Genomic DNA, 71,132 nt, shown 5'->3' with positions numbered 1-71,132 from the left:
CCCTGGAGCCAAGAAAACTTCTCTATACAAAACACCATCTACTTGTCGAATACGTTTCCATTGGCGAACAAATTCCATTACTTCCCTAGACTCCCTTGCCCTTTCATAACGAGTAGGGGCCACTCCTCTTTGCCAATATTTCAGAAATGCAGCAATATGCACATCTGCCGCCTGTAGAACTTGCATATCTGCCTTTTCACGACAGGGCAGAGCTGCTATTTCTGAAGCTTGAGTACAGGTCGAAGCAGAGCTTAAACACTGAACTAAGGAAAGTTCATGAGGCAAAGTGATACCAGAAGCAATTTCCCTAACCCTTTTAGGAGCTAGATCCACAGGAAGACGGGAGAGTGCATCCGCATTGCGATTGGCTGTCCCAGGACGATATTTCAGCTCAAAATCAAACAACGCCAGCTGTGACGCCCACCGCTGCTCTACAGCAGCCAACTTGGCGGTCTGAAGGTAACTCAAGGGGTTGTTATCTGTGAACACCACGAACTTGACACCCAGCAGATATTCCCGAAACTTCTCGGAGATGGCCCACTTAAGGGCCAAAAGCTCCAGCTTCATGGAACTATAGTTTAACATATTTCTTTCTGCAGGGCACAAGCCCCGACTGGCATAAGCGATAGGCCTCCGCTGGCCCTCCTGTTCTTGAGACAATACAGCACCAAGACCAACCTGACTAGCATCTATCTCTAACACGAATGACTTTGTGAAATCAGCATAGCCTAAAACTGGGGCCTCTACCAGTGACTTCTTCAAAGCCACAAAGGCATTCTCCGCCGCCTCTGTCCATCGTCCTTCCAAAAGGGTGTCAGTGCCTGAACCCCGCTTCTTACCCTTACCTTGGAGCTCCCCCTACTAATCTGTGTAGAGGTGATGCTAATTGAGCAAAACCCTCTACGAACCTTCTGTAGTATGATGCAAAACCCAAAAAGGAACGCAACTCCAAAAGGTTACTGGGTCGCTTCCAGTCAACTACAGCGCTGATTTTCTCTGGGTCAGTGGACACTCCCTGGGAGGAAATTATGTGACCAAGATACTTAACCCTTTCTTGAAAAAATTTACATTTTTGGAACTTCAATTTCAGGTTATTTTGTTGAAGACGCCCCAAAACCATCTCCAACCGTTGAAGATGTTGTTCAAAGGAACCAGAAAAGATGACTATGTCATCCAAATATAACAAAAGGGACTGGAACCGTTGATCACCAAAAATCCTTTCCATAAGCCTTTGGAAAGTACTGGGTGCATTGCACAAACCAAAAGGCATTCTGTTGTATTCAAAGAGGCCAAAAGGAGTGCAGAAAGCAGTCTTCTCTTTGTCCCGTTCGATCACTGGGACTTGGTTGTACCCACTCGTCAAGTCAAGAGTAGAGAACCACTTAGCACCAGTCAGCGCATCAAGTGATTCCTCAATCCTTGGAAGTGGGTAAGCATCCTTCCGTGTTTTCGCATTGAGTTGGCGGTAATCCACGCACAGACGGATACTCCCATCCTTCTTTTGCACTATCACAATAGGTGATGAGTAAGGACTAGAACTAGGCCGAACTACACCCTGCTCAAGCAGCTCACTAATATGAGTTTTGACTTGCTCATACTGAGAGGGGGGCAACCGGCGATAACGCTGCCGAACAGGAACATTGTCTAGCACTGGGATCTCGTGTTGGACTAGGTGAGTACACCCCAAGTCACCCCCTTCTTTGCTAAAGACAGAACTAAACCGGGTCAGAAGGCATTTAACATGCTGAGACTGCGTAGTGGATAATGAAGGCCATGACGCCTCATTGAAATCCAAAGATAGCCCACTACCTGCCTCCATGACCTGATTACAGCTCACCATATCCTGGCTATTCACGCTCTCCCCCAACGCAGATTCCAAAGTTGACTGCAGATTGACCACATACAATTGGCCCAAAAAAGTTTTTGGCCTAAGCCATTGGTCCTTTTCTCCCAAGTTTACCACCGGAACATGAACTACGCCCTGCTCTACTGGTAATAAACACTTTGAGATGAGGATATTCGCAGGTAGTATACCATCCTCCCCCATTGGAGGCTCCAAGAATACAGAAGTAATAACACGTGCCATACCTTGACTGCGACTTATAGGAACCCATTGCAGGGAACCCGCTGGCACACGTATAGCCGATCCTGCCCTTACAACTGCCTTCCCCAAGAACCCAGACTCGGCAGTAAGAGCTAAACTTTGGCACTCCAACAGGGCCTGCTTCCACTCCTTCCCGGCTTGCTTAACTGCGGGGGAGGAAAATAAACGCTCTTCGTGTTGACAAAAAAGCTCTTGATAGCAACAATTCAAAACATTCATGCCCAAGAGACCTGGGACTACAAGCTTTTGTTGCCGTATAAGAGGATCTAGTGGATCTCTCATAATTAGTATCCCCATTTTAGGGAGGATCCTACCCAAAACCTCGACTTCCAGCTCCAAGTAGCCACAATAGGGAATGTCCAGCCCATTTGCAGCCTTCAACCGCAACCAGCTACAAGGTTTCAAACATTCCCTAATATGCAGTGGAAATGCAGACTCAAAGAAGCTCTCTGTGACCATTGACACCATAGACCCCGTGTCCAGTAAGCAGGGAGTTTTCACCCCCCCAAAACAAACTTCCACTATAGGGCACTGCCCAATAAGTTGGACCCAATCTTCCTCAAATACCCCTTTAGAGCCAGAAGAACCCCCCTCTGGTGTCAAGCTCCCAACACCAGAGGGTGCTAGTTTTCCGGCTGCTCGGGGGTTTCCCGTACAACCGTTCGACCTAGGCTTGCTGGTTGTTATAAAATAGTCGACGAAATTGACTACGCCACCCACAAATTCTAGGACGTGGGACCCTAACAATGATCTAATCTCTTTTTTGTTTTTCTTTGAATCACACAGGTGGTTCAAATAAATGAACTAGAAGCCAGAGTACAAAAAGGGTTGCTTTATTTTCCAGAATGAGCAAAATTTTATCTTCTCTTAAAGAGTAGAAGGACTTGGTAAAACCATCCATGACACCAAAGAAACCAATAAAAAAAATAAACTAATTACAACAATTAAACACCACTCTGAATGGATTTAAAGTAAACCAGATTAATTTCCAAAAGAAATAACACTCCAAACAAATCGAAATCTAACAACATTCAATAAGAGAAACCAATCATTAGACTGATATTCACATTAATTAAACAGAGAAATCATACTTTAACCCAAAAGAAAACATAAGAATGGCACTCAAAATAACACCCAAATCAACCTAGAATACTAAAATGGGAAATATACCACATGGGAGGAAGAAAAAAACAAACCCAAAAGTCAAACCCAATCAAAAAAATATAAAAAAAATAAAAATCAAACCCAATCAAACCATTATACGTAAAACACACAAATCAAACAAGGCCTCCCAATACAGCACTCTACCATTCAAATAAAACAGGCAGATCCTGCAAAATGAATGCCACAAATCAAAAAAAACAAAACAACCAAATCCCAAGTTTGGTGGGGAAAAAAACGATGGCCATTTGCCAAAGAAGGTTTTGATGTCCTGTAATTAAAACCATTTAAATTTTATTACACACCACATTCTACATTTGACAATCCAGAAAATACTCACGTTGCTAATGTATTAATGCTCCTTTAAAGGATACTTAAAGTGTATAAGTCTTTAAAAACTAGCTTAATCATTACTTACGTCCAGTGGTCGTAACAAAGCGCAAAATGACAAGTGCACTCTGCTCTCACCTCGATCATTAAAACCGGAACAATCCTACAACACATTTACTATGGTAAATGCGAATCTTACTACCAAGCATCTCCTTTACGATAAACATGATTAAAACAACAGGTTTACTCACTCCGAGTTTTCGGACACAATAGGTCAAGTCGTTCCTTCAACGCGCCAGCAGAGGAAGAAGCACAAACTCGCTCACCAAGCGTAGAACGAGAGCAAACGCTGTTTCCTTGACGCCCGCGAGACTTTATACGCCACCTACCCATTACGTCATCTACCTACCTAACCGCACAACATACTCATTCCGGTTACATTGTGAAAGTTCATTATTTTCCATAATGTGATAAAAATTAAACTTTCATATATTTTAGATTCATTGCACACCAACTGAAATATTTCAGGTCTTTTGTTATAATACTTATGATTTTGGCATACAGCTCATGAAAACCCAAAATTCCTTTCTCAAAAAATTAGCATATCATGAAAAGGTTCTCTAAACGAGCTATTAACCTAATCATCTGAATCAACTAATTAACTCTAAACACCTGCAAAAGATTCCTGAGGCTTTAAAAAACTCCCAGCCTGGTTCATTACTCAAAACCGCAATCATGGGTAAGACTGCCGACCTGACTGCTGTCCAGAAGGCCATCATTGACACCCTCAACGAGAGGGTAAGACACAGAAATAAATTTCTGAATGAATAGGCTGTTCCCAGAGTGCTGTATCAAGGCACCTCAGTGGGAAGTCTGTGGGAAGGAAAAAATGTGGCAAAAAACGCTGCACAACGAGAAGAGGTGACCGGACCCTGAGGAAGATTGTGGAGGAGGACCGATTCCAGACCTTGGGGGACCTGCAGACGCAGTGGACTGAGTCTGGAGTAGAAACATCCAGAGCCACCGTGCACAGGCGTGTGCAGGAAATGGGCTACAGAGAAGCAGCACTGGACTGTTGCTCAGTTGTCCAAAGTACTTTTTTTCAGATGAAAGCAAATTTTGCATGTCATTCGGAAATCAAGGTGCCAGAGTCTGGAGGAAGACTGGGGAGAAGGAAATGCCAAAATGCCTGAAGTCCATTGTCAAGTACCCACAGTCAGTGATGGTCTGGGGTGCCATGTCAGCTGCTGGTGTTGGTCCACTGTGTTTTATCAAGGGCAGGGTCAATGCAGCTAGCTATCAGGAGATTTTGGAGCACTTCATGCTTCCATCTGCTGAAAAGATGATGATTTTGTTTTTCAGCACAACCTGGCACCTGCTCACAGTGCCAAAACCACTGGTAAATGGTTTACGGACCATGGTATTACTGTGCTCAATTGGCCTGCCAACTCTCCTGACCTGAACCACATAGAGAATCTGTTTGATATTGTGAAGAGAAAGTTGAGAGACGCAAGACCCAACACTCTGGATGAGCTTAAAGCCACTATCAAAGTATCCTGGGCCTCCATAACACCTCAACAGTGCCACAGGCTGCACCGCATTGAAGCAGTCATTTCTGCAAAAGGATTCCCGAACAAGTATTGAGTGCATAACTGAACATAATTATTTGAAGGTTGACTTTTTGTATAAAAACACTTTTCTTTTATTCGTCGGATGAAATGTGCTAATTTTTTGAGATCAGAATTTTGGGTTTTCATGAGCTGTATGCCAAAATCATCAGAATTAAAACAATAAAAGACCTGAAATATTTCAGTTGGTGTGCAATGAATCTAAAATATATGAAAGTTTAATTTTTATCATTACATTATGGAAAATAATGAACTTTATCACAATATGCAAAATTTTTTGAGAAGGACCTGTATTTAAGAAAACAATGTAGAAGCCAATGTAATTCTAAATGTTATGTTAAATGTATTGGTTAAATACATCAACGTCTTTTTTTTCTACAAGCAAGTGGGAATAGTTTACTTTTGTTTTTTTTACAGCGTATTCATCATTAACTGATATGACAACCGTACATTACTTGCTGTAAGTTCATGGCAATTAGTTGCCAGGAATTTCCTGTAAAATTACAATACATTTTTAACAGTTTAGATAACTGAGTAAAGATCAAATATATCCAAGTGTTCAACTCAAATTGTGAAACGCGTGTATTATTCTATGCACACAGACTGAAGTAGTTTAAGTCTATGGTTCTTTTAATTGGTCTGTGCAGCTCCGCATGACGTCGTACACAATGCAGTTCCCAGCACGAGATACCGACCTCTGAATTTATAGGCTTCTAAAATGACTGCTTAACACCAACTGAACACTGGTGCAGAGATAAGTGCACTTTCTCATCCAATGTCAATGTCAAATTGACAGTGTTGGCCTATTAAATCTATGAAGGCAGGCATTACCTCATTACAGGGGTGTTAAGAGTACTCAAATTACACTTTAAAATACAGATACATAAAGTACAGAATTTTACCAAAAACATAGTATTTAAGTTATATATAAAACCTTAAATTGGACTTATTAAAAATGTATTACATGTCACTACAAAAGGAATAACTGAGTGCAGTGCATACGGCACATACATCTGTCACTCCTGATCAGTCGAAGAACCTCCATGAGAAGACAGAAAAATGCAAAGAGTTTGTAAAAGGTGTGACCGCTGCAGAGAGAAAAAGAGTAATTTATTTACCAGGAGTCCAAGACATTTACAATACTTTGTTTACATGTAAAAAGCCAGGGGTGCCTGGGTCTCAGAAAGCAGTTGTGAAAAAACACCAAATGATACCAAAAAAACTTTAAATATTTTTTTTTATTTGATGGGGAAACTAAGCAAACAGGAAAACAAATGAAAACAATATCAAGTAAGGGTTATGCAAAGTGCCCATTTCAATGACCACATCCCTGCCAATTTCCCTAATCACTTCCCTGAGCTTGTCTGCTTCCATGACCACTTCCCTTATTGCTTCCCTGACGTTGACCGCTTCCATGACCACTTCCATAACTACTTCCCTGATGTTGACTGCTTCCATGACCACTTCCCTGATCATGTCGATTTCCATAAGTTTCATAACTATTTCCACTTCTGTAGCTACTTCCCTGATCACTTCCATAACGTCTTCCACTTTCATCACTACTTCCCTGATATTGACCGCTTCCATGACCACTTGCATAACTACTTCCCTGATCACTTCCACTTCCATAACTACTTCCCTGAGCTTGACCACTTCCCTGATCACTTCCAGAACTATGTCTATAACCATTTCCAGAACTGCTCTCACTTCCATAACCACTTCCCGGATCGCTTCCACTTCCATAATTACTTCCCTGAGCTTGACCACTTCCCTGATCACTTCCAGAACTATGTCTATAACCACTTCCAGAACTGCTTCCCCTTCCATAACCACTTCCCTGCGCAAGACCACTTCCACTTCCATAATTACTTCCCTGAGCCTGACCCCTTCCATAACCACTTCCCCGAGCTCGACCCCTTCCACTTCCATAGTTACGTCCACTTCCAGAACCACTTCCCTGAGCCTGACCACCTCCACTTTCATAATTACTTCCACTTTCATAATCAGTTCCACTTCCAGAACCACCTCCCTGAGCCTGACCGCTTCCAGAACTAATTCCACTTCCAGAACCACTTCCCTGAGACTGACTGCTTCCAGAATCAGTTCCACTTCCAGAACTGGTCTCAGAACTACTTCCTTGAGCCTGACCACTTCCATAGTTACTTCCACTTTCATAATCCGTTCCACTTCCAGAATCAGTTTCAGAACTACTCCCCTGAGCCTGACCGCTTCCATAATTACTTCCACTTCCAGAACCACTTTCAGAGCTACCTCCTTGAACCTGACTGCTTCCATGTCCATTATTACTTCCACTTTCATAACCAGTTCCACTTCCAGAACCACTTGCCTGAGCCTGACCGCTTCCATAATTACTTCCACTTCCATAATTATTTCCACTTCCAGAACCACTTTCAGAACTACTTCCCTGAGCCTGACCACTAACACTTCCAGAACCAGTTCCCTGAGCCTGACTGCTTCCACTTCCATGACTACTTCCACTTCCATAACTAGTTCCAGAACTACTTCCACTTCCATAACCACTTCCACCTCTAGAACCACTTCCCTGAGCCTGACTGCTTCCACTTCCATGACTAATTCCACTTCCATAACCACTTTCAGAACTACTTCCTTGAACCTGATTGCTTCCATGTCCATTATTTCTTCCACTTTCATAACCAGTTCCACTTCCAGAACCACTTGCCTGAGCCTGACTGCTTCCGTAATTATTTCCACTCCCATAACTAGTTCTACCTCCAGAACCACTTCCCTGAGCCTGACTGCCTTCACTTCCATGACTACTTCGACTTCCATAACCACTTTCAGAACTACTTCCCTGAGCCTGACCACTAACACTTCCAGAACCACTTCCCTGAGCCTGACTGCTTCCACTTCCAGAACCACTTCCCTGAGCCTGACTGCTTTCACTTCCATGACTAGTTCCACTTCCAGAACCACTTGCCTGAGCCTGACTACCATAATTACTGCTCCCATAACTAGTTCCACCTCCAGAACCACTTCCCTGAACCTGACTACCTTCACTTCCATGACCAGAACCACTTCCCTGAGCCTGACTGCTTCCACTTCCAGAACCACTTCTCTGGGCCTGACTGCTTCCACTTCCATGACTAGTTCCACTTCCAGAACTACTTCCCTGAGCTTGACTGCTGCCACTTCCATAACTACTTCCACTTCCAGAACCACTTCCCTGAGCCTGACTGCTTCCACCTCCAGAACCACTTCCCTGAGCCTGACTGCTTCCACTTCCATGACTAGTTCCACTTCCAGAACCACTTCCCTGAGCCTGACTGCTGCCACTTCCATAGCTACTTCCACTTCCAGAACTACTTCCTTGAACCTGATTGCTTCCACTTCCTGAACCACTTCCAATTCCAGAACTACTTCCCTGAGCCTGGCCACTTCCATAACTAGTTCCACTTCCAGAACCAGTTCCAGAACTACTTGCATTTCCAGTTCCAGAACTACTTCCAGAACTACGTTCTTGAGCCTGACCACTTCCGGAACTAGTTCCACTTCCAGAACTACTCACACTTCCAGAACCATTTCCAGAACTACTCTCCTGAACCTGACCACTTCCAGAACTACTTCCAGTTCCATAACCACTTCCGGAACTACTTCCCTGAGCCTGACCACTTCCAGAACTACTTCCACTTCCAGAACCTGTTCCAGAACTACTTGCACTTCCAGTTCCATAACCACTTCCAGAACTACTCACACTTCCATAACTACTCCCACTTCCAGAACTACTTCCCTGAGCCTGACCACTTCCAGAACTACTTCCAGTTCCAGAACCACTTCCAGAACTACTTCCCTGAGCCTGACCAATTCCAGAACTACTTCCACTTCCAGAACCTGTTCCAGAACTACTTGCACTTCCAGTTCCATAACCACTTCCAGAACTACTCACACTTCCATAATTACTCCCACTTCCAGAAGTACTTCCCTGAGCCTGACCACTTCCAGAACTACTTCCACTTCCAGAACCACTTCCAGAACTACTTCCAGTTCCAGAACCACTTCCAGAACTACTTCCCTGAGCCTGACCAATTCCAGAACTACTTCCACTTCCAGAACCTGTTCCAGAACTACTTGCACTTCCAGTTCCATGACCACTTCCAGAACTACTCACACTTCCATAACTACTCACACTTCCAGAACTACTTCCCTGAGCCTGACCACTTGAAGAACTACTTCCACTTCCAGTTCCTGAACCACTTCCAGAACTACTTCCACTTCCAGTTCCTGAACCACTTCCAGGACTACTTCCCTGAGCCTGACCACTTCCTGAACTACTTCCACTTCCAAAACCAGTTCCAGAACTACTTCCACTTCCAGTTCCATAACCACTTCCAGAACTGCTCACACTTCCATAATTACTCCCACTTCCAGAACTACTTCCCTGACCCTGACCACTTCCAGAACTACTTCCACTTCCAGAACCACTTCCAGAACCAGTTCCAGAACTACTTCCCATTCCAGAACCAGTTCCAGAACTACTTGCACTTCCAGTTCCATAACCACTTCCAGAACTACTCACACTTCCATAACTACTCCCACTTCCAGAACTACTCCCCTGAGCCTGACCACTTCCAGAACTACTTCCACTTCCAGAACCACTTCCACTTCCAGAACCCGTTCCAGAACTACTTCCCATTCCAGAACCAGTTCCAGAACTACTTGCACTTCCAGTTCCATAACCACTTCCAGAACTACTCCCACTTCCAGAACTACTTCCCTGAGCCTGACCACTTCCAGAACTACTTCCACTTCCAGAACCTGTTCCAGAACTACTTGCACTTCCAGTTCCATAACCACTTCCAGAACTACTCACACTTCCATAACTACTCCCACTTCCAGAACTACTCCCCTGAGCCTGACCACTTCCAGAACTACTTCCACTTCCAGTTCCATAACCACTTCCGGAACTAGTTCCACTTCCAGAACCACTTCCAATACTACTTGCACTTCCACTTCCATAACCACTTCCAGAACTACTTGCACTTCCAGTTCCAGAACCACTTCCAGAACTACTTGCACTTCCAGTTCCAGAACCACTTCCAGAACTACTCACACTTCCATAACTACTCCCACTTCCAGAACTACTCCCCTGAGCCTGACCACTTCCAGAACTACTTCCACTTCCAGTTCCATAACCACTTCCGGAACTAGTTCCACTTCCAGAACCACTTCCAATACTACTTGCACTTCCACTTCCATAACCACTTCCAGAACTACTTGCACTTCCAGTTCCAGAACCACTTCCAGAACTACTTGCACTTCCAGTTCCAGAACCACTTCCAGAACTACTCACACTTCCATAACTACTCCCAGTTCCAGAACTACTTCCCTGAGCCTGACCACTTCCGGAACTACTTCCACTTCCAGAACCTGTTCCAGAACTACTTGCACTTCCAGTTCCATAACCACTTCCGGAACTAGTTCCACTTCCAGAACCACTTCCAGAACTACTTGCACTTCCAGTTCCATAACCACTTCCAGTTCCATAACCACTTCCAGAACTACTTCCAGTTCCTGTTCCATGACCACTTCCAGAACTACTTCCACTTCCAGAACCAGTTCCAGAACTACTTGCAATTCCAGTTACATAACCACTTCCAAAACTACTCCCACTTCCAGAACTACTTCCCTGAGCCTGACCACTTCCAGAACCAGTTCCAGAACTACTTGCACTTCCAGTTCCAGAACCACTTCCGGAACTAGTTCCACTTCCAGAACCACTTCCAGAACTACTTGCACTTCCAGCTCCATAACCACTTCCAGAACTACTCACACTTCCAAAACTACTCCCACTTCCAGAACTACTTCCCTGAGCCTGACCGCTTCCAGAACTACTTCCAGTTCCATAACCACTTCCAGAACTACTTCCCTGAGCCTGACCACTTCCAGAACTACTTCCACTTCCAGAACCACCTGCACTTCCAGTTCCATAACTGCTTCCAGAACTACTCCCTTGAATCTGACCACTTCCAGAACTACTTCCACTCCCAGAACCAGTTCCAGAACTACTTCCACTCCCAGAACCAGTTCCAGAACTACTCCCACTCCCAGAACCACTTACACTTCCAGAACCACTTCCCTGAGCCTGACCACTTCCAGAACCACTTACACTACCAGAACTACTTCCCTGAGCCTGACCACTTCCAGAACCAGTTCCAGAACTACTTCCAGAACCAAATCCAGAACTACTTCCAGAACTACTTCCACGATTACTTGTCTGAATACTTACATAACCCCTTCCATTTCCACCTGCCTTAACACTTACATGAACACTTCCCTGACCACTTTCTTGATCATTTGCTTCACTACATGCATAGCCACAGGTAGTTGGGCAACATTTCTGCGAGTCAGGACACTGGCCATCATGGAAACAGCTTTCAGCACATTCTGGAGTGTCCTTCGGTTTGGGACATTGACCTGGTTTCACTGCATGAACACAGATAGTCAGCTTTAGTCCATGCATATACACCAGGAGTAAACAACCCTGCAAAGTTCAGCTCCAATCCTAATCAAACACAACTGAAGCAATTAAATAAGGTCTCCTTGATCACTTAATTAAAAGGCAGGTGTGTTTGACTAGGGTTGGAGCTAATCTTTGCAGGACAGTCAATAACCAGGAGCAGGGTTGGTTACCCCTGATATACACTGTACACCACTTCAGTATACAGGTGCTGGTCATAATAATGTCATCAAAAAGTTGATTTCAACAATTCCATTAAAAAAGTGAAACTTGTACACAGTGATGTAGTCGAGTCACCAACTGTCGAGTCCGAGTCGAGTCTCGAGTCTCAGTGTTTGAGTCCAAGTCACCAAAGAAGAGTCGGAGTCAAGTCCAAGTCGAGTCACCATTACCAGATTAAAAAAAAAACGCCATGGATATCCTGAATGGCATTGGGAGGAGTAAATGATTTGGAAATTTTCATTTTTGTTTGAACTAATCCTTAACACTGCATTACAGAAATACACTCGAAGTAAAAAAGAAACATGCATTTTACAGGACACTGTATTTTAAAAGATACTTAACACATAAAAATCAATATGCCGAGAGAGAGAGAAAGAGGGAGAGAGAGTGAGTGAGTGAGTGTGTGAGAGCGTTTGTGTGTGAGTGAACGAGTGATTTAACGTGAGTGCGTTAGTATGTGTTCAAGTGAATGTGTCTGTGTGACGGCACGCGACTGGTCAGAAAGCAACGTGTAATGATAAGGGCCGTTCAAATATCACGTCTTTTGCGCACTCAAGTTCGTTATTTCAAATGTAGGCGCGCAATATGCGTGCTCATAATGTAAGCGTATGTGCGCTCATAATGAAAGCATACAGGTACGTTCGCACTGCATCGAGTTAAAAACCATCTCAACTTCTCAGAATGCAGCAAGCGCACCGCGGATCATGTGACAAGAACTAACCAATCAGCTTCATCCTTTCCCCCAAGTGCCCGAGCGCTTTGGAAAAAAAGTAAAGTGAAAGTAAAGTGAGTGACTTCAGCGAGTGTGTTGTCAGGCAAAGAAACAAGCGGTAGCAGTGTCTGTGAGAAAAAAAAAAAAACCAAAAAAACAAAAACAAAAGGAGAGTAGATCCCGGCCGGTCTTGGGCACGAGACACTTTTTTTTATTTTTAGGCCAAAAACAACGTGTTGAAGGCTCAAGTCCGATTTTATATATCCTCGACTCCGAGTCCAAGTACGAGTCATCAGTCTGCGAATCCAAGTAGAGTCACGAGTCCAGAGAATGGAGTCTCGAGTCAGACTCGAGTCCAAAGAATAGTGACTCGAGTCCGAGTCCAGGATTCGAGTACTCCATCTCTGCTTGTATGTTATCATCATTACACAGAGACTGATATATTTCAAATGTTTCTCTTTTAATTTTGATGATTATAACTGACAACTGAAGAAAATTCCAAATTCAGTATCTCTGAAAATAATATTGTGAAAAGGTTCAATATTGCTGAAACCTGGTGCCACTCTAATCAAATAACTCAAAACACCTGCAAAGGCTTTTAAATGGTCTCAGTCTAGTTCTGTAGGCTACAGAATCATGGGGAAGACTCCTGACTTGACAGTTGTCCAATAGACAACCATTGACACCTTGCACAAGGAGGGCAAGACAAAAGGTAATTGCAAAAGAGGCTGGCTGTTCACAGAGTTCTGTGTCCAAACATTAATAAAGGGGCGAAGGGAATGAAAAGATGTGGTAGAAAAAGTGTGCAAGCAATAGGGATGACCGCACCCTGGAGAGGATTGTGAAACAAAACCCATTCAAAAATGTGGGGAGATTCACAAAGAGTGGACTGCAGCTGGAGTCAGTGCTTCAAGAACCACTATGCACAGACGTATGCAAAACATTGGTTTTAGCTGTCGCATTCATTGTCAAGCCACTCTTGAAAAAAACAGACAGCATCAGAATCATCTCACATGGGCCACAGTTACAGCTAGTCCAAACTACAGCTAGTCCAAAATGCAGCAGCAAGAGTTCTTACTAGAACCACGAAGTATGACCATATTAACCCGGTCCGGTCAACACTGCACTGGCTCCCTATCAAACATTGTATAGACTTTAAAATATTGCTTATTACTTACAAAGCCCTGAATGGTTTAGCACCTCTGTATTTGAATTAGCTCCTTTTACATTATAATCCTCTACGTCCGCTATGCTCTCAAATCTCAGGCAATTTGATAATACCTAGAATATCAAAACCTACTGCGGGCGGCAGATCCTTTTCCTATTTGGCGCCAAAACTCTGCAATAACCTACCTAACATTGTTCAGGAGGCACACACACTCTTGCAGTTTAAATCTAGATTAAAGACCCATCTCTTTAACCTGGCTTACACATAACATACTAATATGCTTTTAATATCCAAATCCGTTAAAGGATTTTTAGTCTGCATTAATTAGGTAAACCGGAATGGCATATACGCTAATATTTGTCTGTTTCTCTTATTCCAAGGTCACCATAGCGACCAGATCCAGTCTGTATCCAGATCAGAGTGTCACTGCAGTCACCCTGATCCAGTACGTATCCAGACCAGATGGTGGATCAGCACCTAGAAAGGACTTCTACTGCCCTGAAAGACAGCGGAGACCAGGACAACTAGAGCCCCAGATACAGATCCCCTGTAAAGACCTTGTCTCAGAGGACCACCAGGACAAGACCACATGAAAGAGATGATTCTTCTGCACAATCTGACCTTGCTGCAGCCTGGAATTGAACTACTGGTTTCGTCTGGTCAGAGGAGAACTGGCCCCCTAACTGAGCCTGGTTTCTCACAAGGTTTTTTTCTCCATTCTGTCACCGATGGAGTTTTTGTTCCTTGCCTCTGTCGCCTCTGGCTTGCTTAGTTGGGGTCACTTCATCTACAGCGATATCGTTGACTTGATTGCAAATAAATGCACAGACACCATTTAACTGAACAGAGATGACCTCACTAAATTTAATGATGAACTGCCTTTAACTATCAATTTGCATTATTGACGCACAGTTTTCCTAATGAATGTTGTTCAGTTGCTTTGACGCAATGTATTTTGTTTAAAGCGCTATATAAATAATGGTGACTTAACTTGGAGAAAGAGAGGAGAGGCACACAATCCACGTTGCTTGAGGTCCAGTGTAAAGTTTCCACAGTCAGTGATGGTTTGGTGTGCCATGCAGGTCCAAGGTCCTGCACACAGTGCCAAAGCTACCAGTACCTGGTTTAAAGACCATGGTATCCCTGTTCTTATTCTTAATTGACCTACAAACTCGCCTGACCTTAACCCCACAGAAAATCTACGGAGTATTGTGAAGCTGAAGATGTGATATGCCAGACTCAATGCAGAAGAGCTGAAGGCCACTATCAGAGTAACCAGGCCTCTCATAACACCAGAGCAGTGCCACAGACTGGTCAACTCCATGCCACGCCGCATTGCTGCAGTAATTCAGGCAAAAGAAGCCCCAACCAAGTATTGAGTGCTGTACGTGCTCATGCTTTCATGTTCATACTTTTCAGTTGGCCAAGATTTCTAAAAATCCTTTCTTTGTATTATTATCAAGTAATATTCTATAATTAATATTTTCTGAGATACTGAATTTGGGATTTTCCTTAGTTGTCAGTTATCATCAAAATTAAAAGAAACAAACATTTGAAATATATCAGTCTGTGTGTAATGAATGAATACAATATTCAAAAAGTGGAACTTGTATGGAATTAGTAAAATTAAATCAACTTTTTGATGATATTCTAATTATATGACCAGCACTTGTAAGAAACACACAGCACAAATAGCAAGTTTTAACAACTGAGTGAATACTATTCTAACTAGGAGTCCTCTTTATGTTCTATAGCCATCCTGGTTAAAACGTCATGTGGGATGAATTCAAACGTACTTTTGATAATAACAAAAGGCTAAATGAATTTAACGTCATCATTACTATTAATGTTAACAAGTACCAAAACAATATAACACGCATACCTGCATATGGAGCCGTACAGTAACGACCACATCCATTGCTGCAGCACTTCTCATTGTTGGGACAGTCAGAGTCACCATTACAGAATGAGGTACACGATCTTCTTTCAAAGGTTGGGGGTGGACACAGTCCTGGCTTCATCAATGACTCCTGAATAATTCTATCCACTTAAATTTAAAAGAGTCTTGCATTACACTTCAGTCTCTGCTTAAAAGCGAACATTGAATTCAGTGTGTTACTTTTTTTTTAGCATCCATTAACTCACTGGAAACAGGTGGCACACATGCAGGCCCTGACTCAAATATACAGCATTTGTCTCCTCCAAAGCAGTCTCCATCAGAAAAACACCCTCGACGGGATGGCACAACAGTCAGCTTTGTCGGACAGAACCCGGCCACAATTTTTGGGAAGGTCACTTCAAAAATGTAAGAGGTTACAGATTACAAGTTACCCTATTTAAAGTGTAATTAGAGAAAGAACCACTCAATGTCGAACATTTCCAATCACCTAAATTTTTACTTTACACTTTGGTCTCGGGTTAAAAAGCTTATATTAAATTCAATGCATTACTTTTTTTTGGGGGGGGGGGGGGGGTGCATTATTAACTCACTGGAAACAGGTGGCACACACGCAGACCCCGACTCAAATATACAGCATTTTTCTCCTCCAGGGCAATCTCCATCAAAGAAACATCCTCGACGAGACGGCGCGACCGTCAGCTTCATCGGACAGAAACCGAACACCATTGTTGGGAAGCTGACTTTTGAAAACATAATAAAAGTTACAGTTTACAAGTTATCCCATTTAAAAATGTTATATCAGTAGTGCAACCACTTCAGTGGCTTTGTTAATTTAATGTAACTTATATGTGATTACTTTTCTAGACAAATATTTTCAACTTAAGTAGTTTTGAAACATTAAAAAATATATATATTTTAGAGTTACTTTCAAAGACTGAGAGACACTTATTTTTGCATTCCTTCAGGTTGTGTAATAAAGTTAACAGATTTTCTCACATGTGGCATCTGTTATGATCAAGTTTCCAGACAGACATGATAAAACAGCCATCAACGAGCAGTACACTCGCGCGGTCATCCTCCCGACCTGCGGTCTCGCAGTGATCTCTGCTGGGAAATGCGCTAAATTGGTGCGTCAGGAAAAGAGGACAGCGAGCAGAGAAAAAAATAAACCAATAAACGTGTCGCCGCAACAAAAAACTCTGTTTTAAAGATCCAAGGAGATCAAGTAAACTCCAAACCTGATCAAACGCACCTGCCTGTCGCTTTCTAGTTATCTGGAAGACCTTGATTAGCTTGTTCAGGTGTGTTTGATTGGGGTTGGATGAGACGAGACTTAGGTCTCTGTAGTGCAAAAGTGGGCGTGTTTATCACCTTCTAGGTGCTTTCAAACTGCTGGGTGTTTCTAAATCATGCAATCTAAATGATCCCCTCACCCCTAAACCTAACGTCACTATAACGTCAACCAATCAGGTTGCCTAAGAGAGGGTTGAATTGCTTTGTCTAAATTGACTTTCGGTCTTTGCACTTGACCACTTTAGCCTACTATAACCGATCAGGGGTGCGTTTCCCAAAACCATAGTTGCTAAGTTAGTTCTTTTATCAACAAGGTTCGTTCTTCGAAGCTCATCCCGGGGGGTATTCCAAAAAGCAGGTTATGTGACATACCTGGGTATGTATAAGGGTAAGTTCGTGGATAACCTCAACGTTCGGTTCCAAAAACAGAGGTCACTTTCTGGGTATGTATGTAACCATAGCAACTGACTCTCTGAAGATAACCTGCTCGAGAGCAGGTTATGTTTCAGTGTAACTTCGTTTCAGAAGGTTGGTGAGCATGGCGTGCCCTTTTGACGAGGATCCTGTGGACGTTGAAGCACAAATTATACGAGGTTTTTTTCATCGGGAGAGGGTTATAAGACCGCGTATTGATGTGTTTGCTTACCCTAATGAATATTTAAAAGAGCGTTATCGTTTTTCAAAAGATTCATTAGTTTATTTAACACGTCTTTTAAAACCGCATATCGCAAATGTGACAAACCGCGGCTCTGCGCTTAGCACAGAAAACATTCTGTGCATAGCACTTAGGTTTTTTGCGTCTGGCCATTTTTTGTACAGTGTGGGCGATTCAGAGCATGTGGGAAAGGCAACTGTGTGTAGAGCCGTTCGTACAGTGTGTCTGGCACTTAAACAGTTGTTACCCACGTTTGTACAGTTCCCTGGCCATAAACCTCTGCTTGTTATTAAAGACGAATTCCACAGAGTGGCAGGTTTGTCCTTTGTAGTAAAATATATGACGCATATTTAATATTTAGTCATATTATTAATATCTATACATGTATTCCTTATGCACACACTTCATACTTCCAAAACTTTCTGTTTCAGGGTTTCCAAATGTAATTGGGTGCATTGATGGCACTCACATTCCTATTAAAGCTCCATCAATAAATGAGGGAGACTATGTTAATAGGAAATCTATTCATAGTATCAATGTGCAGGTAACAACTTAATTTTTTCCCCTTCTTAAAATCATCAAAGTCATTACTTTTTCCACTAACTATAGGTAATATGTGAGGCAACCCAAATCATCACCAATGTCGAGGCAAAATGGCCAGGATCTGTGCATGATGCCAGAATTTTCCGCGAGTCATCATTATGCCAGACATTTCAGCAGGGTATGATTTGCTTTATACAATTTTTGTATTTTCGTTTTTACTATATTTGTGTTGTACACTTCAATCATTACAGGACAGTACAATGGTTACTTGCTGGGGGACAGAGGATACCCTTGTCTGCCCTATTTAATGACACCCTACCCTGAACCTGAGCCTGGACCACAGACACGGTTTAACCTGGCTCACAGCCGAACACAGGCCAAGGTGGAGATGACTATAGGGATCCTCAAATCTCGGTTTCAGTGTCTGCGTGGGCTCCGGGTTAGTCCAGAGAGGGCATGCGACATTATTGTGGCTTGTGTTGTGCTTCACAATATTGCCACTATAAGAGGAGAGAGCCACCCTCCTTGTATTGAGGAAGATGGCCCAGAGGAACACCGACAGATTTTAGAGGCCAACAGAGACGGAAGACTTTTGAGAGACAGGATTTGTCAAAATTACTTTTATTAGTTTTTTTTGCACTGGTCTGCCAGGCAGTTTATTTCTTCATTTCCTGAAAAACAATAAAAGTAAAATTCATTAAAATGTTTTTTTTTTTTTTATATTGCTTTACACATACATACATACATACATACATACAGATAGATAGATAGCTAGATAGATAGATAGATAGATAGATAGATAGATAGAGACAGACAGACCACTTTTAACATGCAACAGATTAATATTCAGACAAGTTCTCACCTTAAGGCGATTCTCAAGTAATTCTATTTCAAGTGCTGCTTTTTTAATGAGGAGCCTTTTCTCTTCCATTTGAAGCTGTATAAGGTCCATCTCCATGTCACTTTTTCTTATTTGTTTTTGAAGATGGACCTTATACAGCTCCTTTGCTGGCAACTAAGGTGGAAAAATGTAATAAATGAGATTGTTTGGTCAGACAATAAAATTAAAATATGGACACATGGACACAAATTCTTACCCTGCTTAGATTGTGTGCTGAGGCTGAAGGACCCTCATCTGTGGGCAAATCCCTAGGTATGTACTATGAAAGGACAATGACAGTTTGTTACTCTAATGCAAAAAGGGGCCATACATCATAATGGTATGCATCATACCTCAGTGGATCTACCAGCATTGTCCACTTCTGTCACAGCAGATGTGGTCTCTTCATCGTCATCATCATCTTCATCCTACAAGACAAATATTCAAGTATACATTATTTGGCAAAAAAAAAAAAAAAAAAACCCCTAAAAGTACCTGACAACAAATCACTTACAACTGTGACAGACTGTGTTCTTTCTGGAGAGTCCAATAATACAATCCGTCCATCAGTATCTATAAGAACACACAACCCGTTAAATTCTCAATATTATCAAAGAAAATAATACATCATATGCAGTTAAATAAAATAAGCCTACATAAATTAATCTTGTTCAAAAAGCCTTTAAGTGACAGAGATAGTAATTTATCAGGATAAAAAATGAAAACAAATCATAGAGGTAAACTTACATTTCACCCTTTTTTCACCATCACTTGTGGTGCATAGTATGTGTGATGAACTGTCCCCTGGAATGCCAGCAACCACTGGTCGCCCTTTATTAAGGGACAGAGCCAGCTCCTCAGATGGGGTGAGGGGAGGTGGTGGTGGCCCCCCGCCAGTTAGACGGGCTTCAGTCTTTTTTCTGTTAGCTGCATGACAGAATGAATATACTAAATCCTGTTATAATAATAGTTCAGTAATTGTGTAATCAAATATTACCTTTTTGCAGAATGTTTTTGTGTTTCATTTTGACTTGGCTTAAAGTTCTTGTGGCTCCAGAAGGATTACACCTTATTAAATAAGAAATATACATTATTATTTCAAGCTAAAGAAATAAAATGGCAGGAAAAGTAAATGCTTTCATAGTGATTTAACATATTCAAAAGTATGTATAAGTCATACTTCATTATTTTGCATTTCAATAAAACGGGAGCCAATACCAAATTTGTAATTTAATACACTCACGCATTTACTCTGTCCGTTATTTTTTGCCAAGCCAACTCTCTTGCTTTAGCCGATGCAGCTGTATTGCTTCTTTTTAATATTATTGGCTTAAACTCCTCATAAGCATGCATTAAAACTTCCAACTCCGCCTCTGTGAAATACGCGGCTCTCTTTTTTTCCGCTTTGAGTTTCCATGGTGACTCGTGAAATCGGCGATCCATTGAAAATGTCTTTATACATGCACCGTGCACGCGCATTAACTCTGGGTAACCAGTCAGAGGTTGATTAAGCTAACTCTTCTCAGGTGTTTTGGAACCGACATACTCATGGTATGCCTGTTTGGGGTAAATCAACCCAGAGGTTATAGTTTATCAAATGGTAAGTTAACCAAGCTTTCTGGAATACCCCCCCGGAGTTGCGGTCATAACAGGTCCCCGGTAATTAATGTAAACGGGATTAGATCGCATATTTTTAAGCAGAATTGATACTTAAAATCTGTCCCAGCCACCGTTACAAAAGTATCCTACTGATCCAGGAAAAATAATAATAATAATAAAAAAAAATTATCAGATCAAATTAAATTAATTGTTACATTGAAATAAAAATGTAAAGCCTGTACAAATTAGAAATCATGAATATAAATAATTAGGAATCATGAAAAAAAATTAACATTTAATTGATCTATCATTTATGTAGTTTTGTTCGCTTGGCTGTTTCCTTATAAAAGTTTTTTTTATTATTATTATTATTATTATTATTGTATTATGTCATTACGTTGCTGTCTTGCCGCCAGCCAATCGATGCACTGATGATCGTTGTTTCGAGCACCGATATAGTCCCTTTTAAATCAACTCATGAACCCGCAATTATCTCAGATAACTCAATTCAGCCATAACCTACTAATCATCAACAACAGATGTGTTCAGAGAACCGAATTAGCCATATCCTGATTATCGTGATGATATAATCTTGGAAGTTACATTTCATCCCAGATGTAATACAAAGAACAGGCCCCATATCAGTAACAAATTTCTAATTGACTGAGACTAATCATTCATTTTGCTCAAATCATCATTTTATTTGTGAACCTGAGCGTTGGGGGATGGTTAATGCTGTTAAATGGAGGGGAAAAAATTTAAAAATTAAGTGAAAGGTTAAAGGTTATTGGACCTCATTATTGAAGTACAATCCAAGCACCAGAAACGACCCACAATCTCTACGATTTCTGTAATGGAAATGGAGCTAAAACGTGAGGAACGGAAACAAGAATGCAGAAATAAGGATTGAGAAGCACCCACATGCTGCGTTCCATTCAAAAGAGTTCATCCCTATGCCTCAAAAGGTTTCCCCTCCGGAGTGAGAGGGTTATGGGGTGACGGAGACAAGAGTCCGCAAGACAAAAGGGTAATCCAAAACACAGACAAGAAACTGAACATAGGAAGACAGGCAAGGCATGACTATGAATAAACTAGGAAAACAGGAACTGGCTCTGTAGAGCAGCTATCATTGGGTGAGTGATAAATGCTGAACAAAACTCGGTAGTGAAAGAGGAAGTCCATGGCTTATGTAGGGTTGTGTCATCGGCAGCAGCTGTTTGTCTAATCAATGCAATGGATGCTGGGATATGTAGTCCGGGATGACATGCAATAGTTTGTGTAGTGTGAGATTCAATGTAATGAAAGGGTGACCTCTGGTGGCAATCAGACGGAAGTGCATGGATCGGATTCATGAATGAAGGCTTCGAAGAGATGAAGGGTGTAAGGGTAAAAAAAAAAAATAGTTTGAAAGCACTTCTGCATCACCTTAATTAGATGATCAAGGATTGTGCCTTCCAGTGGCAGCTCCTGCCAGTTCTCTCAGGGGGCGCACATGTTTGCTCGATTAATGAGGATAGTTCACCCATTCAATCGATAAATTAACAGCTAGTTAAAGATGTAAAGGGAACTGAACTACTATAGTATTAATTAAAAATAAACTGATTTAAACTGAAATCCAATGGCTTATTGCCTGCCTTAACTGATAGCAGGTACACAAACAGTGAAGACAGACACTATCAATGACTTAAATCAAATGACTTAAATACTGGTTCCTAAGGTTGGGAACCAATGAATGCAAGACATAAATCAAGTAATTGCAGCTACACAATATCCCAATACAACAGTGTCCATGAAGATTTATAAAAGCCAAAGTTGTTGTATGTGTCCACCACTAGATAGCGTCCCAACTCTATTAAATTAGATACACTGTCTGTTTCATCAATGAGTAACTCCTCTGCACGGCTCTAGTCTTTGTAGCACACTTGTTGTTCACCTACAGCCCAGCAGATGTTGATCTCAGTCAGAAGGAATTCATCAGATCAGGATAATAGAATGATTTCTGAAGGATCATGACACTGAAGACTGGAGTAATGATGCTGGAAATTCAGCTTTGCATTACATTTTAACATTTAAAATATTCAAATGGTAATCAGTCATTGTGAATTGCAATGATATTTCACAATATTTCAGATTGTACTGTATTTTTAATCTTAAAAATGCATGCTTGGTGAGAGACTTCTTTTAAAAACATTTTTTAAATATCTTTCCGACCCCAAACCTTTGAACTCTAATGTCTGTTTCTTTCCGCTTAAGGACAATTGTCGTCACAATTCGGTTTTCGGTGACAGAAAGTATACGAATGCGCTGTTGTATCACACTTCTCTATGAAGGCCTCAGAGATGAGTAATGCCAGTTTGTGTGTATGTCTTTGAGTACTGCTGAAGCAAACGGGTCACTTCCTGTGTGCTAAGTAAAGGGACAGATGGGTGACAATGACAAATCCCATTCTACGAATCCAAATTAACACATTCACACAAAGCTAAAGGTGTTCCAGTCTCTACTTTCAGTCTAACAGTGGTGTGCGGAGAGGGAGTGTAGTTTTCAGTCACACTGACTCTTCACACATTAGCAGAATGCCCCCGATGAACTGGAAAAACAGCGAGGGACGCTAACACGGAGTTTCTTCTGTTTTTCTAGAACATGAATGTGCTGACTTCTGTCTCGGTTCCTGACGTCAAAAGACACCTCCGTTCATGAGTGAGGCTGGTTTCTGTGATTAATGCACAGAAACATTGAAAAGACATTTCCTGTCCGTCGTATTTATCTGTCCATGTGATGAGCCCGAGTGCGTCTGTTGAACATGACGTGTCTTGTTCGTGAAAAATAACCCTTTCTGGGATCTGGTATCACTAAAGACGCCATCCGCTGAAGGACAAACAAGAATTTCCCAGATAAACAACATCAAAATGCAAACTCAAAAAGTTATTTGTGTTTGTTTAAAAAAAAAAATAATAATCCATTGTCACTGGATTCACATGAAAACTCTTAACTAAAAGTAAGAGGGGTGTTTAACATAAATCATGCACTTTTTTTGTGAAATAATTGTTTTTCTTCTTTTTCAGTCCCATTTCACTCAGGAAGTGCAGAGTGAGTCAGTGTGCATCTCCTCCGACAGTCGTATATTGCAACTCCAGATATTTGCACAAAGGATGATTTAAGAAACTGATGTAATTCAGCTTATGTGTCAAAATGGTGGAGTTTCCTAACATTTCATTCAGTTCTGGGAGGCAAAATAGCTTGATCTAATTCGAAACTGACAGATTTGCCCAATGTGTGTGCGACATTTTTAAATTTATTAGATTATCATGCTGTTAGCTTAGCAACATGCTAACGTCAGACTAAATCATTTGTGAATTGAGCCATTAAATATAGTAGATATGACTTGTTGGGAGTGCTATGAATATAAATGGACTAGCTAAAGTAACCTTGACAGCAAAGCAGCTCAGTGTGTGTGTGAGTGTGTGTGTGTGTGTTGTAATTTAAGGCCTCCGTAATTGCTGTCGTCAAATCAATTCTCTTGTTTTCCTCACACACTCTTCAATTTCCTCTTCCATTTCAGTGTAATCTTCTGGAAAGCGGGTTTTTGTGTGTATATGTGTGTGAGTCTTTATGATTCATTCTTCATGTTTGTTATGTATCCAAACAAAAAGCCTAACAGCAATCTGACTGGAAATGGATGTTTTTCTGCAGTTTTAACTCTCGTACGTCACCGTTTAGCACATTTACACCACTAGCCATCCCACATAGCAGCTCTCTCTCACTCTTTCTCAAACATAGACACACTTTATGAGATGACACAAAACTGTCATGGGGAGTGCGTCATCATTTTTACACGTAATTTTTTGGATTGGCAAGTGGGACGGTGAAAGAAAAGCACCTTTCATTGACGTTTAGCAATAGTGTGAGTAGTATGTGCATGTTTTGATTCTCCACTATTCACCACACATCCAGGTATTAATGCTTTTGAAGCACTTTACCTGCTGAATACAGGCACTGTGACTCACAAACACACTGGCTTTGTTCCAGAAGCTGCCTATGCAACATTTTAAGGCATCTTTGGTACTTTCAACAAATACTTTCAAAAACTAGGAAGTGCAATCATGCAAGACGAAGCATTTTGACCAGAATTCAAAAGCAGCATTTGCATTAACATGGATACAGCAATCCCAGAATGCATTGAAATATAGTTTATTTAATAAGTACTTGGGTAGTCGACAGATAACATCCATTATTCTCTGTGCACAAAATAAAGGAAAGTGTTTTAGTTAACTAAAACAAAACAAAAAATATTAACAATAATTTTGGTAAATTGAAATAAATTAATCGGCTTTTAGTTTGGCTGTTTTTTTAAATAGCAATGCAGTGTGACGACATAATTATAATAACATCTCAAATAAACTGGAAAAAAAAATGAATTAAACAATAATTATGCCAAAAATATAAAGTAAATATATAATGATTTAAATAAAAAAATTAATGTACTTGAATTGACTATAAAATTATTTAAATAAGATCTATTAATAAAAATACAACACCTAAAAAAAAAAAATATATATATATATATATATATATATATATATATATAAACAGAAGCAATAACTATATATAAAGGCCACTTAAAGAGCAATTATTTGCAGAAAAGTTGCAAAAAATACAGAAAAGTCCATATTTTGTGCATGTTTTTCCAGTGTTCACCCTTATTCATCATGTTATCAGATACGTCCTCACTGCAGACACCAGGGTTGCCAACTCTCACGCATCTGGCGTGACACTCACGCTTGGACTTCAGCGTGAGATTGATGCTGAAAGCGTGAGTGTCACACCAGATGTGTGAGAGTTGGCAACCCTGGCAGACACACCAGGGCCTTCTGTGACATCCCCACATGGAAAAAACCTATATAAACATATATGTTTCAATATAGGTTTTGATATAGGTTTTTAATATATGTGACATACATAAAATTTGCCGTTTTCCTATATTATATGTACATATATGTACATATATGCTCCCATATATATGTACAAACACTGTATATGAACATATATATGTACATATATGCACACATATATTTACACATATATGTACACATATATGTGTGCATACATATACCTATATAGGTAAATATGTGCACGTATATATGTACCTATATGTTCACTTATATTAGTAAAATTAAAATCCATAGCTGCTAGGCAACATAAATAAAAGTACAAAATGTAGAAATGTATATTATTTATTTACTCAAGATCAATCAAATAATACAAAACAAAAAATATAATACAAGAACAAAAATAAGATAAAAAACCTGCTTGGCCATTTAAATAAAAGTCCAAAATATAGAAATGTACATTATGTATTTACAAGAACAATCAAATAGTACAAGAACAAAAATAAGACAAAACACTGAACAGAAAAAAAAAATCTTTATTATTCTTTGAAGGTCTGTCATGACGCGCCTCCTCCTCCTCTTCCTTCCTGCACTATCCAATGACGTTTGATAAGGTGTCCGAGATTTTTATTTTTTAGGCCCACCAATTTTTTAGCGGATAGGCGTTTTCGTCCACACGGATCTGGCGTTTTGGAAGAGTGTAACTGATGTTTTGAAAACGGCGCCTTTGTGTTTCGTCTGGACGGCGAATCCGTACATTTTCTGAAAATAGGGCGTCATCAGCCTACGTCTCGCCCCTAGTCAAACACCACTACATCACGTAACAGCAACAAAAACATGATCAAACACTGAACGCTAACATTTAACACGGATTAATAAATGTATTGTTCCATGTTCGTTTGTGTACCATGCGCAGCAAATCCATGTCTTCTTCTCCGTTTTAAGTGTACCTCTGTGGCAGAATTACAGCGCCACATGCTGGTCTGGCATATATACTACATCGGCTTTGTGTGGACGCGGATATTTCTTGAGACGAGGGAAAAAAGATCGGGGGTCCGTCTCCGTGTGGACGGGGCCGAAGAAGTAACAGGTACTTACGGTTATGGATAGAAATGTAGCGGAGTAAAGAGTACAATATTTGCCTCGTAAATGTTGAGTAAAGTCATGAGTACTCCCCAAAAATGATACTCGAGTAAAGTACAGATACCTCAAAATTGTACTTAAGTACTGTACTCAAGTAAATGTACTCCGTTACTGTCCGGCTCTGTATATCATGTTAATATATTGCCATAGTTAAATTCCATAACGTGCCAGTCACATGTGATAAAAATTTCACATGTGCGAACATACATAAGTTCTTGCATAATTTTTTCGTTAATTCTTAGTTTTTGCCTTGATAATAGAAAATATGAGCTAGGCATCATGTATGACAGTCAAAAATGGGATATGAGCTACAAAATGACCAGATCCTGCCATTAGCTATATAAAGAACATATCTTGTATGTATAGGGCTTATATGTGGATATGAAGAAGCAATACAGACCTATATTTCCTGTATATGCACATATATGCACCTCAGTTTTGCCTATATGTGGCATATATACGCATATATGGAGTATATATACGCATATATGCAGGACGGGTCAGCCCTGATGTCAGCTGCCTAGGTAGGTAACAGACCACAAGGGCAGCTCACTGGCATTCAGAACACACTCAGAGTCACTCATACAGTACAACGTGTTCAGATACACAAATAGTGGATGGGAAGAGAAACTCGTCGTCACAGCGTGAACGGACCCACACACAGAGTCAGAGTCCTTTGTAGCTCAGTGTAACAACAATGAAAAGACGTCAAAATGAATCACCACAGCCTCTTTCCGACCATGTCAGTCTGCTGCGTGTCAGCCACAAAAATGCAGTTCCTAACATTTGGGAGAAGCATATTAACCTTAATAAAAGTGATAGCAAGCCTGACTTGAATTCCCAGTGTTGGCACAGCACAAGTGCTAACCGCTAAGCTAAACACTGGTCTTTGATTTGTTTTTCTTGCACTACACTGCGAGTTATTTTACTTTTCTCCTTGATTTGTCTACTTTTTCTCATATCCATCGTCATTTTGCTCTTCTTGTCTTTATCTGAGCAAATCTTAGTGCTTTGTGTAAGTCTGTGGAGAGCATATGCGTCAGTGTGTGCAGTGATTATTCAGTGTGTGTGGAGGTAGAGAGAGTGTTCTGTGCATGATTATCCGTGTGTGTGTGTGTACATGTTGTCGGTGGGTAGAGGGGCGATGGGCAGGATGCTGCTGCATAAACAGTGTGCTCCAGAGCCGAGCCGTCTCTCTTGTGTTTCCTTCCCGGGCTGGGGGGCGTTGACGGGGGATACAGGGTGTGAAACGGCCCCTGGCTGTTCGAGCCTCTGTGATCAGCCGCAGATTATGATCACATGTTCATTATTAGTGGTGACTGATTGGATAAGCATCACTATTACTATAGACATACGTCAGGTTAGACACCATATTGAATTTTGTGCAGATGAAAATGAGGCTGTGAGGGATAGATGTACAGTCTTGACAATGGCACGTGTTGTATCAAGGCCCTAGATCACGTCCTTTTGAAAGCTCAGACAAAGAGTCTGGAGTGATGTCCGGTTCATGAACGAATCGTTCTTTTGAACCGGTTCTTTTTAGTGAACTTATTGAACCAGTTCACCAAATTGGACTGAACTGTCTGAAACAGTTCATGGCTCAAGCAGCTCAGATCTACAAGGCACTCAATAAAAACAGTCACCCAGACTTGAAATGAGCCAAATACTTGCTTATATAATCCTGTGATAAACTCATTCAGCGCTTTAGTTCCTCCAATAGTCCAATGAACTGAGTAAACAGTTCAGCTCGGACCGAAGGCTGATGAGCCGGTGATATGTGGTTTATGGCCATGGTTTATGTAAAAGACTGGTTTATTTCCTTTATATGCTTTAGGCATGTAAAACATCCATGTTCCACATTGTACCATATGTTATGTCACTGTGTGATTACGTAAACTAACTAGGGAATTGAACCAGTGAAAGTGCCCCTATTATGGAAGACGCTATAATGGTGACGCAAAGTGATTGAAAACATCTGCATAGTTTTCAATTTGAAAGTACACCGTGTATAAAGTTTTTTTTCTCTCAAAACAAAGAGTCTTTGACACTAGGGGGCGCTTTTGGAGCGTAAAAATAGCTGTTTCCCTGGTAACATTGTAAACAAAGCAGCACTGCACTCACAAACACTGCTTTATCAGGCATCAGATGAAATGAAAATGAGACAAATCGGACCAATCACCGCAGATTAGCATTACGCAAAGAAGGGGTTTGGGAAAATGTATTGTTAAATGAATCATCTGTGAGGTAAAGAGTAAGGTAAAAAATAACTGCATATTATAAGACAATGAAAGTGTTTTTTGACCTTACATGCATGTCAATGTTGTTAGGGACTTCCAAACCAAAATATGAACCTTTCATTTCCCATAATTGGTGCACTTTAATCGAAACAAACTGTTTGAAAAAATAAATAAATAAATAAAACATTCTGCGGAAAATAATTACATTTCCCTGTCTGCCTGAGGCTATATGGATTACTAGGAGTACTGTTGCAAATAAATAAGTTTCTAGAATGTGTATATGTATATATATATATATATATATATATATATATATATATATATATAAGCATATTGAAGGTATGTCTATAATGCATGGTATTACATGTACAGTACATATTTTTAATGTATATACAAAAAAAAAAAAAAGAAATAACTGGTTATGTACAGAGTATGTGAATAATACCATAAATTGTGTAGATCTTTTCGACATGGGCTAGTAGGTTACCACCCAACACACCCTAAAACCTCTATGGCATGGGAACCACCCTAAAACCCCCTTTGAACGTCTGAGCAACATCCCATCTGAAATTGTGTTTCAAAGCCATTTGATTTCCAAAGATGTGCTTATTTTTAACATGAAATATGTGAATGCCGAATGCTTGCATGAAGTTTAAAGTCAATTAGCTTACAACTGCAGTATGAGGAACATGTGCTAGCACGTCACAGCTTCTCCACGGGAACAGACAGCTGAGTAAAAGCTTCCCACATCTCTCTCTCACACACACACACACACACACACACTCGAGCAGCAGATGAGAAGGTTTGTCTGTGGTTCATTAGTAATGATCCACTCACAGACACACCTCGGCCCCACCCTGCGCACCCGCTGGAGTGGAATGGGGTTTTTACGCAGCGCTAGTTTCATTCTCGCTCTTAATGGAAAGTGTGGGTGGATTCCCTGCTTGTAATCAGAAAAAAATGCTTTTTTTTTCGTATGATATCCACAGAGTGTGACATGACCAGTAGAATGGGGTGAGCGGTTGAAAAGCTCTTTTGTTTTTGTTGAGTCCTCGAGGTCTGGGACGGGCCTGCGGTGTTTACATGCCCCGAGGATGTGCATTGTTTCTGATGCCTGGTCGCACATGCAGCAGCTCTTCACTGCCAGTCTAGATCTGCAGAGCGCTGTTCCCATTTCCTGCTGAACAGGAAGAGCCAGTCCCCACTGGTCTTTGTCACTCAGAGAGACAGGAAGAGGAAACGGCCCACAGGAAACAGCGCCCCCACTTGCTCCGAATCATCCCACTGTACGCTACATGAACTTACGTGCACAAACTGTCCTCAGTTAGCTGCCTTACAGTAAAATACAGTGTGTTTGGAGCTACCTGAACTAAACAGTGGAAATACTTTCTCTGGTGTAACACAATGTGGTCAAATTAGTTTGACTTGAATAAAAGTCATTTAATCTATATAAACTACACTTACACTGCACGTCTTAACATCAAGGAAAGGAACTCAAACATTCACTCTCATTTGTGCATGAATGGTTCACACACACACACACACACACACACACACACATATATATATATACACATTGAAATATGCATGTTCTACTCTAATGATAAAGCAAATCTAAAATTATTCTAAATTGTCTTCACAAAATTAAATGGAAATATTTAATGCATTTAAAATTGAAATTCACTTATTTAATATAAGTTAAATAAATGAAAGCGTACATTAGTAATTCTTATCATCATAATATTAAACTTAAAAGATGTCAGTCTTTTTCGTGTTCACTGGAAGTCGTTGCTATATATACATACATATATGACTAATCGCATACAAAAAAATTGTTTATATAATATATGTGTGTGTACTATTATATGTATATGTATAAAAGAAACATGCATATTATATATTTATATATAATATGAATCAAACACACATATGTATATACATACATTTAAATATTTCTTAGAAATATTTCTTTATACTTCTAAATATTTGCATGAAATTATTTCAATATACATGTATATGTGTATATTACTACTATAACAATTTATATTGTAGCTTTCATCGCTTCTGTCCAAACCACACCATCTCGCCATGCTTTTGTTTCTTTTTTTGCAAACTTTAGAGTAGGTTCATAGTTACATCTCGATTTAAATGAAACCAAAGTTGTAGAATAACCCTTATGATGAATAATATTGTTCTGAAACATATACATATTACGCAATGAGATTTCAGGACTAGCATGCACACTGACTGCATGTTGTAATGTTTCTATAATTGCTTTTTTTTTGTCATACATTCTTTAAAGGGAAGTCAGACAGGTGCAGTGCCACCACAATCTAACCAGAAAGAAACCAGAAATTTACATGGGCACACATCTGTGTCTGACGCAGCCACCGCCGTGCATCTGTCCACACAGCTTTCACAGCCCTCAGCGGCCGCCAGCCGTTCCTGGACCGTGAAAAAGGGTGTTAGTGGTTAGATCCTGAAACTGATACTGACGGGAAACGCAGGTAGCTTCTGCATCATTGTGTGTGAGAACAGAGCGTCATCGAAACTCTTCAAACCAGCTGCTATGGATCACTGGCCGAAAAACTTTGACACTTAAAAAAAAGGAAGTGTTTTTAACATGACAGGAATCCACAGACTCTGCTTATGGAAGTACAGTAATAATGAATAAGTGAGATATCTCAGAGATTTACAATAAACAGTGCTATAGCAAAAGTTATTAAAGGTCATTATTTTTGCAACAAAAAAATAAATAAAATAATTATATATATATATATATATATATATATATATATATATATATATATATATATATATATATTATACTTTAAAATATATACTTGATCAATGCAGTCAACAATACACTTAAAATCTGATTTTTATTTTATTTATTAAAACTTGATAATCTGTTTTGAAATTGTGGGACACAGCTAAATATTTTTGGTGTTTAAAAATGGAATAATAATTAAAACGGTTTATTTGCTACAGTTAATTGGATATCAATTCATAAGACTTTAAATATGACTTTGAATATTGGATACACAATTTTAATAACAATACATATATTTGATGCATTATGAGTGAAAAATAAAATAATAACAAAACAAAAAAAACATATAAAAACATCATTAATCATTGAGCCATCTGAGATGTTCACTATGGTAAACTACAGTTAAAATATGGTTGTAAGTTATTGTAAAGATTGCATGCATTCAAATAGTTTGCTATTAATACAACTTGGTCTTGGTTCTCAGCATTCAGGATTGAAATACCTCAAACCTTATGGTCAGCACCATTTGTTTCAGAGAAATGAATCTTCAAATAGACTGTGGATGTGTTTTAAGTGTGTGTGTGTATGTGTGTGTGTGTGTGTGTGTGTGTCAGTCCCATGAGTCATCAGCATAGTACTTCCAGAAAAAATTATTTGAATGCTGAGAAACAGTGAAATACACCAATAAAATATGTAAAAATGTGTGTGTATTTATGTATACGACTATTAGATCTCAAACATCCGGCTTCATTGTTCCAGAGGTGCTGTTGCTCATATAGCTTGTGTGACTCAGGTTTGGTATTTACATTTACGTAGCTGACTCAGTCTAATCATTTAGCATGCTTTTAATAAAATGGTGGATTTTAGCACTTCACCAGCAGTCCTCCCACTCAGCTGTTCAGCCGGCGTTTTCAGACAGTCACACCTGCCACAGTGCTGGACTGCCATATTAATAAAGCAATGGAGTAATTAGCACCAAAACAATGATACACAGTTATATAATGATACACAAACTAAACTAATATGTCAGTGTCACTGTTTACTCACCCTCATGTTGTTCTAAACCTCTCGGAAAGTTATTTAGCTGAATGTCCTGCTCTCTTCATACAATGTGATTGAGGACTGGACCGTTGAGTTCCGGTAAAAACAAAATATATTTTTGTGGTGCACTGAATATTTTACCCTTAAAAAAAAAAAAAAACATAATTTACTTACCTAATGTTGTTTGGAACCTACACTGAAAAACACAAACACAAAGAAAAAAAAACAGCACAAAAAAACAACACACAAAAAAACAAAACAACACAACACAAAAAAACTAAACAAAAAACAAAACAACACAACACAAAAAACAACAACACAAAAAACAAGACAAAAAACAACACAACACAAAAAAAAAAAAAACACAAAAAACAACACAACACAAAAAAAACAAAACAAAAAACAAAACAACACAAAAAAACAAAACAAAAAAACAACACAACACAAAAAACAACAACACAAAAAACAGCACAACACAAAAAAACAAAACAAAAAACAAAACAACACCAAAAAAACAACACAACACAAAAAAACAAAACAAAAAACAACAACACAAAAAACAAAACTAAAAACAACACAACACAAAAAAACTAAACAAAAAACAAAACAACACAAAAAACAAAACAAAAAAACAACACAACACAAAAAACAACAACACAAAAAACAGCACAACACAAAAAAACTAAACAAAAAACAAAACAACACCAAAAAAACAACACAACACAAAAAAACAAAACAAAAAACAAAACAACACAAAAAACAAAACTAAAAACAACACAACACAAAAAAACTAAACAAAAAACAAAACAACACCAAAAAAACAACACAACACAAAAAAACAAAACAAAAAACAACAACACAAAAAACTAAACTAAAAACAACACAACACAAAAAAACTAATCAAAAAACAAAACAACACAAAAAACAAAACAAAAAAACAACACAACACAAAAAAAAACAAAACAAAAAACAACACAACACAAAAAAAACTAAACAAAAAACAACACAACACAAAAAAAAAACTAAACAAAATACAACACAACACAACACACACACACACAAAAAAAAATTGATTCACTTTGAAATAGTTCTCTATGGAAGCTTGTTTCCACCATGCAATGACAAAATAAATGTGTGTGTATATATATATATATATATTTTATATTAAACTGGATCGACCACTGTACATTTATTGAGTATTCTGCTCTACTGGTTTGGTTTTACCGCACACTGTGTAATTAATGTTTTCTCTGTGACACACTTTCATGAGTTTACAGTTTGTCAGAGGCACCAAACTCGTCTTGAAGGATGTTATCTTCACCCAGAAACACATTCAGACACATAAACACATGTGTGCACCCACGCGCTTATCACCCGGTGAGTCATGTAGCGTCTGCAGACAGAGACACACATCACAATGGGTTTCTCTTCCTTTAACTGGCTCGTGAGAAGTAGGTAATGATCGATACGTGTTGTGTTTTGGTAAAGCTGCATTGTGTGTGTGTGTGTGTGTGTGTGTGTGTGTGGCACTATAGGTTATGATATCTTTAGATTCTGCCTCAGAGGAGAGGAGAAAATCTCCAGCTAAGAGACATGTCACCTGTCTGTTGCCATTGCATTTCTCCTCAACATCCCCTCATTCCTTCGATTCTTCATCCCTCCCTCCCTCAAAAGGGATCTGAGATCAAGAATATAGAAAAATGAGTCATTCTCTTCATACAGTTCTCCAGTGAATATAGGGATGTGGGATGCCAACTGCAAATATGAAGCATGCAATCCATTTCAGGATTGCTAATAATACACAGAAACCTGCATACAGGAATATTCATGGTTCAAAACAAGTTAATAAGTGCTTTCACTGGCATCTGTGTCATCCTTTTCCTCAGCACATCAAAATAAATAAAACTCATGGTTACAGTAATGCACCCACAGTACAATGAAAGTCTATGCTAATAATAATCTTCTTTAGTTTACAAGTCAATGCACAAAAAGAACCAACATATACACACTGTAAACGATTTCTGTTGTTTTCACAGTATTATTGCTGTATTATCAGAGAAAGCTTACTGTAGAAACAGTTTACAGTAAGTTGCTGTCAATTTTATAACTTTTGCAGTATTATTGCTGTATTTCCAGCTTTGTCTTACTGTAGAAACTATTTACAGGACAGTTGCTGTCAATTTATGCTATTCTTTGAAAAAAACAATAGAGTGGGAAAATAATTACAGTAATCCTTATAGTACTGTTAAATTGATGACAGTAATAATCCAACTTACAAGGAATTTTATTTATTAATTATATATTTATTTATAAGGAATTTTATAATACATCGTTTCATATGGTAACCCATATATTAAGGCATTTGGCATATAGTTAAAAAAAAGTTGAATGATTTATGTGGGTGTTTTTTAATTGCGTATCTTTATGGTTGCCAGATTTTGACACAAAACCCACCTAATCTCATAGGTTATAGCCAACAATTTTGTGGGTGGGAGGTAGTTTTAGAGATGTAGATGTCAAAAATATAGGCTAGGTAAATAGATAAAATCAATTCCCATGATATATTTTTAATATTATTATTTTGCTTTCTATTAAACACACTAATTACATAAAGAGCGGTATCGTACGCGATATACCTGGCAACCAATCATCTAAACCGTCAGCCTGCACTCATTTTCCAATTCATTTTCTGAGCCTTTGAGGATGAACAAGACCAACGAGAACCAGTCAGGTGAGATATACAATTTTATTCAATATCTTAAAGATGTGTATTTCAAAAAGTTTCACCCCAAAGGGAAGATATTCGTTTTAACGTTACCACAAAATAATCGGTGGTGAGTTTGATAGTAGTCTGTAACACAAACATTCTAACGTTAACCAAATATTAATTATCACAAGGTTTGCTGTTAATGTTAGTTAATAATTTCAAGTTTAGAACAAAGTAATCGAAATGTTCTTCTTTCTGAACATTTGTGTGTAACTTACACCGTGTGCGTGTGTCCTGTCGCGATCGAGGCCTTACGCGCCTAAACCTAAAGCTATGTTCGAAATCGACCTATTACACTAATGTTATGCACGACTTGAAGGGACACTCACAGTGTTTTCTATGGAGTGAGTTTTGGTTCTTTATTACATGCAAGAAAATAAAAGATCTGAGAGAAAAAAAAAAGTTTGAGAGAAAAAGTTATCACACTGATAGCAAAAAAACATTTCATGAGAGAAAAAAGAATATTTGAGAGAAAAAGTTTTCATGCCAATAGCAAAAAATAATAATATTTGAGACTAAAAAAAGTTTTGAGAGAAAGTATTTTCTCATAGAACATAAAAAAATATACATTTGAAATTTTTAAAATTATTTCTGAGAAAAAAAATCTCTCTCAAACTACTTTGAAAAAAACTCTCAAATATATATGTTTTGCTATCAGTGTGAAAATATTTTCTCTAAAAAAAAAAGTGTTTCTCTCGAAACGCTTTTCTTTGCTCTTGATGCAATTTCTTGCTCTCGTGTCAGGATTTTGCTTTCACTGTGAGAATTGTGTCATGGGCGGGGCCACGTTCCTATTGGCCAGTCGGGTGAGCATCGTCTTGTCTTGGGAGTCGAACTGAATCATTACACCACTGTTCGGTTCACCTGCATAGATGCCGCCTCTGCCTTATGGATAGTTAAGTTGAGCAGTGAGCACGGACACTCCAATGTTTGGGTAAGATGATGACACACAGCTGGCTGAGCAAGTTCAGTATCACTGAAGATTAAACATTAAAAAATAGCACTCATATTCATGAATGAACGTGTATTATATTATTTGCTTGCTAATCGCTAGTAAAGCTAACCAGCCATCATGCTAGGTAAACTTGCAAACTCACCTGGTTTATACTATGTTTAAATCAAATGCCAAATTAATGTTTTGATTTAGATAGTTTCACGCCTTATTTAGTGAGTAGTGAGCTAGTTTCTACCTTTGCACTTGCTAGCCTCAAAGCACCTGAAGAGTAACTGCTTGTTCTTACAACCTCCCGCACAACTTTCAACTAACGTTAGTATGCATGGAAGGTGGCAACCCTACAACTAGCTAACGTTAGACAGTGATTGACATACCGTTTGAAAGATTTAAAAGAAAAAATAATTACCATGACAGTACAGGCACAAACATATTTGTGGGTTGCTAATGTAAGAGTTAGTCCTAGACCTGCAATTTACCTTGTCAGCTCTAGACCTCAGCTAGATGGTAAAAAATATTTAGAATAAGCCCAGTGTAGCTGAGTTTGCGAGCTATACATGCAGTGTAGCTAAACATGTGCAACAACCATACAAAGACTATTTTAAACAAAACTAGGTGGGACACTTTCAAACGGTATATCAATCACTGCTCACTACTCACTAAATAAGGCGTGAAACTATCTAAATCAAAACATTAATTTGGCATTTGATTTAAACATAGTATAAACCAGGTGAGTTTGCAAGTTTACCTAGCATGATGGCTGGTTAGCTTTACTAGCAATTAGCAAGCACATAATATAATATTCATTCATGAAAATTAGTGCTATTTTTTAATGTTTAATCTTCAGTGATACTGAACTTGCTCAGCCAGCTGTGTGTCATCATCTTACCCAAACATTGGAGTGTCATATGTCCGTGCTCAACTTAACTATCCATAAGGCAGAGGCGGCCTCTATGCAGGTGAACCGAACAATGGTGTTATGAATCAGTTCGACTCCCAAGACAAGACGATGCTCACCCGACTGGCCAATAGGAACGTGGCCCCGCCCATGACACAATTCTCACAGTGAAAGCAAAATCCTGACACGAGAGCAAGAAATTGCATCAAGAGCAAAGAAAAGCGTTTCGAGAGAAACACTTTTTTTTTTTTGAGAAAATATTTTCACACTGATAGCAAAAAATATATATTTGAGAGTTTTTTTCAAAGTATTTTGAGAGAGATTTTTTTTCTCAGAAATAATTTTTAAAATTTCAAATGTATATTTTTTATGTTCTATGAGAAAATACTTTCTCTCAAAACTTTTTTTAGTCTCAAATATTATTATTTTTTGCTATTGGCATGAAAACTTTTTCTCTCAAATATTCTTTTTTCTCTCATGAAATGTTTTTTTGCTATCAGTGTGATAACTTTTTCTCTCAAACTTTTTTTTTTCTCTCAGATCTTTTATTTTCTCGCATGTAATAAAGACACATTTCTAACTCCATAGTTTTCAGTCATATTATACATTTATTGCGTGAGTACAACCGATGTATTCATTTAAAGTGAATACACAGGCAGTGAAAGTCGGGCCGGTTTAATTCCCTCGTCTCGGTATAGTCCTTCTTCAGACCAGCCGTTCCCATGATTTTGCTCACTCGTTTTCATTAACTTCTTCAAGTGCATTAATATCTGAATACAGCCACTGCCAACGCACTGCGGATAATTAAGTTGTATATTTGATATTGTGTGATATTCACGATAATGGCTATTATAATCCCCGTATTCTTGTCACTTTGGTTGCTTCTCATTTCTTATTTGTGACAAATCAGGTTCTCCCTCGAAATCGGGTCTCTGTTAGGACACCAAGAGATCTCAAATTCATTGTAATAGGTACATAAATGAATAATAATAATTTAATAGATTAGCCATTTTTTTTACAAGTAATAAATGAAATGCACAGGTTGAATAATTAATACTAGCATTCAATTATTTGATTTACTTAAATTATATGTTAAGTTTTTTTGTGCTATTTTTAAGTTGCATTTAAGTTGATAGCTTGTCATTTCTGGTCTTTGAAATTTGTTTTCTTTTCAAATTATTTAATTTGATTCTATATATTGGAATTGTTTTGTAACCTTTTTATGTTTTAACTGATCCATGTTTCTCTTTGTCTTACAGGTAAAAATCATTGGTGAAGTCACCAGATGTGGATGGGTAAGTACTGCATCTAAAGTTAAAATTGTTTGGAAATAAGATTAGAAATGCCTTTATCTTGCAAAGTGTGTCAGTACTCTGTAAAGTCTATTCCAGAATTTGTCAGACTTGCTAAGGAACACAGGAATCTTGCAAACTATAGATTCTCTTGTGGATTTTTCCAGTGATTTTTCCAGTTTTTCCAGTATCTCTGTGTAGGTCTATGCAGTGTTGAATATGTTTTTCATTTCTTTCAGCGTGTATGTTGTTCGACATTGCAGCGTGCTGATGAGTTAATAAAGAGGTAAGTCATTTTCAAGTCTGTTTATCACATTGATGTCGGTCAAGCTGTAGTCCAACTTAATTTTTGTGTTTTGTTCTCTATAGGCAGCAAAAACCTGGGATCTGCATTGGCCCTGTCAAGTCTGGAGAGTGTTTTTACCATTTAATGAATTAAATTGTAATAAAAGTTTTTAAATGGACTTCTGAGTGTTGTCATAATTTACATGACATCTAATAATCCGTAATATCTGTGTGAAATTTTTTTTTCAAACAAGCCTTTATATTTCATTCTTTTTTAAGCATGTAACAGGTTGTAGTTAGTTATATGTTGTGTATAGATGAGTATATGTGAATATAAAAACTACCGTAATCAATTATACTGCATAGTAACTTTACAGTATTTTAAAATACAGTGCAAAAACATGAACTGTAATTAATTTTACAGTATAAATATACTGTAAGTTATTATACAGTATGTTGTGAACTACTGTAGTCAGGTTTACAGTAATATTACCGTGGAATAAAATACTGAAGCTTGCTGGCTATTTGTTGCCAGTAAGTTACTGTTGATTTTACGTGAAATTTTTTACAGTGCAGTGAATTGCATGTATATTCTTAACTTGATGTCCTTTCAACAACCCAATCATCACAAGCAAAATGATGATGTTCAACACTTTCCAAATGCAAAGATCAATTAGTGGTAATGTGTTGATGATGTATTGAACTTGACGCAATAACTAAACCATGAAAACCATACAGTGTACGATCGGCCTAAGACCTGTGATCATCTTCAGAACACAAAGGAAGATATTTTTGATGAAATTTGAGATCTTTCTGTCCCTCTACTGTCAGCAAAGCAACTTACACATTCAAGGTCCAGAACGATTGGTCATTAAAGTACTCCATGTGACTCCAGTGGTTTAACCTCAGTTTTATAAAGTGATGTGAGTGCTTTGTTTGGGTAAAAAAAACTTTATTTATGAAAATATAATCCAAAACACATGGTACTCTAGTGAACACTCACTTTTGTGCATTGTGTTGAGGTGCGAGTCTTCTATCGCATAAACATAACACAGATGCATTGTGATGCACAATGCAGCTCAGTATTTTCATAAATAAAGTTGTAAATTATGGGTGCATCATTTCATAAAACTGAAGTTAAACCACTGGAGTCGCATGGAGTACTTGTAACGATGTCTTTCTACTGTTCTGGGCTTTGAATGTGTAAGTTGCATCGCTGCTTATGGAGAAACAAAAGCCCTCAGATTTCATCAAAAAGATCTTCATTGTTGTTCGAAAGACGAACGAAGGTTGACATGAGGGTGAGAGATTGATGACAATTTCCATTTTTGGGTGAACCAAGCCTTTAATTCATCAAATGGTTCAATCTTCCAACTGGAGAAAAATAAATAAAAAAAAAACACTGAAAGAAGCTGTTTTGGTGCAAACTGGCTAAGTATGTACTAAAATATATAATAATATCAGATATTGCTCACTGCATGTTATTACAGGACAGAAGAAAAGCTGCTCTAGAACTTAGCTTGCTAGCTGAGAAGTGACGTTAGCTTCCTAGCTAAAGTTAGCTAGCCTACTTGTTTCTATGGATTAAATGACATTTTTAAAGGGGCTTTATGGAAGAATTTTCAAGTATTAATCGATTTTATTGCCAGTGTGTGAACAGCATGTATTGAAACTTAAAAAAAAAAGAGATGAAGCATGTAGACTCATTTCTATGTAATGTCCTTCTGTCATATCTGTTGACAAGATGTCGATGAATCACACATTGGCCATAGCTCACTTTATTATGTAGTGTGTGCAAGAGCATGAGCAATAAGTTGCTGGCCACGGCTCACGTAACAGCCACCGGTGTCTCTAATAACAAGGGTTTCTGAATTCATAGAGCCCTTTAACTGCTAAATATCAGCATTTTTCAGGAGTTAATCTTGTTGACAGTGAAATAGCTTGAGCCATCCTCCTGAGAAGGACACAGTTTCACAGGACTGCTTCATTTTTGACACGCAGACGAAGAAACAATAAAAGAGTGATAAAGAAACTTGCTTGGTATTCAAGTAAATGCAATCAGTTGTGTCTTAAGTAAACATAAGAAATGAGAAGAAATAAGGATCAATATATTGGATATATTGTCTAGTGTTAGAGTTAAGGAATATGTTTATAAGTTTTTAAAGGAGGGGAAAGCACTTCTCTTTCTCTTATGTGTCTATCTTACTCCAATATTACAATGGCACTGTCTCTTGCACTTCAAATTTTTGTATTATCAATTTACAAATTACTTGTGTTTTAATTAAATACATTCAATGAGCAAGTATTTGTAATTTGAAACAAAATACTTTTAGATGTACAGTATTTGTCCCCATCTCTGCATAGAAAATTGTTATTTTTGACATGTGAAGACATATTTCAAAGGACTAGTTTTCTGAGCAGATGAACCTTTTGATATTCGTTACATAACAACAGTATTGGGTGAGTTTTTAGACAATTTAGCTAGCTAACTACACTATGAAATTAGCTGAAAGTTAGCCTTGAGCAAAATTAGCTGGTTACACTACAAACCTCATTGCCATTTTCATGGTAGTAACTTATTTTTTGGGTGGATAAATGTTTGGTTATTTATTACATAACAGAAGCTATTCAGAAAATGTAGCTACAAACTACGTTATTAAATGACCTATGCTAAACGGAAATAGCTAAAGTAGCGGCTTATCTAAAGCTACATCGTCCTAGTGGTGGAATCACTTTTCTAGGCGGGTGAAACTGTTTATTCATTATCAACAGGCAAGATATTCAGAAAATTTAGCTATCTAAGCTACAATCTATGCTTTTAAAATTGCTAAGCTATACTTTAGCAAAAGTAGCTGGTAATACTACAAGCTACGTCATCCTTTTGAAGGGATCTCTTTTCTGGGAGGATGAATGTTTGGTTATTTATTACATCATCGCAGTTTCTGGCAAACTATTTGGAAAATTTAGATAGCTAAAAAATAGCTAAATTAAGCTGTAAACTACAGTTTAGTCAAACTAGCTGTTAAAACGACAAGCTACATCATCCTTTTAAATGGTTAGTTCACCCAAAAATGAAAATTCGTAAATGTTCGACTCACCCTCGGAGCATCCTAGGTGTATATGACTTTCTTCTTTCAGACGAATCCGAATGGAGTTATATTAATAATTGTCCTTGCGCTTTATGGGTGAATGAGCCTTTGTATAGGGCAAGCTATTCTGAAAATTTAGCTGGATAAGCTACAAACTGTATCATAAAAATTGACACAAATTGACACAGATACACACAAGAGCATTTGAAAGCAGCATCTATCAGCCGATATTTCAAAAGTTTGTATGTCAAAAGTCATCCAAGTGCATGATGTTAACAAACGAAAGTGACCAGATTAAATGGTTTTCTGTCAATAAAGCTCAACCTGCACTGAACCTGAAATTTTTTTTCAGGAAGCATCATTCCCTGTGAAAACTTTCATGTTGTAATCAGTGTAAATGGCTGGCATCATAAGGGTCTTCCAGGGTGGAGAAAGGAGGAGGGCCGTTCAGCCCTGGCCTGCAGCTGTAGTCCCGCTACATGGGGTGAGTTCTGTCTATAATTTTGCCTTTCTTCTTTCTCTTCCCCCCTCCCTTATCCAAGTGAGTCTGTGTGGGAGTCAGAAAGCCAAATGCACACAGCTAGAATTAAAGGCAGTAACTGGCAAAGAAAGACTAGAAGGAAATCAAAGCCTGGATCTCTTGCTTCATCTGTGCCAGAATCACTAAAATCATCCCGCTCTGCACGTTATATTGCACCCTCAGTTTGTAAAGTGAAGGGTTATTGAGGAAATAAAGGATTAATCAGACACTTGATTAATTAAATGCAATGATGCATGGATTTTGCAACATTAGGAACACTTTTCATGTCAAGCGAATGTAAAAATGACAATCCAAGTGTCTGATTTTGTCTGAAATGAGAATGACTGTCATTAAATTTAAACCAAACAATAAGTTATTAGCAGGTAGAACAATAAGAGAGGTTGATTACATCTAGGGATTTGCTCTGGGAAACCCCTGGAAGCCTTGAAACTTTCCTGCTGAATGTCAACACGTCTGAAATAGAAGATTATCTCACGCACATACATTTAACAGAAGGTTTGAGAATGTGCTTCCGTAAACAAAACAAATGCTTGAATGGCACATTTGAGTGAGGGAACATGACGGAAACACCAACGAGGAGCATTTACAACATCTTGTTTAAAACTCGTAACACTTTTTGGCATTGAATAAAATATAATTGTATTATTTCCTTCTACTGACTTCGTTCAAAGTCAGCTGATCTTCACACAAACAGGAAACACAGCCGAATCCAATAGAGTAGGTCATTAGCATGTTGCTAACCAAACAATGCAATCGATTTTAACAATAAAAGACTACAGTAAAAATGCCACAGTAAAAACCTGTTGACTGGTTATATATGTAATGTGTAACATTATATGTAACATTATATGTAATGAATAAATGTAATTACATTTAATGTGATTTTACAGTAAAATACTGTTAAAACGTTTTTTTTTTTTTTGAAGTGAAAAAGAAAAAGTCAAACGTCAATTGACAGTCCCAGAATTCACTGCATGACACTTTATATTTGATGTCTTGTGTTGAAAAAATATGTTTCTTCTTAGTTTTTTTTTTTATTATTATTAGTTGCGTACACTAGGGTTTAATCGTACATATAATGTTGTTAAATTAATGTTTATTGCATTATTTCAGTATCGCGTGTGCCACCGTGATGGGGTTTAGTGTTTGTCTGAATTAGACTGTGCACCTTCTATATACTGTATAAGTGTTTTCCTCCTCAGCTCGTAGAAAAGCAGTTTGTGTTGAGTTTTGGTTTAACATGTGACTTTATCATCACCACCAGTTTTTGGTAGTTATTATTGCATTACAATGGTTGCAAACAGATATTAGTACTTCAATATATTGGTTTATGAACATTACATCAGTAAATTAAATAAGGCATTTTATTGTGAATTTAAGTCAAGTCTGTAAAACCTAAAATGTTGCTACCATATTTTTTACGGTGAAGCTCTGGCAACCACAGCTGGCGGTATTTTACCGTAAATGTCACATTTTTTCTTTTTTGTTTTACAGTGCAGGTTCCTAAAGCTTCTTCAGATCCCAAAAGCAAACAACAAACGCTGCTAATATGTGCTGTAGTACTGCCTAAAAATCATGAACCCGTGATCCCGAAATCATTGGTTAGACAGTGAGTATTGCTGTCTGGGATCCTGTAAATTCCAAGTGTTCTGAAGCCATATAAAAACCTGCGTTTGATGACCAGATCAAAGTTTACATTTCTCATGTTTCATTCTTAAAACTGTAAAAATAAACAACTGGAGCTCTTATTCTGGATTATATGATCCAGATCTAAGATAAAGAAATGTTTGTGAAAAATACTTTGAAGAAGTATATATTTGTGCCACTGTTGTTTATTGTTGTTGCTTATTTCTAAATCAGTTCAGTTCATCGGTCACTTTCCACCCTCGCTCACTCAGACACTGGAAGAGTGCTAAATCCCTGCATCAGGATGTTACCTAAAAATGCTGTCTAGCTAGGTTTTAATGCATTAACAATCAAAAAAATATCAAGTAACTGTCCACCTGAATCCATGTCGGAAAACACAGCTTTCCAAATCTGGGTGTAAACTGAAAATGTTCCATACATGTGACAGAAAATAGACACACGCCGAGGCAAGGACCCCGGTGTGGTTTAGTTCAATCAGACAGTGTCTACAAGCACCTGGAGTCTGTGCTATTTTTACTGCTCCAGACTAGAGTTGCTTTGTTCTTCTGAATAGAGAAGGCGAGGTACATTTATATCTCTCTCGCTTTCTGTGCGCTGTAGCATTGTGACATTAGAATGATCAGTAATACAGTCAGAGGGGTGTGTAGTGGCCTGTGTGTGCTTTCAGGAATGAGGTACTTCAGAAAAAGCAAGTGAACATGAATGTTTGGCAATTAACAATGTCCTGTAAGTTCAATGGAACAGTTCATCTTCGAATGAAACATTTTGTGAAAATGTACTCATCCTCAAGATATAGATGAGTTTTTTCTTCATCAGATTTAGAGAGATGTAGCATTACATCACTTGTTCATCAGTGGATCCTCTACAGTGAATAGGTGCCGTCAGAATGAGAGTCCAAACAGCTGATAAAAACATCACAATAATCTACAACTTATCAACATCAATCCAGTCCATCAGTTAATGTCTTGTTAAGACAAAATCTGCATGTTTGTAATAAATAAAAGCATCAAGATATTTTTAACTTCAAATCATCATTTCAGGCTAAAATATGAGTCCTATATCCATAATGTTGTTTGCTCCAATATTATGAAAAAAAAAATGTCTGAATCAGGGGAGAAATATGCACAGATCATGCATCGTTTACAAGCCAAAACAGCTCTGAATAAATATGTGGGTGGATTTTGATATGGGAGACAACTGGAAATTGACTTTTTTTTTTTACTGGAGGAAGATTTGTAAAAGATTCTGACGGCACCCATTCACTGCAGAGGATCCATTGCTAAAAAAATGATGTAATTTCTACAAATCTGTAGATTTTCTGCAAATATTTAGTTTGGGGTGAACTTTTCCTTTAAAAGCTGTGGTTTGACCTGATGCAATTAGCAAGATTCCAAACACATGAGGCGTTAAGTTTGGATAGTGCACTTTCATGCCTATTTAAAAAAAAAAAAAGTGGGGGGTGACAGTAAAGTGTTTAAAGAAAGCAGACGTTTTTATTCAAAGTGCATTACGTTGTGTTCCCGGAACACTTGTTCATTCCTGGAACGCTTGTTCTGAAAGTATTTTAAAGCCTCTGCTTTTTCATCTCCTACTATTCTTGAGGGTCTGTTATTGATCAGCTGAGCTGGTTTACTGCGTGTGTCATAATGTGACCCAATATATTACCGGCACACAGCTGTGAATCTAGGAATCCTGTCATTTACCACTGTCATCGGCATCATTGACATCATCATCATCATCAGTGAGGGGGCGGGGCTTACCAGGTGCCCAGAAGTACACAGATATTAGATTAGTGTTAAGGCTCTTTATGTGAAAGAGCCTGTGTTGTAAGAGCATGTGTGTGTGTGTGTTTGCTGGCAAATCATGTGCAGTATATATTAAGAAATGCATCGGTCAGCAAGGAATTTCTGTCAGGAATCCAGGAAGCACCTGCATCTGTGACTAGAGCAAAAACTCATGTGTGTCCATTGTGATTTTTTGCCTATAACGTACATACATCAGGAAGACATTTTACACACACATACACACACACACATGCAGAGGCTGTGGATGGAATAGAGAAGAAAGAGCATGACTCACACAAAGAGAAGCAAATCAGGGGTTTCTAAAATGAGACAAACCCGTCATATGTTTTTCTATAAATCCTATAAAAATGATTCTATAAACCCCAGACTTCCTAAATCTATCATTTTTCCATGCCTTCACTATCCTGTCACAGGGAGGACACACATACAGACATTCGGTTGATCCTCCTCACTCGGGCACTTACTTGTGTAGGCTGTAGGCTACATGCACATCCTAACATACAATTACACCCAAATCTTCACCTCCCGTTCATTTAGCCAATGCTAGGTTGGAGTGTGAGGGCGAGCGGGCCGTGTGTGTCACCCCACCACACTGTGATGTCATCAGCCCAGAGATAACACAGGGCCATATGGGTGCCGGCCTGCCACAGTAATCCTCCATCAGCCTGCTCTTCCTGTCACACACACACTCATTCTCTCCTCACCGTGGGATGCATTCTGGGAAACGTTGGGCCCTTACCAGTCAAAACCATTGCTCATATAAACTAATAAGACAATATTTTGATTATATTCCACAGTGTAGGCGATATGATTGAAAACAAATACCTGTTGTTGTGTATTTCCTAGACTGGTGATGGAAGTGACCTATATAATCGCATTAGAGATCCTGGGATTATGAAGAACGGATATAGGACAGGTGGATACAGTGAAGACTTAGTTCATTCATATATTTTGATGTCTAAATTCACTATTTTTTTTCGGAATAGCTACAAGTACTATCCATCGAATAACCCCACATACCTCTTAATATTTTTATTGTTATTTCAAGGAAACGGGATCTGAATTACAAGAAAATGACACAGTGTGTGCAGAAGCGCAGTGATGAATTGATGAGTTCAGTGTTCAGTATGTGTGAAGGGCGGGCTCGCGCTCATGTCGGCGTGTCCATATATGGTTCGTGACGTCACGCGCCGGAGGTTCCAGTCCAATAAAAGCGATCCGACGGAATCCCCTTCGGAGGAAATGTAGACTCAGGCACAGCACACAGGGTTCAGTACACCCCTGAAACATCCACATCCCCCACTGAAAACACTTCAGCTTGTCACTCCAACATGAAGGTCTCCAGCATAGACTGTCGCCGCCTGAGGAAGATCATACGGAAGGAGTGTGGAAGTTGTCTGATTGTGGACTGTAGACCGTATTTGTCTTTCTCCAGCTCGAGTATCAGAGGCTCCGTCAATGTCAACTTGAATTCAGTGGTGGTCCGGAGGTCCCGCGGCGGACCGGTGCCTCTACAGTTCGTCATACCGGACGAGAGAGCGCTGTTTCGGCTTCGGGAAGGAAGCATCTCGTCGGTCGTGGCTCTGGATGACCGTACAGCCCATTTACAAAAACTGAAAAAAGACAGTATTGCTCAAATTGTCATCAATAGTTTGTCGCACTTGGCGAGCAACGCGAGCATCTGCTTCCTGAAAGGTGAGGAAAGACTGCTGGACCGATCGGGTGTTTGGTTTAATGTTTTCTCAAGAGGAAGTGTTAAAATATATTTGAACCTCGTTTAATTTTATATTTACTTTTGGAATGACGATTTCAGTACCAAAAAAAAAACAATAAATAAATAAATAATATAATATAAATTGTTTATTTTAAATAATTGTATGAGAAAAACAAAATGACATTTTAATGAATAAACTATTTTATCTGAACTTTTTTATATATATATATATATATATATATATATATATATATATATATATATATATATATATATATATATATATATATCAAATAATATAATAATCGTGCTAAAATGTAATATATTTCAAATCTCTCACCTCACACATACATACATTTAACCTTCACTTTAATGCTGTTGAATTAATAACTTAGGGTTTTTTCTGGTTTACAAGAGATACATTCTCTTTGTGCGTCAAAGGACGGATGAGTCGGAGAGGGATGTATGAGAAATAGCACAGTAATATTTATGGCATTATATCATATTTTACTCCTTTCAATGATAACATTGCATTCAATCATACAGGGATTTTTAAACGAATTTATTCAACTTGTTAAAATGACATGTTGAAACTAGGAGATTTTGCTGAAAGCAAGTCAAGCCCTTGATCTCATGAACACTCTTCCTCTGTTGGTGGGATTTTGTTCTTGCCTCTCACACTCAGCTGAGCTCTGAAATGCAACACGTGAAGCTCTTGATAAGGTGAACGACTCAACAATCCTTGACGCCTCATAATAACGGTGCATTTCTCATTCCAGGAGGCTACGAGAACTTCCATTCCCATTACCCCGAGCTTTGCACTGAAACCAAGTCTGTGAATCTGAGTGAAGACAAAAGTGAAAGAGGCGTCAGCAGCCACTGTGACAAACTGGGTGCTCACCCCAAACCAGACTATGATCAGGTAAGAGAGAAGAAAGCGAGTTGTTGTTTCCTCATTTCAACCCACTTCCACCCAAACCACTTCCTGTAACTGCTGAAGTTTCTGCAACAACTCCCCCTCAAATATGAGTCTAAAAACACAGAAGACCCTGTTTAAAGACTCTACTACATAACCCAACCATCCACCCATCTACCCAAAACCAAAAAGACCCCTTACAATCCTTCAAAGACATCCAACGGACATCCAATGTCCTTTTATCTCTGACCTTTTCAATTTTTCTGAAAAGGTCAAACGGTCCCAGTACAGAACCTGTTTGTATTCGGGCAGTGAATCTTGAGATCTCGAGTCTTGAGAGTTTCAGTTTTGATATCTGTTTTTGTTGTTATTTTCCAGGGACGGCCGGTGGAGATCTTGCCTTTCCTATACCTGGGCAGTGCCTATCACGCCTGCAGACAGGACTATCTGAGTGACCTCCGCATTACAGCGCTGCTGAACGTCTCACGCAGGGACTCGCGGCCCGCCAAAGGACAGTATGACTACAAATGGATCCCGGTGGAGGACAGTCACACTGCAGATATCATCTCACACTTCCAGGAGGCCATAGATTTTATTGGTAAATATTGTGTATATATAATAACGTTTTGTAAGAATTATTTTTAAATTAGTTAATTAACTTATATTTTTCATTTTATTTTTTATTTTAATTTTTTTCTTATTTAAATTTCACATGTAATTATATAATTATGTGCTTTATATAATTCGTTTTTAAATTAGTATTATTTTATTTAAAGCTGTTTTTAATTATTTAAATATTTTCATTTATGTTATTATTATTTTTAGTTTACCAGTCTGAGCACTTCAAAGCCTCACGTTCGGATGTGGTTAAAACTGATATGACATTATCACTGGGTTATTATCAGTGGGTTATTAATAAGTATAAGACATTTTAAATGACAACGCCTTAAGTGTTATGTAAACTTAAACTTCACCCGTGTGGCTAAAACCATTCCCAGAACTGAGTACAGCCCTGAGTACAGCCCTATATAGATAGTGGAGCTTATTTCAGGTCGTGTAAAAATAAGACTTCCTCTGCTTTACTAACACATGATTTCCATAATCCAACTGGACTGCACTTTTATGTACGCCTACAAATCCCATGTAACTTGTGTTCTGGGAAATGCAATACCATCTCCTACTGAAAAAAATACGATGAAACATAAAGATAGAGAAAGATAAATGGACATGTTGCTGTGAGTCACAGGTATCACAGGTGGGGCCAGTGTGTCAGTGGATGAGTCGATGATTAGTGGCGTTAGGTGTGTTTGTGTGCTAAGAATGGACTGTCATGTGTTTTGTAGGTTGTTCACGGCTTCTTTATCAGGTGGATATGTTTACACAATGATCTGAGAGTGTTTAAGGCTATTCATGGGTGATCTGTGGGAGCCTATCAAAAACAAAACCAAGTATAGGAGGGAGCCTGTTGTAGGCCATATTTCTACCCTTATAAAATCGAATCAAGTTGTAACTGAAACTGAAAGGTACTTGGGTGAACCAAAAGTGGTTCTTCTATGACAGTTCCTCTAGTGAGGCTTTAACCATGTCATCCTCTCATTCAAGGACTTTGACGTGCACATCCCACATCTCTTTCGAATATACTCAAGTTTCATTTACATTTGCCTGAATATAGTCAGTATTACGTAAGTAAGAGACCGTGAGGTGATATGGTCTCCCGCAGGAAAGCGATAGCAGTGAAAGAATAATCCATCGAAAGCTTCAGCTAATGAGTGTGTGGTAATATTTAGGCACATTAGGGGGTGTGATAGTCATTATGACGCCCACAGCTCGGCACCGCTCCGCTCCAGATGGGCTTCAGGCGTGATTCACACCAGCGGGTTTTGTTTTAAAGAGACCAGCAGCGAGGGATCTCGCATGAACACGCGCTTCACTTCTCGGTGTGTGCGTCGGTCGTTGAGAGATATGAGGCTGGAAACTGCTTAGCTGTATTAAATCAGACAGGAATACGCAATCAGAGCTTTCCATAATGGTGTGAGTGTGTGAATTTATGGATTTGTGCGTCAGAAATTTCTGGGGTGGAAATGAAACTGATATGACATTACGATAAAAAAGGGATCACAGAGGAAATGAATTAGCCAAGCGATAATGGACAGAGGATATCAGAAGAACTGTGAAAGATATCCATGATAGTGTTTCACTCGTTAATATAGAGTGAAACATTTTATGGCATTTGCAGATTGTAATGTTTTGTAAACATATTTTACATACCAAAATTAATGTTCTCAAACTGTAAGTAAACCATTCATACATTGTAAAAATTTTGTAAAAATGTATATGAGAAAATACAATTTCAGTCTTTATATTTCAAAATTTCACATTTCATTTGATGTTACTCTAAGTATACTATATATATATATATATATATATATATATATATATATAAAATTTGCTAGCAATTTCTGGAAATTGTTTCAAAGTTAATCCTTTTTTTTTCAGCATAGATTGATTTCCCAATTTTGTCTCTGGTGTTTTCAAAACATTGCTTCCTTTGAGAGTCAGTCCAGCATGGCAACACTGACTCAACCAATGGTGTAAATTTGGGGCGGGGTTAATTGTTTGACTGGCCAATGGCAGACGAGGGGTGTGTTTGGGGAAACGTGTTTGAAAACAGTCATTATTATTTTGTCTGGTGCTGCTACTTCAACTTTTATTTAATTATTTTTTTCTTTCTTTCTTGTCCGTTAATTTTAAAAGTGCACAGGACACTTCTGTTGTATTTAAATGTGCTTCACAAATAAAGTCTGGCTGAAAGTTTGACTTAAAAGACCGTCTGTATTTCTGGTTACTGATGCTGTTGTCTCATGAGCTTTTGTAATGAATTCATGTTTTTTTTTTCTGTCCACAGAACGTGTGAAAGCAGATGGCGGTAAAGTGCTGGTCCACTGCGAGGCTGGAATCTCTCGTTCTCCCACAATCTGCATGGCGTACATCATGAAAACCCAACGGTTGTGCTTGGAGCAGGCCTTCGAGGTCATCCGACAGCGGCGTGCCATCGTCTCGCCCAATTTTAGCTTCATGGGTCAACTACTGCAGTTCGAGGCGGAGGTGGTTTCTTCCGCGCCTCCGTCAGTCACTCCTGCCGCTCAGGATGCACCCACCTTCTTTAGTGGCGACTTCACACTCGAAACGGAGAGCTTTGAGTCCTCGGTTTTCACCTTCCCTACCTCCTTCCTGACACCAGTGCCCATCCAACCATCGGTTCACCAGTTCAAACTGAGTCCAATAACTGCACTGCCTTAAAATGGCTGTCTGGCTCGTTGCAATCTCAGTGTACTTGAAAAATAAAGGACGGGTGAACGGAACAAAGCAATGGACTACCACAGGGAATTAAATGCTTGTGCTTTCATAAAAAAAAGAAAAATCATGAAAGACAATGTTTGCTTTTTCATTTTGTTTGCCTTAGAGAAAACCACTGCACAATGATTACACTGCAATACCTGCCTTAGCTCGATGATGTTCTGCCCATCAACAGCACCTAGCTGAGCAAATTAAATTATTATTATTGTTTTGTTTTTTTACAATTTCTTTTTTATGAATTGTGGATCTGTTAATAAACATTTTTACAGAAGTGCAAAAATGTGTTCGTGGTTTCGGTTTATTATCAGTTAACAATAATAAACACACACACAAGAATATCCCACCACCTAATGCCTTTGTTATTATATTGACAGACTATAAATGTTTGCCCTCGCAAAATTTTTTTGGGAGTTTAGGCCACAGTACAAAGACACAATAGTGACCTCTGCTGTGAAATTTTACATATATTATTATTTTAGGAGAACATATATAATCCCTTCCTCACAGTCACACTAGTCAAAAGCAAAAGAGACACACTACACTTTGGCTCCTGTTCAGGATTCACACTAGCACAGTGACGCTACAAAACAGAGTTACCAGAATAATTACCCTCGCACAATTGTAGGTAATCAATAGTTGCGTGAAAAAAAAATTAAAAATACGGCCCAACATCAAAACAAAACATAATAAATTCCACACACTAGCTATCCACGCTTGCAAATTTACCAAACTGAATCACTCACAACGTTTCATTCTTCATCAAGCACGATGAATTCCCTAGTTAAATTAAATGAGGATCAGGTCTATGTGATAATTATAAAATAATGATCACCATTTTATAATTTATGGACATTATCGTTAATCTGCAGTGTTGGGTGTAATGCATCACCAATGACTTTTCCTTGAAAAAGTAAAGTAAGGGGTTACTCTTAGTTTTTATGTCATGTAGGCTACTTACTGTATAGACTGTATAGCGCAATGCTATATGAAACAATAGTGAATTTAACACCAAAATCCTACATCTAACTATAAAATTAACATTTTTAATGTAACCTTGTCCCCATATTTCTGTCAGTTCAAGAATAATTTATGCTATTTTATACTCTTTATTTTGAAAGAATTAAAATAACAACTTATATCTATCCTTTTATTGTTCACGGATTGAGGTTAATAAAATAAGTTAGCCTATCAAATAATAATAATAATAATTTTAAGAGTAACTTAATAACAAATGTATTATTATTATTATTACTTCTTTATAGCATTGCAGTTCAGTTATGGATAAGTTTTTAAGTGTGAAAAAAGAAAGAAAAGAACGATTGCTGTACTCATGTACTGTCCCAATAACAATTTCAATACTACGGTACTTTTATATTTTATTTTATTTTAGTTAAACGTGTTTCCACTTTTATTTCAGTAACAATCTAAACGTAGAAGCACAATGATCGCTAACACTGAATGAGCACAACATGCTTCATCACAGAGCGGCTTTCTTGGCGCCCACCTCGAGGGACTAAACCATCTCTACAGAAATAGGGGTATCGTTGCAGACGAAATGGATATGAAACTAATGAAACAGCAATAAGCTCATTAAGCAATCAATTATTAATAAATATAATGTATTTATCTTGATATATGAAGGACTTGGTCTGCATTTTCTATTCCTTTGAACATTTATAATAAACAATATCTTTAAGCCTCCCTAAAAAGTCAAGTAGACTTCTCCGTTCGTCCCGCCTCTTTCGCCATTTTGACTGTTATGTCGGTTTCGTGAAGGGAGGGAAGGTAATATTAGACAGTAAAGAAGAGTTAATATCAGAGAAATTGATCCGGTGTGCAGGTATATTTATCTTCTCTTAACCCTTCTTCTCTGTGAGGAGGAGGGTGTCTGATTCGGCTGTTTCTGAGGAGAGTTGTGTGCATAAGCAGCCATGTACATCAAACAGGTAAGAGACCGAGACGCGGCTCGACCGCTGCGTGTGAAATTATGATTTATATGATGGATTGTGCGAGTAAACTACTTGTTCACATATGTCAAATGTGCACAGACACGCATTATTCTCAATCTTGAGCATGTTTGGGTTGTGATTTCTGAGAAGTACACGGCCTTCATTAAAGTTAGCTTTAGCATTAGCATTAGCTGTCAACCCCCCCACCCACCCCACAAATATTGCGATCAAATCTACAATAAAACATTTATAACGTTTAATTTAAACCTGTATTTGCTGTTGCTGTACAGATGTGAGCAAACTAAGTTCCTAGCAGAAAATGAAGTAACAGCTAATTCTCATGTTAGATAATAATGAGCCGTTATGTATCATGTAAATAAATCATAAACTTGTTGTACACAGACATGTGTCTGTATGTTTTGTTTGGATTGCACTAATATTTAAAAGCATATTTGGATGAGAAGCGTTCTGACAGGTTGTATTACTATAACACTATGTTGACGTTGTACAGCATTTAATCTGATATTTATATAAAATATCTTTGTTAATATATATATATTTATATTCTGATGTTGTGTGTTTCAGGTGATTATTCAGGGGTTTCGCAGCTACAGAGATCAGACTGTGGTGGACCCCTTCAGCTCCAAACACAATGTGATCGGTGAGACCGGTGTCTGACTTAGTCATCATAGTAGAAATATCTCAAATCTTTTATTGTTGTATTTTATGCACTGTGTGTATATAGAATCAATTTTGTTTGTTACTTAAAAAACAAGAAAGTCAGAAGTAGAATAAAACTTGATCAGGGGCCGGCAACCTTTTCGGCATGACGCGCCATTGTTAATTTGTCATTTTTCTAAGGTACGATAAAAAAACAAATAAGCACAAGTTAATTCTCACACTTTAGTAGTGTTTATAGCTCCTAACAGGCTGTGCGCCGACTATGAGAAGTTTTTACCTCAAAATGCACGTCAGTATGCAGTTTTCACTATTGATCCCGTGCCACTGTTTGCGACCCCTGAACTAGACTATAGGAATAACAAAAATTACAATACAATTGTGGTTATAATACGCTAAAATATAATGGTAAACAAGCTGGAAGTAAGTGTAAAAAGTAGAAAAAGAGTAAGTAATGGAAATATGGGAGATATATTATTTAAAAATATATATTTAAAGTTTTCAAATGTGTATATATATATATTTTTTACATAAAACTTTCGCAGTTGGAAGAAATGGATCAGGAAAGAGTAACTTCTTCTATGGTAAGTACAAGTTATTTCTTTATTTCTTTAAGTAATGTAATGCATCAGAAGACTGACGGAGCGGGTGAATAGTTTGTGATGGACAGTTATATATGTTTCCCCCATCAGCCATTCAGTTTGTACTCAGTGATGAGTTCAGTCATCTTCGTCCTGAGCAGCGTCTGGCTCTGCTTCACGTGAGTTATTTTATTCTGTTTCAATTATTACAAATAAAAACATTTAAGTGGGTTTTATTTATTTTATTTTCCTTGTTTATTTCTTTAATTTCGTATATAAAAGTAATTTTCACTGCCCTCGCTGAACCGTGTGTTTTTGTGTAATATTCAGGAAGGCACCGGTCCTCGAGTCATTTCAGCCTTTGTGGAAATTATATTCGACAACTCTGACAACCGGCTGCCGGTAAGAAACCGCTCCTAAATGTTGAGAAGCGCAGTAAAGTAAAGACAGGCGAGTAACTTGACCTCTCCGCTCTCAGATTGATAAAGAGGAGGTGTCTCTGCGCCGTGTCATCGGAGCAAAGAAAGACCAGTACTTCTTAGACAAGAAGATGGTCACGTGAGTTTAGCTCTCAGAAAACACATTAGAAGAGCTTTGGGTGCTGAGAGCTGTAGCTGAATGATTTGTGTTCTGTGTTTTTTTTTAGTAAGAACGACGTGATGAACCTGTTGGAGAGCGCTGGGTTCTCCCGCAGCAACCCTTACTACATCGTCAAGCAGGGAAAGGTACGCTACTGTCCCATGACAGGGGACAAGTAATGTATTAAAGGGGTTTTACAAGTATTCAAGCTTTTATTATCTAAAACTGAAAATTGACGCTTTACTCGAGTTTTTCCAAACCTGTATGATTCTCGTTCATCTGTTGAACACAAAAGAAGATGTTTTGAAGCATGCTGGTAACCAAACAGTTGACGGTAGCCATTGACTTCCATAGTATGGAGGAAAAATGCTATGGAACTGAATGGCTACCGTGATGAATGTACCACGTTTTGCCACAGTTAGTGTTTTTACAGTAAATCCATGGTAAATTATGACAATTTGTAGAAAGCCTTCTGACTGTTTTGTTGCACGGAGTGTTTCTCAGGGAGGTTCAATCTGGCTTTAAACGAGTTTGTGTTCTTCGCTGGATCTCACATTGCTGTTTAATAGTCACCTGATCAAGTGAAGGCATCTGCTCTAGTAAACTCACACTGCTGTTTAGACTTTGAGGCGAGCGGAAAAATGGTCAGCAAAATAGTATAGTAGGCTACTTACCTGAATTAGTGCCACATTTTTATCTACAATTTTGTCAACTTTTGACAGTTTTGGTTTTACTTTTGTCCCCGCATCCACACATTTTTTCCTCCTCGTTTTGAGGAAAAGGCTTTGTATTTTCGACTGTGACCGTACGTTGTCACATTTATATCTGCCATGTAATTGGCTAGATGGTTAGATTGATCCATATCGAGTGAAAATGTCCAGAGCTAATCATCATCATCAGCATAAATCATTTATCGTGAACCATCCTCTTAGATTGTGAACTCTAGTAAACAGTCTCTTTTAGATTGCAGCTAAAACATAGTCAGGGTTTCCACGGGTCCATAAAAAGTCATAAATTTAACAATAAGAATTTAAGGCCATAAAAGCTCATAAAAATGTCCGGATTTTCCATACAAGGTCATAAAAAACATTAAGCCACGTCTTAAATTGATATGCTAGTCCATTAATTTGTTCTTCCATCAAAATGCGCTCGCAGCGGCAATGGCATTCACCTGTTGTAGTTCTGTATGAGGAATGTGGGTGGTATCACAGAACTCCAGAACTACAAGGTCCATGCAGCAGCATACAGACTTGTCAGAAGGACTTTCACAGAAACCCACGCGAACTCCGAACACACTGCTTAGCTTAATTGAAATCATCCTGGCTATCACAATGGGAAAATGTACCTTTAACGATCTATGGCTCGAAGACAGTGCGTTTAGTAGCTGGCTCAAGCTCGTCGCTAACAATCGGTATCAAGCATCCAAACACAAGACGCGGAAAAGCTGAACTGAGTAGCTGGTTACTCGCGTTCTCTATGTTCGGTGCGGAGAGAGAGAGAGCCGCGTATCATGGACAGTCCCTCCTGCACATGAACGAACAAATACTAATCGCAGTTTTGAACAAACAAAAAAGAACGTGAAAGAGCCCAATTCAGTAGCGCAGTGTTGAGGTGTTCAGGGCTCACGCAGAGAAAGGAGTCTCAAAACGCTTGTAACTTACACCGAATTTGCTTCTTTTTGCTCTTGTGCCGACAAATACAAACATAATGTCAAAATACCCGCCTTGGAAAGTATGCTCGAAAAAACGTTTATTTTTTAAAACCGTTATTTCTTAAGTGAAAGTAAACAGTTGAGGAAAAAGATGCGTTCATCGTTTCTTAAAGTGACCGCGCCTAATTTAGCTACTGGCTGCTGTAATGTTAATCCAAGAAAATGAAAGAAAAATCACTCACTGCTTTTAACAAGAATTTATGCACAGTCAAACCAGAAATTATCCAGACTCCAGGTATAATTTTTGATATACATATTTTACTAGTAGGTACAGAACACTAATACATTTTTGTAAGTGAGTATAAGCAAACTGTGACATATTATACCCAAAGAATCTTAATACAGTGAACTGCTAGTGAAATCTATCTATCTATATATAAAATTGGGACCAAAAATTATTCAGCACCTTATAAAGCACCATGCATTGCTTTTGTGTTTTTTTTTTTTCTGAATTGCTAGTGCAACCTCACACCACCGTCAGAACAAAATGGTAATTGGTCAACAAAGTATTGATAGTTGTGTAAATATTGTCATAATAACAGTTGTCTGTAGTTTTGGTTGATTGTAATCCATTACGTACATTTCTATCAAAGTTATGACATTATCAAGACGAATTTGTTCTGACAGAGTTTAACTCTAAGTTCTTGTCATATTTTATAACCATTTTAGAAGCAATAGCAAATAAACTGTAATAATGTGAGAAATCTTCAAGGTGAATGAATAAATTTTGGTTTGATTGTATATTTTATTTTTACATTGAAGACTATCCAGTGCTATTTTACATTTAATTATTCGGTTTCTGTACCTGGACACCTACAAACATGAAAAAAAAAAAAAACGTAAAGATTGTGTAAATAGCACAAATAAATAAAAATTAACGAACATACAAATTAAACAATTTCAAACAGGGCCCACTGGTACAACCTTCATCGGGTCCCTGCCTGTGTGTGTTGAATACTGTGACCAAACACCAATAACACTTGTTATTTTGGAAAGTAATGCCATAAAATAATTGTTAATTTACAATTTTACTTTCCAATGTTACAATTGTTAAGTGTTTCTGTGTTCTTGATACTCAAGAAAAATAAGGCGAAGGCTTCAGTTTCTTAATCTTAAGAAATAATAGTATAACTCTTTAAATAATAAAACTTGTTACTTTCAATGAAAGTCAATAATAAAAAAAGACTTTTAAAGGAATTATTTAGATTATATTAGAAAGTTGTTTATCGTAATTCGTGTAGGTCATAAATTCAAATCCTAATAGTCAGAAAAAGTCTTAAATTTGACTGATTAAACCCTGCAGAAACCCTGATAGTTTTTCATCCCTCTGGGATCATAGCAAACAACATGATCTCTTTCAAATACATTAATGCTCGTTTAGAAAACAAGAATGTGGCTCTTGGGATTAAAGTGGTGCTAATGCTGTTGCTACATGTTCTAAATGAGTCGGCTCACTTTCTTACACTCATACTATTGTCTCAAACATGAAAACAGATCAATCAGATGGCGACTGCGCCTGACTCTCAGCGTCTGAAGCTGCTCCGAGAGGTGGCCGGCACCAGAGTCTACGACGAGCGCAAAGAGGAGAGTATCTCGCTCATGAAGGAAACAGGTAGACCCTTCACTGATACGGTTCTAATCAAATGACATTCATCCTTTTTGATCTAGAAATATATATATATAATATGAAAACGGTGTCTTTTTATTATTTTGTGAAATAGTTTTAATGGCTAAAGCAGTGCGGGAATCACTGCAGTAGATGATTTACTGTTGTTGTTATGGTCAAAAGTTTGTGACGTGTGGTTTGTTCTTGCGTGTGTGTGTGTGTGTACAGAGGGCAAGCGAGAGAAGATTAATGAGCTGCTAAAGTACATCGAGGAGCGTCTGCACACTCTGGAGGATGAGAAAGAGGAACTGGCTCAGTACCAGAAGTGGGACAAAATGAGAAGAGCTCTGGAGTACACCATCTACAACCAGGAGCTCAACGAGACCCGGGCCAAACTGGACGAGGTGCACACATCAGCTCTTACTTGTCAACACCTTCTCGAGCTAATTCAGTCACTGCAGTAAATACATTACGATTCTGCACTGTCTAATGCTTGATGTAACGTTGTTCTTCTCTCTTCTAGTTGTCCTCTAAGAGAGAGACCTGTGGAGACAAATCTAGACAACTGCGAGATGCTCAACAAGATGCTCGAGACAAAGTGGAGGTAAACTCAAATGCTCCTTCTAACTGCACGAGAAGAAATAATAATTAGAAGAAATAATAGGCCGCACATAGGACATGTGTGGGAATATCAGTTGATTGAATTCTAGGAAAAGCTAAATAATTGCAGACAGCTATAGAGACCGCTATACATGATCAATTGTTGTTTAAATTAATGATCGATTAATCGTTAACTATAATGCTGCAAAATGCTTCTGTTGCATGCATGCAGTCAACCACACACACACACACAAAACGCTTTCTCACTTGAACTAATGGGGTTTTAGTCTGAATAAAATGCTAGTAACAGGATTATAAAATGAATAGATGTGATAATGATCATTTGATAAAATGAAGAGAGTGTGCCATACGTTTTGAGGTCATTTTACTTTGTTGACTGTTTTCTGGCACAGAGACCGCTGAACCCGCCTCTTGAAATGGTTTTGCCGCGCTCGTTGTTGTATTTTAAAACACCATTGCAATGTTTTCAAATGACATTATGGCATTTAAAACCAACTGATCCCAAACGTAGCAGTGGTGCGTGTGACTGCTGCGCATTAAGTGAACCGCATCCTTTTTATTTTAGTATTAGAAGGGATTTTTTTTTCCCCCATTTAGATTAACATGCATTGATGAATGAAGACCAGGAACAATTATTGTAAAAGTGATTTAGTTTTAATTTCAAATTCACATTTCATCCAGCGTGTTTAAGAAATTGTCCCTACAAATTGAAAACAAAGCATTTCAATGTGAAGATCTACTAAGAATCTGCCTTCACACGTCATTAAGACTTAAGCTCATGTTGTGAAATCTTATCTAACCTCAGTCTCTCTGTGTCTCTGTAGGACACTGAGCGTGTGGTGAGGGAGCTGAAGGCTCGAATCAACGCCATGAAGGAGGAGAAAGAGCAGCTGAGCGCCGAGCGACAGGAGCAGATCAAACAGAGGACCAAACTGGAGCTCAAAGCCAAAGATCTGCAGGACGAGCTGGCAGGAAACAGCGAACAGAGGGTGCGACTAGCAGACGCTCACACGCTACAGCCACACATATGCACTCAACACACACATTTAGAAAAAGTGCCAGCATTTTTTACATTTATTTATTTAAATGTATTTGTTCACCAAGGCTGCATTTATTTGATCAAAAATACAGTAAGAAAAATACTATTTTGGATTATTTTAACACATTTAAAATATCTATTTTGTATTTGAATGCATGTTAAAATGCAATTCATTCCTGTGATGCACAGTACTTTACTCTTTATGTCGTACAAGATTGCATGCAAGTATAAACCCCATTTCCTCAAACAAATACTCATCGGCTTGCTTTTCCTTATTGCTGTTGCTGTATTGGTCGCCGCAAAAACAAAGTAGTGACCGAATTCACATACACAAACATGTAAGTTTGATACACATGAAAACACACTCATGAATGCACGCTAAGAGCTGCGGGAAATGCTGGCAGACTCTAGTGAACAGAGGGTCCGCAGTGTCTCCGTCTGCGTCACTATCTACACACGCTCACTTCAGCCCGGGCTCGTAGCCAGACGCAAACACACACACACACACACAATGCTTGTGAAATGCACACTTTCGGTCGGCCCTCCTGCATATCGGCTTCACTTAGAAATGGATTAGCCCCACCTGGCCAAGTGTGTGTTTTCCTGTGGAGGAGAGGCAGAAGTGCGTCATTTGCCCTTTGATTGGAGAATGTGAATGTAGGTTTGCTCAGATGGAGATCCCCTTTGTTCTGCTCATGACGCTGAATCTGCACACCTATTTTTGCACCGTTTATTCTTCTCCATTTAAATACAAACACCTCTTCACGCACCTGCACTACATTTATCTAGGCTTTCTATAAAAAGGGGCAAGACTCAAGAATTGCTGTCGCTGTTTGTGATTGAGTACTCTGTCCCCTCTGGCTTCCTGTCTAACAGAAACGGCTGCTCAAAGAGCGCCAGAAGCTTCTGGAGAAGATTGAAGAAAAGCAGAAGGAGCTGCAGGAAACAGAACCCAAATTTAACGCTGTGAAAGAAAGAGAGGAGCGAGGAATTTCCCGGTAAACTCTTTGAAGTGTTGAAAGGGCCCATGAAGTATGGGACCCAGTCTTCTTAATTTTGTGTTTATGTACTTCCTGTTCAAACAGGAAGTTGGGAAGAGACATATTGAAGTGCTTGCTTTTCCTTCTTTTTAATGCCTGTAATTGGTTAATATTTTTTACGTCTTTGCTGTTTGCTTATTGCTTCTGATACTAATTTTAAGCAGTTGGCTGTTCTTTTACATTGCACTGGCAAGAATCTGGATCGCCCATTTTTCATGATCCAGTCATATTCTTGTGTATAAAATCAAGTCCCATCGCTTTTATGTTCAAAATGTATTTAGGAGGATAAGTGCATTAAAAATGATTTAATGTATTTAAGTAATACTTAAAGAATGCATTCTTCTGGTCATTTATTTTGTGTTTGTTTGCATTGTTTCAGACTGGCTCAAGCCACACAAGAGCGGACAGACCTGTACGCCAAACAGGGCAGAGGCAGTCAGTTCACCTCTAAAGAAGAGAGGGACAAATGGATCAAGAAAGAGCTGAAGTCTCTGGATCAAGCCATCAACGACAAGAAACGGCAGATCGCTGCCATCCACAAAGATCTGGAGGACACCGAAACCAATAAAGAGAGAAACCTGGAACAGTACAGTGTAAGATTTGAGTAGTTATAACTCATCTTGGTATTGAACAGTAGATATGTAACTTTCGTCAGTTTTATGACCAGCATTTATTCAATAGTTCACCCAGAAATTGATTAAAAAATAAATAAATGTACTTGCTGTGAAGTCATCCAAGATGAAAATTGTTACTTCAGCAAATTTGAAAAAAATTTAGCATTACATCATTTGTTCATCAGTGGATCCTCTGCAGTGAATGGGTGCCATGGGTTATTTATTTAAAGATGTTTTTGAACCTTTAACATTTCTTCCTAACTTTTGATTTCTGCCACAGAAACTGGACCAGGACTTGAACGAAGTGAAGACACGAGTCGAGGAGCTGGATAAGAAGTACTACGAGGTGAAGAACCGAAAGGATGAACTTCAGAGCGAGAGAAAGTAAGATCCTCCAGTTCCTATTCCCAATGCATCATGGGAGAATGTGTGGCTATGGTCAGTTTTTTCAACATCTCACCCTTTCTTATTACCTGTATGAACCGTTCCCCTCCTCACCTGGCATTTGAGTTATTAATAATCCACGAGCCATAGGTTTCACAGCACGATGAGGCTCGGCGGATGAGCTATAGAATAGGGTGTCCTGCTGAACCCAGGGCTGATGGGTGTGTCCGTGTGCCTCCTCCTGCAGCTACCTGTGGAGAGAGGAGAACGCAGAGCAGCAGGCGCTGGCAGCCAAACGAGAAGAGCTGGAGAAGAAACAACAGCTACTGCGAGCAGCCACCGGGAAGGTTAGCCACCTGGTTTAACACCTTGATCAATATGGCTGTTTTTAATATGTACGAATCATCTGTGCATTATTTTTCTTGTTTAAATAATATTAATTTATAATTATATTGCATAAATGTCAATGTGGTTTTATTGTGATCAATCATGCAAACCTACCACAGAGTTCATTATATGTAGTGCAGTGTGCATGTATTTAAAATCATGTGAAAATGCCGCCCACTCCGGTTCACTGAGGATCAGCTGAACTGAACCATATCTCCTAAGCTCAACATGATCACTGGATCCTTTCTCTTGGACTGAGTCAGTCACTAATTTTAGCAACTCTCCCACGTCGCAAAAATATACATCAGTATATGAAGTGGGGTTATCAGAGCTTCAGATCGTCATCTGGACTTGCAATGAAAACATGAACTTTGAAATGCAATCTTTTGTGTGGTTTGCTTTTTTCTCCAGGCTATTTTGAACGGCATCGACAGCATTAATAAAGTACTGGAACATTTCCGCCGGAAGGGCATCAACCAGCACGTCATCAACGGGTACCACGGCATCATCATGAACAACTTTGACTGTGAGCCTGCCTTCTACACCTGTGTGGAGGTGACCGCTGGCACCAGGTCAGACACATTGTGTATTATTATTATTGTGTTGATCTGTGTGTGAACTGTGAGTGATGGAGTTGTGTGCTGGTGTTTTTTTTTCAGGCTGTTTTACCACATCGTGGAAACTGATGAAGTGAGCACCAAGATTCTGATGGAGTTTAATAAGATGAACTTGCCAGGAGAGGTCACCTTCCTGCCCCTCAGCAAACTAGACGTCAGGGACACTGCTTACCCTGAGACTAATGTAAGCTTACAACACTCAACCTGCTGATTATCTCGGTAATTTTTTTGAGTATGAGTAGAGGTCGACAGATTTTGCTGATACCAGAAAACACGGAACCACGGAAAACATAGAGCCCTACAATTATACCAAACCCAACGGTTACTCTCACACTTTAAGTGTTCAAGGATAGAAGCAGTTTATGATTATCTTATAAAAATAAAAGCGCAGCGCTGAGTCTAGGAGAACTCACCAGTTTCACACACAATCCAGACGCACCATGTTCAACTCGAGCAGTGGTTTAAAACGGTTTATTTATTCACCAAACGGACCGAGTTTACTTCAAGAATGAACAGTAAAGGCAAAGAGACGCTTGAAGTTCAGTGTTTAAAAAAACGGAGCAAACGGAAAGAGCGATCTATATTATAGCTCTATAAATGAAGCATACATATGTTATTAGAGCCACAGAAAGAAACATTGAGATGAAAATGCTAATTTTCAATCAATTTATTATGTACATTAACAACGATTCGGGCGAATATAATGTAATTAAACGAAACTATGTGAATGGCGCTCTGTAGCACGGCAGGATTTTCTGTCAGCTGCATTTAAATCTGGGTCTGAAGTTTCTCGCTCGGTTCAGCATGTAGCATCACGTGTCTAAACAAACAGCACGTGCTGTCAGTGATTTTTCAACCACTCTAACACTGTATAATGAAAACAAAGCCTTCTCAGCCGCTCCAACAACAGATGTAACCTGGAAAACTATCAGCATGAATGTTTGCAGATAGCCGATTGCTCCAGCAATCAACTATCGGTACCGATTAATCGGCAAAACCGATAAATCGGTTGATCTCTACTCGTGAGTCTTAATCAAAAACTCAAACTTCCATCGAATTACCATACTTTTCAAATAATGTAGTCTGCACAAATTCGTCACCTTTTTTTTTTTTACAACCTTCTGTGAGCTCATTCATTTTCTTTTCTGCGTTTAAATTATTTATTATTCTATTAAGCGCAAATCTATGCAGATAGCCTCTAATTCCTTCTGTACACTTGCTGTAGGATGCAATCCCCATGATCAGCAAGCTCCGTTACAGTCAAAACTTCGACAAGGCTTTCAAACATGTGTTTGGGAAGACGCTGATCTGCCGCAGCATGGAAGTGTCCACTCAGTTGGCTCGAGCTTTCACCATGGACTGCATCACACTGGAGGGTGAACACACGCTGTTTAATATGTGTCCTTTTTCTTTGATCCAATCCTGATTTTCAGATGAATTCTAACCCCTTGTTCTGGTATGTGTATTAGGTGATCAGGTGAGTCATCGTGGCGCTCTGACCGGTGGCTACTATGACACACGCAAGTCCCGTCTGGAGCTGCAGAAGGACATGAGGAAGGCCGAGGAGGAGCTCGGAGAACTGGAGGCCAAACTCAATGAGAACCTGCGTCGAAATATTGAACATATCCTCCTCATCTATGTCTCACACACAGGCTCGCTTATGACGCAGTGGTGTGAAATCAAATTGATTGAGTCTTAATCGTGTGTCTTTGTGTCAAGTATTTGCACAGCTGAGATAAGTGGATTTAGTACAATCGGATGTTAATTAAACAAGTATTTGAAGAAACAGTCTAGTTTAGGCCTGTCACGATAACAAATTTAGCTGGACGATAAATTGTCCAATAAATTATCGCGATAAATAATAATATTGTCCTTCTTATGCTGAGTTTGCACCAAACACGAATAGAGAGTCAAATTCGCATTACTGCGTCTAGTTTGCCGCTGCAACATTTTGAATGCATTTGCGCGTCTAGAGCAAGAGTTTGAAGCAAAATTGTTGAAGCGCGTCTGATGCAAAATCCGCTTCTTGTGGGAGGAGCGAGTTCTAGGCGGTTGTCTGTTTGCAAGATGGCTGAAGTTGAACGAGCACTCGGGTCTTTTCCACACTCCTGCACACTTCCTCTGAATAAACACATTATCTTGTTAGCGAAAAGCAGATGTGGGCTATATTAGGGGGAAAATAGTTGTGAAAAATGGTGGGAAGGCAGCGGGTCGATAAACGTGTATGTGACTCAAAAGTTAAATGTCTATTTACAACACATACTTCCAAGCAAGGTCCTTTTTATTTCTGTCTTGTGTCATATAGCTCCTTTTGACTGCTCACTGACAACATGATTCGTTCCTCCATGTTGAATGAGTGACTCCGGAGCAGGCTCCTGATTGGTTAACGCTGCGCGAATTGACGCCAAAGTTCCAATTTTTCAACTCTGGCGGCAAACGCAAATTCGCGTCAAACGCTAAATGCCCAAAAAGCACCATTCACCCATATCGCGCCAGATGCTCAAATCGCGCAAACTAGACATGTTAAATTTTTTACATGGAAAAAGGAAATTATCGCGGCCGAAAAAATTATCGAGCTAATTTTTTTTTTTTAATCAGGCGATTAATTGATTCATCGACTATCTTGACAGGCCTAGTCTTGTTATTGTTAACTAAAACTTAATGATTTTTGTTAACTGAAATAAAGCTAAAATAAAGTATAAATGTTAGATACAAATTTGAAATGTCGCCTTGGAAGCTCTCTGAAATGAAGCTAAATGGAAAAATAAATAGACAAAATCACAACATTAAAATTTAAACGAAAACTGAAAATCGAAAAATATAAGCAGATTAATATTAATACTATGATAATATTGAAACATATAAGCCAAAAGTTGATAAGCTCAAGTGAGGGAGCTTTCCAGAATTAAAATGGATCACGAGTCTGTTCCTTAACTCAGTTCTTCACGTATCAATAATGAGATTGACCAGCTGATGAATCAGATGCAGCAGATCGAGACCCAGCAGAGGAAGTTCAAGGCCTCCAGAGACAGTATACTGTCTGAGATGAAGATGCTGAAGGAGAAGAGACAGCAGTCAGAGAAAACCTTCATGCCCAAGGTAACCCGTGCCACTGTGTTTGAGGCATTAATACCAGACCTGCCATTATTTACTGTTATATTATTTGTGAACCGAATCTTTAATGGGTTTCTCTCTGGTGTTTCCTCCAGCAACGCAGTCTTCAGAGTCTGGAGGCCAGTCTGCACGCCATGGAGAGCACGCGGGAGTCTCTGAAGGCAGAGCTGGGCACAGACCTGCTCTCTCAGCTCAGTTTAGACGACCAGCGCAGGGTGGACGACCTCAACGACGAGATCAGACAGCTGCAGCAGGTTCAACAGCACAATCATTTACTCATATACGTTCATGTGGCCATTAAGCCTCATCTAAATATCCTTTATAATATGATTAAACCTGAACATGTGGCTTTTGTCCCTCCGGTCTGGGGTCATTTAAAGATGCTTGTTTTTCACGTGTGGCATGTGTTTGCTATAGGACAACAGACAGCTGCTGAACGAGAGGATCAAGCTGGAGGGAATCATGACCAGGGTGGAGACGTACCTCAACGAGAACCTGCGCAAACGTCTCGACCAAGTCGAGCAGGTGACCATATCCCGGTGTTCATTTTCACTGATATAACCTTTATGAAACGCAATGGCATTAAGTTCACTAAAAAACGAGTGTGTGTTTGTGTAGGAGTTGAATGAACTGAGAGAAACCGAAGGAGGAACCGTCCTCACTGCCACAACGTCAGAGTTAGACGGCATTAATAAACGCATAAAAGACACTTTAGCTCGATCTGAGGGTGAGTGAAGACTCATTGGGTTGTTTTTTTCTTCTTAAATAGCACTACTTTTGTCGGTCTGCATCTTGTATGTCGTTTCATTTTCCAGATTTGGACACCCTCATCGATAAGACGGAGGTGGAAATAAAGGACCACCAGAAGAGCATGGAGCGCTGGAAGAACATCGAGAAGGAGCAGAACGAAGCTATCAACCACGACACGAAGGAGCTGGAGAAGATGACCAACAGACAGGGCATGCTACTGAAGAAGAAAGAGGAATGCATGAAGAAGATCCGCGAGCTGGGCTCCCTGCCGCAGGAGGCCTTCGAGAAGTACCAGACGCTCACGCTCAAACAGGTACAGTTACATTAATAGTTAGCAGACCACGACATGTCCGGGTACCCTTAAAGAAGCCTCCTGCCTCCTCCTCGGCTCATGTCTGGCTTTACTTTTCCGTCTCGCTGCGCTCCCACCTTGGTTCTCTTGTTTGTAGTCTTAGTTGGTCTTCCTCGTCCAGTCAGGGGCTCTGTTGTGTGTCAGGCCTCCTACACCGCGGTGACTCATTCTCCACTACCCCACGCTCGCGCTCTTTTGTCTTTCTCTTCACCCTCTCTTGCTGGAGTTGAGGAGGGAGGTTGAATCGTGCCGTTTCTTTGTGTGCTTCTTTAGCGGCCCTCTGGAATTTTCTCTTGCAGGTTCAATAGTGGGAGTTATGGCGTTAAATGCATTCAAGAGATTTCGGTGTGAACGATTTTATCACCATGCCCCCTTACAGGCTTCTTAAGTTGATTACATGTTTAATTACGTTTATTCACATGTAATTTTTTTGTGTGTGTGTGTAGTTGTTCAGGAAGCTGGAGCAATGTAACACAGAGCTGAAAAAGTACAGCCATGTGAATAAAAAAGCCCTGGACCAGTTCGTCAATTTCTCCGAGCAGAAAGAGAAGTTGATCAAGAGGCAGGAGGAGCTGGAGAGAGGCTACAAATCCATCATGGAGCTCATGAACGTCTTGGAGCTGCGCAAATACGAGGCCATCCAGCTCACCTTCAAACAGGTACGACTATGAGACCGACCCCAGAAGTGTTTGCATTTCAATATATATTTATTTATTCAACTTTCTATCACAGTAAGCGAAAAAGATGTCTTCTGGGTCCACTTAAGATTACTGCTTTGTCTCTCTACAGGTGTCCAAGAATTTCAGCGAGGTATTTCAGAAGCTGGTGCCTGGCGGAAAAGCCACTCTGGTGATGAAGAAGGGCGACACTGAGGGTGGTCAGTCTCAGGACGAGGGCGAGGGAGCGGACAGTGAGAGGGGATCCTCCTCCCAGAGCAGTGTGCCCAGTGTAGACCAGTTCACTGGAGTGGGCATCAGGGTGAGGCGAGGACACCAGATGTTAAGTGCAGTTAATCCACGCTGATATTTGACCAGGTTTGTGTGTGTGTGTACATCAGGTGTCCTTCACCGGTAAACAGGGAGAGATGAGGGAGATGCAGCAGCTCTCTGGAGGTCAGAAGTCTCTGGTGGCTCTGGCTCTCATCTTTGCCATCCAGAAATGTGACCCTGCTCCTTTCTACTTGTTTGATGAAATCGACCAGGCTCTAGATGCCCAGCACAGAAAAGCAGTGTCAGGTACCATCAGCTCATGCACTGTTATAAGCCTTGGTCAAAAATAAACTGCTACGTCATCAGAAAGCAGCTTATATGAAATTATCCTCTCTCTCTCTCTTTCTCTCTCTCTATCTATATATATAGGTTGTCACTGGTAAATTTTTATTAAAAAATTTGCCTCTAACGCCTTTTTTCCTGCTTGTTTTGATCACATCTTTTGTCATGTTGACCTAAAGTGAGACGATGCACATTAAAGTTTTAGTGGGGAAAATGTAAAAACACTTTTAAACAGTCTTCATCTCATGCCGAACAGTAGCTGTCTTGCTTATTTTTAAACGATGTTACTGGCTTTGAGCGATTACAAAGCTCTGCTTTAAGTGAATTAGAAGTGGTTTTGTATTGTCTTTCAGACATGATCGTGGAGCTGGCAGGACATGCTCAGTTCATCACCACGACCTTCAGACCCGAGCTGCTGGAGTCAGCCGACAAGTTCTACGGCGTCAAATTCAGAAACAAGGTAACAGGCAACATTCACACGCTGATGTGCCAAGTAATTAGCAAATGCAAATGAGGCTTCTGCGTAGAACATGAACTATAAATGGAAGTCTTGTCAAGTCGAAGTTGTACAGATGATGTCCCCAGACTCACTGTGTGTGTGTGTGTGTGTGTGTGTGTGTGTGTGTGTTGATTAGGTGAGTCACATCGATGTGATCTCAGCAGAGCAGGCGAAGGACTTCGTGGAGGATGACACCACTCACGGCTAAGAGAAACAGTATACCTCTATCACTCATGTTCCTCGTTTCTCAGCCCCGTCTCACCTGGTGTTTTCACTTTTTAAAAAGCCCAGTTGGAAATAAATGCAATGTTTGTTTGTTTTTTTTTCTTGAATTCTGAACGGGATATTCTGACTAATTGTTGTTTTACAGTTATTTAGTATTTTCTTTCCTCTCTGTTGATTTTCATATTTCAAGGATAAAACACTGAACATGTTTTTCACTATTTTGATGAAATGTGCCATGCTTTACACCTGCTTCAGCCCGAGTTCTTGAAAGCTGAGGAAGTTCAGTCGCTCTGTTTCAGAGTTGGGCTTCATTAGGGGAACTTGTGTAGTTGCCGAGACTGAATACACAGGAAGTTGTATGTTAAAGATCTACAGTTTGCAGTCTTCTCGTCCGGCACCAGTTCTCTCTTCCTCGCTGCTCTAAACCAGCATGAACCGTTCCTCCATACTCCATTTTTTTAAGCTGTACGGCTCGTTTTGTTGGTTTTCCAAATGAGCCTAATGTTTTTATCATTGTTTTGTAGATTTCATTTCTTCTTTAGGTCATTGTGATTTATAGTCTTGATGTGTTTTCTGTTACCCAAAAAGAATAAAATGTACTTGGTCTTTACCAACATGCACTGGTGTCTTGCCGCTAGAAGGCGCTCTGTCACACATTTTACTGGTTTGATGTTATTACATTATGTGCTTGTGCTACACGTTGCACGGAAAAAGACTTGGAGACTCGTTTTGGCTTGGGCAAGTAAGTACATTTTATTAATAGATTATATACAAATATAAGGAGAATATACTTGCAAGTTTTTATGGTATATGTATTTTAAATATATCTGATTTTGTAGGCTTTTTGAGGATTTGAGCTCAGCGAAGCTCTTATGAAATCTGTGTTAAGGTAAAATGTTTACCCTGAGCATATAATGTAAATAAGTATTTCTATTTTATAATGCATCTCACATTGTTTTCTATCCTAGTGTCTGTCAAACCCGAGCTTATGCAGATTCGAGTTGCGTGCGGAGATGATCTTGCTTGTCAGTAATAGGTTTGTAGTCATTCTGTCAAAGGTGAGTCATGTTCACTGAAGCGT

General features: G+C 39.0%; 5 protein-coding genes and 1 long non-coding RNA gene across 55 annotated transcripts; 4 read left to right on the top strand and 2 right to left on the bottom strand.

The window, feature by feature from the left end:
- Window positions 1–6,442: 6,442 nt before the first annotated feature.
- Window positions 6,443–16,968, bottom strand: LOC127943375 (fibroin heavy chain-like). 50 transcript variants are annotated; one of them, XM_052539799.1, is made up of 8 exons: window positions 16,718–16,968; window positions 16,312–16,461; window positions 15,967–16,116; window positions 15,704–15,868; window positions 9,941–11,685; window positions 9,724–9,814; window positions 9,256–9,315; window positions 6,443–9,093 (listed from the first exon to the last, which is right to left on the bottom strand). In XM_052539799.1, the coding sequence occupies exons 1-8, from the start codon at window positions 16,794–16,796 to the stop codon at window positions 6,566–6,568; spliced, it is 4,968 nt and encodes a 1,655-aa protein (XP_052395759.1). In that variant the 5' UTR covers window positions 16,797–16,968; the 3' UTR covers window positions 6,443–6,565. The 50 variants fall into 50 exon arrangements, with proteins under 50 accessions (XP_052395759.1, XP_052395764.1, XP_052395772.1 ...); XM_052539804.1 differs by having other exon boundaries at window positions 10,073–11,685; window positions 16,718–16,967; XM_052539812.1 differs by lacking the exon at window positions 9,724–9,814 and having other exon boundaries at window positions 10,018–10,108; window positions 10,313–11,685; window positions 16,718–16,967.
- Window positions 16,969–17,332: 364 nt separating this feature from the next.
- On the top strand, window positions 17,333–18,915 carry LOC127942559 (putative nuclease HARBI1). The gene is made up of 3 exons (XM_052538350.1): window positions 17,333–18,213; window positions 18,279–18,390; window positions 18,464–18,915. Exons 1-3 carry the CDS (start codon window positions 18,052–18,054, stop codon window positions 18,838–18,840), a joined length of 651 nt encoding a protein of 216 aa, XP_052394310.1. The 5' UTR covers window positions 17,333–18,051; the 3' UTR covers window positions 18,841–18,915.
- Window positions 18,818–20,717, bottom strand: LOC127942558 (uncharacterized). Its single transcript, XM_052538349.1, has 8 exons — window positions 20,336–20,717; window positions 20,090–20,160; window positions 19,840–20,019; window positions 19,607–19,665; window positions 19,446–19,520; window positions 19,310–19,372; window positions 19,075–19,227; window positions 18,818–18,883 (listed from the first exon to the last, which is right to left on the bottom strand). Exons 1-8 carry the CDS (start codon window positions 20,569–20,571, stop codon window positions 18,869–18,871), a joined length of 852 nt encoding a protein of 283 aa, XP_052394309.1. The 5' UTR covers window positions 20,572–20,717; the 3' UTR covers window positions 18,818–18,868.
- A 14,065-nt stretch (window positions 20,718–34,782) lies between these two features.
- On the top strand, window positions 34,783–39,144 carry LOC127943267 (uncharacterized). Its single transcript, XR_008149613.1, has 4 exons — window positions 34,783–35,502; window positions 38,648–38,683; window positions 38,920–38,966; window positions 39,050–39,144. It is a non-coding gene; the product is annotated as an uncharacterized LOC127943267 (long non-coding RNA).
- An 8,122-nt stretch (window positions 39,145–47,266) lies between these two features.
- LOC127943404 (dual specificity protein phosphatase 5-like) lies at window positions 47,267–52,314 on the top strand. The gene is made up of 4 exons (XM_052539872.1): window positions 47,267–47,742; window positions 48,541–48,683; window positions 49,056–49,275; window positions 51,583–52,314. The coding sequence occupies exons 1-4, from the start codon at window positions 47,379–47,381 to the stop codon at window positions 51,975–51,977; spliced, it is 1,122 nt and encodes a 373-aa protein (XP_052395832.1). The 5' UTR covers window positions 47,267–47,378; the 3' UTR covers window positions 51,978–52,314.
- Window positions 52,315–53,773: 1,459 nt separating this feature from the next.
- Window positions 53,774–70,661, top strand: LOC127943099 (structural maintenance of chromosomes protein 3). The gene is made up of 29 exons (XM_052539289.1): window positions 53,774–53,980; window positions 54,569–54,644; window positions 55,207–55,245; window positions 55,354–55,421; window positions 55,573–55,644; window positions 55,721–55,800; window positions 55,889–55,967; window positions 59,027–59,144; window positions 59,367–59,542; window positions 59,662–59,742; window positions 60,584–60,748; window positions 61,675–61,796; window positions 62,218–62,431; window positions 62,733–62,836; window positions 63,084–63,183; window positions 63,635–63,795; window positions 63,883–64,024; window positions 65,066–65,216; window positions 65,310–65,462; window positions 66,788–66,939; window positions 67,050–67,208; window positions 67,372–67,479; window positions 67,573–67,681; window positions 67,770–68,017; window positions 68,503–68,715; window positions 68,846–69,034; window positions 69,114–69,291; window positions 69,681–69,787; window positions 69,963–70,661. Exons 1-29 carry the CDS (start codon window positions 53,966–53,968, stop codon window positions 70,032–70,034), a joined length of 3,651 nt encoding a protein of 1,216 aa, XP_052395249.1. The 5' UTR covers window positions 53,774–53,965; the 3' UTR covers window positions 70,035–70,661.
- Window positions 70,662–71,132: the final 471 nt, after the last annotated feature.

The sequence above is a fragment of the Carassius gibelio genome, chromosome A22, assembly GCF_023724105.1.
Source record: "Carassius gibelio isolate Cgi1373 ecotype wild population from Czech Republic chromosome A22, carGib1.2-hapl.c, whole genome shotgun sequence".
Classification (NCBI taxonomy): domain Eukaryota; kingdom Metazoa; phylum Chordata; class Actinopteri; order Cypriniformes; family Cyprinidae; genus Carassius; species Carassius gibelio.
This window is presented reverse-complemented; position numbering and strand designations above follow the sequence as displayed.

Excerpts from the sequence above, each read along its gene's own strand:
- LOC127943099 (XM_052539289.1), top strand. Across the intron at positions 55,645-55,720 it reads ACTCTGACAACCGGCTGCCG|ATTGATAAAGAGGAGGTGTC; the intron begins GTAAGAAACCGC and ends CTCCGCTCTCAG. Across the intron at positions 59,743-60,583 it reads ATGCTCGAGACAAAGTGGAG|GACACTGAGCGTGTGGTGAG; the intron begins GTAAACTCAAAT and ends GTGTCTCTGTAG.
- LOC127942558 (XM_052538349.1), bottom strand. The coding sequence starts at position 20,571 with ATGCGCGTGCACGGTGCATGTATAAAGACATTTTCAATGGATCGCCGA. Across the intron at positions 20,161-20,335 it reads ATAACGGACAGAGTAAATGC|GTGTAATCCTTCTGGAGCCA; the intron begins GTGAGTGTATTA and ends TTATTTAATAAG. Across the intron at positions 19,666-19,839 it reads TGGTGAAAAAAGGGTGAAAT|ATACTGATGGACGGATTGTA; the intron begins GTAAGTTTACCT and ends GTGTTCTTATAG.
- LOC127943375 (XM_052539778.1), bottom strand. The coding sequence starts at position 16,796 with ATGACCGCGCGAGTGTACTGCTCGTTGATGGCTGTTTTATCATGTCTG. Across the intron at positions 16,462-16,717 it reads GATCATAACAGATGCCACAT|TCAGCTTCCCAACAATGGTG; the intron begins GTGAGAAAATCT and ends TGTTTTCAAAAG. Across the intron at positions 9,094-9,255 it reads GGGAAGTAGTTCTGGAAGTG|GTTCTGGAAGTGGAAGTAGT; the intron begins GTTCTGGAACTG and ends GTTCTGGAACAG.
- LOC127942559 (XM_052538350.1), top strand. The coding sequence starts at position 18,052 with ATGTATTCCTTATGCACACACTTCATACTTCCAAAACTTTCTGTTTCA. Across the intron at positions 18,214-18,278 it reads TTCATAGTATCAATGTGCAG|GTAATATGTGAGGCAACCCA; the intron begins GTAACAACTTAA and ends CACTAACTATAG. Across the intron at positions 18,391-18,463 it reads ATGCCAGACATTTCAGCAGG|GACAGTACAATGGTTACTTG; the intron begins GTATGATTTGCT and ends CAATCATTACAG.
- LOC127943404 (XM_052539872.1), top strand. The coding sequence starts at position 47,379 with ATGAAGGTCTCCAGCATAGACTGTCGCCGCCTGAGGAAGATCATACGG. Across the intron at positions 48,684-49,055 it reads CCAAACCAGACTATGATCAG|GGACGGCCGGTGGAGATCTT; the intron begins GTAAGAGAGAAG and ends GTTATTTTCCAG. Across the intron at positions 49,276-51,582 it reads GGAGGCCATAGATTTTATTG|AACGTGTGAAAGCAGATGGC; the intron begins GTAAATATTGTG and ends TTCTGTCCACAG.